Source organism: Rattus norvegicus, chromosome 14, assembly GCF_036323735.1.
Source record: "Rattus norvegicus strain BN/NHsdMcwi chromosome 14, GRCr8, whole genome shotgun sequence".
In the NCBI taxonomy this organism is placed as follows: Eukaryota; Metazoa; Chordata; class Mammalia; order Rodentia; family Muridae; genus Rattus; species Rattus norvegicus.
In genome coordinates, this window is record NC_086032.1 from 40,086,312 (window position 1) to 40,158,400 (window position 72,089).

The 72,089-nt window shown below is 38.4% G+C and overlaps 1 long non-coding RNA gene and 1 pseudogene across 2 annotated transcripts; one reads left to right on the plus strand and one right to left on the minus strand.

Moving 5' to 3' along the window:
- The first annotated feature begins 12,822 nt into the window (after positions 1–12,822).
- Rtraf-ps2 (RNA transcription, translation and transport factor, pseudogene 2) lies at positions 12,823–59,029 on the plus strand (annotated as a pseudogene). Its single transcript, NR_172022.1, has 5 exons — positions 12,823–13,423; positions 30,852–31,129; positions 32,293–32,594; positions 55,540–55,794; positions 58,966–59,029. The product of NR_172022.1 is annotated as an RNA transcription, translation and transport factor, pseudogene 2 (transcript).
- LOC120096601 (uncharacterized) lies at positions 16,983–43,699 on the minus strand. The gene is made up of 5 exons (XR_005493252.2): positions 43,188–43,699; positions 39,196–39,253; positions 30,960–31,186; positions 20,015–20,128; positions 16,983–17,269 (listed from the first exon to the last, which is right to left on the minus strand). It is a non-coding gene; the product is annotated as an uncharacterized LOC120096601 (long non-coding RNA).
- Positions 59,030–72,089: the final 13,060 nt, after the last annotated feature.

Genomic DNA, 72,089 nt, shown 5'->3' on the forward strand with positions numbered 1-72,089 from the left:
CATGTGTGATTGTATGTGTGTATGATGTATATGTGTGTATGTGTGTATGAATATGTATATGTATATGTAAAATGGATTCCATAGGGTTAAAAAATCACATGAAAGTAAAGAAGAAAAAGATAAAACAAAAAAGTCTGACACTCCATTATGAGCTAATGAGAACCTATCAATATGCCACTGAGTTAGTTTTCTGTTGACTATACACTGCTGGGCATGCAACCTATACTTAAAAGTAGTTTCTTTCCCCCAGTGAATCTCTCTTATAGAAAACTAAACTTTCATTTGCAAAATTTCAAGTGGTTTTCAATTGTAGATTGCTTCTGGTTTGGGGACAAGATCAAATGACCGCTTCTTTCAGATCTAGGACCCCATCTTCTGTAGACCTGCACAGCAGGCCCTGTGCATCTTTCCTCAGGTTCATGAATTCATATGTATGTCAGTCCTGTTATGTTCAGACAGCCTTGTTTCCTAGATGTGTTCTAGCTCCACTGGCTTTTACAGCCTTTCCACTTCCACATACACCAGATTCCCTGAGCCCTGAGAGAGGGATTTGATGGGGATATCCCACTTAGGGCTGAGAGTTCCTAGGTCTCTCACTCTGGGCAGAATGTCTGCCTGTGGGTCTATGTATTTGTTCCCTTTTGCTCCAAGAGGAAGTTTCATTAAGGATGACTAGGCAAGGCACTGATCTATGAGTCTACCCAAATGTTATTAAGAGGCATTTTACTGCTGATCTCCTTCAGTAGAACAGCACTGTTTGGTTTTACACTTGGTCCTTGAACTATCTAGTCTTGGGTTCTTGGTCACCCAAGCAGCATTGGTTAGTAGGTGTTCTATTACCAGTCACATGGAACTTAATGTTAGCTGACTTTCCTCATATTACCTTTTTCATCCCTCTATTCCCTCTCTTTTCCTGATTTATCCTCTCATTCCAGAGCTCCAGCCCTCATCAATGGATAACTGTCTATTCTATTTCCCCATCCTAGAGAGATCTAGCTGTCCCCCCATAGTTTCTTCTGTAGATATACAGATTATAGCTTGCTTACCATTGCCTTAACAGACAATATACACATATAAACAAATATATCTTACATGGCAAGGATACCATATCTGTCTTTCTGGATCTGGATTACTTCACTCAGCATGATTTTTTTCTTTACAGTTCCATTCATTTACCTGTGAATTTCATTATTTCATTTTTAAACAGCCTGAGTGATTTTCTATTGTGCAAATTTGCCACCACATTTACTTTTACCCATTTATAGGTCCTATTCTGGGTATTATGAATGCAGCAGAATGAATATGGTTCACTGCAAGTTTCTCTGTGGTAAAATGAGGTGTCCATTGGGTATATTCCCAAGAGTGCTGTAGCTGGATCTAGGGGTAGACTGATTGGGAGCTTGCTCAGAAACTGATCTCTACAGCTTCTGTACAAGTTAGCACTCTCATCAGCAGTGGATTAGCATTCATTATGCCATTATCCCTCCAGCATGAACTGTCACTTAGTTTATAGATCATAGCCATTCTCATAAGAGTAAGATTAAATCTCAAAGTATTTTTATTTTTCAGAGGAGTTATCTTAATGAAAAATTGTGTGTATTCGATGCTCATTTAATGGCAAAGAAAATGATAAAGATAAGGAGGGCTGGTTATGGATCATTCTCTTATTTTTTTTCTTTTTATTGGCTATTATTTACATTTCAAATGTTATCCCCCCTTCCCAGTTTCTCCTCCATAAGTCTTCTATCCCCTTCTCCCTCCTCCTACCTCTATGAGGGTGCCCCCACCTACCCATCCACTAGGCCTCAGCGGCCTAGAATTACCCTATCCTAGGTCATCAAGCCTCCACAGGACCAAAGGGCTCCCCTCCCAGTGATGCTAGATAAGAAAATCCTCTGCTACATATCCAACTAGAGCCATGGGTACCTCCTGTGTGCTCTTTGGTTAGTGGTTTAGTTCCTAGGACTTTGGGGGCTTTGGTTGGTTGATATTGTTGCTTTTCCTATGAGTTTGCAAAACCCTTCAGCTCCTCCAGTCCTGGCCCTAACTTCCTCTTAGGAGTCCCCATGCTCAGTCCAATGTTTGGCTATGTACATCCATAACTGTATTGGTACAGCTCTGACAGAGCCTCTCTGGGGACAGTTATGCTGGGCTGTCAGTAAGCACTTCTTGGCGTCAGCAGTAGTGTCTGGGTTTGGTGTCGGCAGATGGATGCAACCCTAAGTGGGACGGTCTCTGAATGACCTTTCCTTTAGTTTCTGCTCCACTCTTTGTCTCTGAATTCCTTTTGACTGGAGGAATTCTGAATAAATATTTTTTTTTCCGGAGCTGGGGACCGAACCCAGGGCCTTGCGCTTGCTAGGCGAGCGCTCTACCACTGAGCTAAATCCCCAACCCTCTGAATAAATATTTTTGAGGTGGGCCATACTTATCCACTGGATATAGTCTCAACAAGTTCTATCTCCCCTTTGTTAGGTTTTCAGACTAAAGTCTTCCCTGTTGGGTCCTGAGAACATCTTGGGTCTCTGGCATCTGGGACTTTTTACTGGCTACCCCCAGTTCCTCCTCCCCCACTGCTACACATCTACTTTCAAATTCCTGACCCTCTGAGCTTCTTCTGTGACTGGTTTACCTCAAGCTCCACCCATTTGCCTGCAAATTTCATGAAATGATTGTTTTTAAGAGCTGAGCAGTACTCAGTTATGTAATATACCACATTTTCTGTATCCATTCCTCTGCTGAAGGACATCTGGATTCTGTCCAGCTACTGGCCATTATAAATAAGGCTGCTATGAACATAATGGAGCATGTGTTCTTGTTATATGTTGGAGCATCTTTTGGGCATATGCCTAGGAGTGGAATACCTGGATCTTCAGGTAGCACCAGACTGATTTCAATAGTGCTCGTATGCTGCAGTAACCTCTCCAACCCGAATGGGCCCACACAAAGAAGACGCAACTCAATTAATATTAATACAAGCTAGCGTCTAGATTGGGTAGATCCACCACTACACTGTCCTAATCCCAGCTCTCAAATCCCTCATCACTTGCACCTTTTCTATGCCAAGTCTCCAGCTTCTCTGTCTCCCAGGACTCCACTCTCCTCTCTCTCTCCACCTCTTCTTCCCTTCCAACTTCCCTTCCCCCTGCCCAAATCACAGCTCTTGCCTTTATTTTACAAATTAAATGGGAGTTTCTGACAAGGTCACCTGAGTCCTGAGTAGTGACTAGGCAGCCATCCTTGGGGGAGCGGAATTAGCATCAAAATAGAGAGAACTCCAGGGCAAACCACAACAGTTGTACCAGCTTGCAATCCCACCAGCAATGGAGGAGTGTTCTCTTTTCTCCACATCCTCACCTGTATTTGCTGTCACCTGAGTTTTTGATCTTAGCCATTCTGACTGGTGTGAAGTGGAATCTCAGGTTGGTTGGTGGTTTAGTCCCTGGGAGCTCTGGGGCATCTGGTTGGTTGATATTGATGTTCTTCCTATGAGGTTGCAAACCCCTTCAGCACCTACAGTCCTTGCTCTAACTTCCTCTTTGGGATCCCCAAGCTCAATCCAATGTTTTGATTTGCATTTCCCTGATGACTAAGGATGTTGAACATTTCTTTAAATGCTTCTCAGCAATGTGAGATTTCTCAATTGAGATTCTCTGTTTAGCTCTGTACCCCATTTTAAACAGGATTATTTGGTTCTCTAAAATCTAACTTCTTGAATCTGTTGTATGTTTTGGATATTAGCCCTATATCATATGTAGAGTGGGTAAAGATGTTTGCCCAATCCATGGATTGCCATTTTTCCTATTAACAGTACCCTTCACCTTACAGAAGCTTTTCAATTTTATGAGGTCCCATTTGTTAGTTTGTGATCTTAGAGAATAAGCCATTGGTGTTCTGTTCAGGATAATTTCCCCTGTGACAATGTGTTTGAGATTCTTTCCCATTTTCTCTTCTATTAGATTTATTATATCTGATTTTATGTGAACGTCCTTGATTCACTTGGACTTGAGCTTTGTTCAAGGAGATAAGAATGGGTCAATTTGCATTATTCTCCATGTTGACCACCAGTTGAACCAGCACCATTTGTTGAAAATGCTGTCTTTTTCCCACTGGATGGTTTTAGCTCTTTTGTCAAAGATCAAGTGACCACAGGTGTGGGTTCATTTCTGGGTCTACAATTCTATTCCATTGATCTACCTGCCTGTCTCTGTACCAATACCATGCAGTTTTTACCACTATTGCTCTGTAATACACCTTGAGGTCAGGGATGGTGATTCCCACAGAAGTTTTTTAATTGTTAAGGATAGTTTTTGCTATTCTGAGGTTTTTTTGTTTGTTTGCTTGGGTTTTTTTCTTTCTTTTTTTTTTTTTTTGATATTCCAGATAAATTTGAGAATTGTTCTTTCTATCTCTGTGAAGAATAGATTTGGAAGTTTGATGGGGATTGCATTGAATCTGTAGGTTGCTTTAGGTAAAATGGCCATTTTTACTATGTTAATCCTTCTGATCCATGAGAGTGGAGAACTTTCCATCTTCTGAGGTCTTCTTCAATTTCTTTCTTCAAAGTTTTATGTGGCAAATTAGTGTCATATTTAGAAATACAAGTGGTATTACCCAGGTGTGTGTGTGTGTGTGTGTTCTATTTTAAGCAAAGGAGACAGAAAGTATGATTCATAAAAGAGAATACAACATAGATATTTGTATAAAATATGTACTGTATATTCATAAATTTTGATTTGCACTTCTCTGATGACTGGATTTTTAATATTCTTTAAGTGTTTCTCAGCAAGTTTTTATATTGATAATTCTTTGTTTATAACCCTAATTTTAACTGGGTTATTTGTTTCCTTGCTATCCAGGGTTTTTTTTTTTTTTCTTTTTTAGTTCTTTAAACCATGTATCCATATGTATGAGGACTTATCTGTGGACCTTCAATTTGACTGCATTGATTAGTGTATAGTTTGTAAAAGTGTTCTTCCACTTTGTAGGCTCCCTCCTTGTCCAAATGATTGTGTTCTTTGCCATGCAGAAACTTCTATTTTTTTATTGGATTTTTTATTTACATTTCAAATGATATCCCCTTTCCAGGTTTCCTGTCCATAAGCCTCCTATCCCATCCCTCTCCCCTTCTTCTATAAGGGTGTTCCCCCTCCTCAACCACTCCCTTTCCCGCCATTCCCCTACACTAGGGGGTCCAGCCTTGATAGGACCAAGGGCTTCTCTTCCCATTGGTGCCCAACAAGGCCATTCTATGCTACATATGCAGCTGAAGCCATGAGTCTGTCCATGTGTTTTCATTGGGTAATGGTTTAGTCTATTTCTTAAGGTCCCATTTATTAATTGCTGATTTTAGTGCCTGTGTTAGAGGTACTCTGTTCAGGAAGTCTTTTCTTATGACAATGTCCAAGGCTATTTTTCACTTTCTCTTCTATCAGGTTCAGGGTACCTGGTTTTATGTTGAGATCTTTGATCTACTTAGGGTTGAGTTTTATGCAGGGTAATATGTCTGGATGATCTACCTGGATTTTCTAAATGCAGCCATCCAGTTTGACAAGCACCATTTTTTTGAATATGTTGTCTGTTTTACAGTGTGTGTTTCTAGAATCTTTATAAAAATCATGTGTCCGATTGAACTGCCTGAGGATCCAGCTATACCTCTCTTGGGCATATACCCAAAAGATGCCCCAACATATAAAAAAGACACGTGCTCCACTATGTTCATCGCAGCCTTATTTATAATAGCCAGAAGCTGGAAAGAACCCAGATGCCCTTCAACAGAGGAATGGATACAGAAAATGTGGTACATCTACACAATGGAATATTACTCAGCTATCAAAAACAATGACTTTATGAAATTCGTAGGCAAATGGTTGGAACTGGAAAATATCATCCTGAGTGAGCTAACCCAATCACAGAAAGACATACATGGTATGCACTCATCGATAAGTGGCTATTAGCCCAAATGCTTGAATTACCCTAGATGCCTAGAACAAATGAAACTCAAGACGGATGATCAAAATGTGAATGCTTCACTCCTTCTTTAAAAGGGGAACAAGAATACCCTTGGCAGGGAATAGAGAGGCAAAGATTAAAACAGAGACTGAAGGAACACCTTCAGAGCCTGCCCCACATGTGGCCCATACATATACAGCCACCCAAATAGACAAGATGGATGAAGCAAAGAAGTGCAGGCTGACAGGAGCCGGATGTAGAACGCTCCTGAGAGACACAGCCAGAATACAGCAAATACAGAGGCGAATGCCAGCAGCAAACCACTGAACTGAGAATAGGACCCCTGTTGAAGGAATCAGAGAAAGAACTGGAAGAGCTTGAAGGGGCTCGAGACCCCATATGTACAGCAATACCAAGCAACCAGAGCTTCCAGGGACTAAGCCACTACCTAAAGACTATACATGGACTGACCTTGGACTCTGACCCCATAGGTAGCAATGAATATCCTAGTAAGAGCACCAGTGGAAGGGGAAGCCCTGGGTCCTGCTAAGACTGAACCCCCAGTGAACTAGACTGTTGGGGGGAGGGCGGCAATGGGGGAGGGTGGGGAGGGGAACACCCATCAGGAAGGGGAGGGGGGAGGGGTTGGTTTGCTCGGAAACCGGGAAAGGGAATAACACTTGAAATGTATATAAGAAATACTCAAGTTAATTAAAAAAAAAAAGTAAAACAAAAAAAAAAATCATGTGTCCGTAGGTGTAAGGACTTACCTGTGGATCTTCAATTTGGTTTCATTTATTAATGTGTCTGTTTTGTGCCAGTACCATGCTGTTTTTAATACTAAAATATAATTTTAGTATAATTTGAATTCAAGAAATATGATACCTCCAGGAAGTCTTTTATTATTCAGGACTGTTTTAGTTATGCTGACTTTTCTGCATTTTCATGTGAAGCTGAAAATTGTTCTCTTAATACCTATAAATAATACTGTTGGAATTTCGATGGAGATAACATCAAATCTATATAGATAGCTTTTGCTAAAATGACCACCTTTGCTATATTAATCCTATTGATCCATGAACATGTGCCACATAGCTCAGGCAAAAGAGAATTTAACATTTTCTTAACTGGTAAATTTATGTTCAACATTTGAAATTATCTTCTGAATATATCAAGTAGTAAAATGCTAAAAAGTCTCCTATTATTATTTTGTATATCTTGTTTTGTTTTTGCAAGATCTTTGAAAATATTCTTAGCATGAAGAATGTGATTAGATAGCCTATTCTCTACCACATTGAGACTGTACCACGGTGAAATTGCTTCTGTTCGATGCTGAGCAAATGATCAAAGGAGGTAAACTGTCCCTAGGAGAAAGCAAAATATAGGTAAGAATGATGGCAGTGGGGTTCTTATTGAAATATGGATTCCTTTGAGTAGAACTCAGACACAAAGCAATAAACAAAACAGGAATGCAAAGGAGAGGAGGGGACAAGTGTCTTAAACACAGCTGTCCTTAAGTAAGTTCATTGCAAGGGTAAGAAAGCTTATAGGCAAATGAAGTAGAAGTTTCTGGTTACAACATGTGATGCAGACTCACAGGCTGCCTTGCTGAGGAAAGACCCATGGGAGGACACCTGATGCTTGGCGAGAGTAAATAGGACTCAGTGGACAGAGTCAGAATGCTATCATGGAACACTTTGTTGGTCTCTGCTCTTCTCTGATCTTTATTTCATTGAGAGAGGCACTGCAGAGAACTTCTGGTATCCCAGCTGGTCCTGGTCACTCCCACTGACTCATGCCAATATGGCAGAGGCCTTGCTATTTCTGCTGGATTATTCCAACTGACACTACTGAACTGGACTGTTGGTATCCTAAAAACAGAGATTGGAATTGCCCTAAAGAAATGGTTCTAAATAGGTTCAAACCCCCTTTTTCTGTTTACCATCTTTTCTCCCTTACCTTTGGAAGGTGGGCTAGAAGTGTGTGTGTGTGTGTGTGTGTGTGTGTGTGTGTGTGTGTGTGTGTGTGTGATGGGGGGATGAAGCATTTAAGAACACTTATTAAAACTAGGTTTTGAAAAAATGTAAGCCTACAGACAAAGAACATCACAATTCAAGACCAATATGAGTATATAATATTTGAGGCTTTGGATTAACACTGAAAAATCTATGAGTCCATGTTACTAAGCAATGGTGTCAGAAAGTGTGGATGTGTTTAATGCATTTCTATCTTAATTATTTCAATGTCTGGGACTTTAGTAACATAATTCCATCATCAGTCAGAAACATCTGTATTTCTTTACCCCATAACCTATATGTTTATAACCTAGAGTTGTGATTTCACTCTACTAAGACTAACACTGCCATAGTCACTTGTCTATTGCTGTGAAAAGACACCATGACCAAAGCAACTCTTATAAAAGAAAACATTTGATTGGGGGCTCGCATACAATTTTAGGGAGTTCACCTATTATGATCACAGTAGAGAGTGTGACAGAGCAGGATGGCGCACACAGTGCTGGAGCAGTAACTAGAGCTACAACCTGATCTGTAGGCAGCAGACAGAAAAATAGAGAACTCGGACCAGGCTGGCCTTTTGAAACCTCAAAATCCTGCCCTAGTGACACACTTCTTCCAACAAAGCTACACTTACTCCAATAAAACCACACCTCCTCATCTTTTTAATCCTTCTTAAATAGGGCTACACCCCAGAGATCAAGAATTCAGATATATGGGCTTATGGTGACATTTTTATTCAAACCACTACAAATACTAAAGATCATTTGGCTTTGTGAGTTTGTGTTGTTGATGTTGGTACGTACTGTATTAGGGTTCTCTAGAGTCACAGAACTTATGGAATATCTCTATTCAGGGAACTTGTTTAAATGACTTACAGTCTGCGGTCCAACTAACCCAACAATGGGCAACTGTGAATGGGAAGTCCAAGAATCTTATAGTTGCTCAGTCCCACAAAGCTAGGTTTTTCAGCTGGTCTTCTGTATAAACTGAAATCCTGAAAAAGTAGGTTCCAACAGATGTGCTGGCAAATAAGTGCAAGAAGGCAGAGAAGTGGAAGTCTTCCTTTTTCCATTGCTCTTATGGAACTTATGGCCCAGATTAAAATTATGTCCCACCATGACTAAACCTAAGTTGTTCTTTACTTGGAAATTGTATTGTCCCAGGGTGGTTTGGAACTCAGACATCTGCTTGCCTCTGTCTCATGGGATTAAAGGTATCTACCACATTGCCTTGGTGTTAGTTTTTTATGGCTACCATGTCTCAAGATCAGGATCTAAAGCATGTGTCTTCCAGTCTCAAGATTTGGATCCGAGATGCACACTCCAATTCTGGATTATAGTTCATTCCGGATATAGTCGAGTTGACAACTAGAAATAGCCATCACACCTACCTTTCCAGAAGTTTCACAGAGAGGGACCACCATTTTCAGCTACATGATTTGTTATGCAGCCTACTCAGCAGCAGATACTGAGTACATATTGAGGAATAAATCAGAAAAAATTGAGATGAACATTATAGCTCACATGTACAATCTCAGCATTTAGGAAGGTGAGACAGGGGGATGGCAAAGAGGTCCTGGCCAGAATGGGTTAGAAAGTAATAAACTGTATCAACATAACTGAAAAAAGTTTCTGCTCTGGTATTTATGATAAAAATGGCTTACCATCTTTCTATATAAATACTAGAAATAATTCTTCTCTTTTTCCCTATACTCTCTGCCACAATTTTCTGTCATCATCTCCCTCTTTTTTGTCCTTACCTATTCTGACCATGAGATGAGATCTCAATGTTTTAATTTGCATTTACCTCATGGCTAAGAATACTGAATATTTTTTAAAGTTTTTTACAGCCTTGTATTTCAAAGGAAAATCTGTACTAGCAATATGACTAAAATATTAATTTTATCTAAAGAAGAGTCAGTACAGTTAAAATGAGAGAACTTACTTGTTTGAAAATTATCATAAGAATGGCCCATAATGAAAATAAACAAAGGAGAAAAAAGAAAGAGACTAACAATAGCAGAGCACCAGAGAGGAGAGAGAGAGAGAGAGAGAGAGAGAGAGAGAGAGAGAGAGAGAGACAGAGACAGAGACAGAGAGACAGAGAGAGACAGAGAGAGAGAGAGGGAGGGAGAGAGAGAGACAGAGACAGAGAGGAGAGAGAGAGAGAGAGAGAGAGAAAGAGAGAGAGAGAGAGAGAGAAAGGATGCCTGGAGTAAAGGGAATGTCTGAACAAAAACCTGCAAGCGGATGGCTGGCCCAAGGGTGCAAAGCATGGGACAGAAGGTTTCATTATCTATTAAGGTTGAGTGAAAAGTGACAAAAATATACAAAAACAATAATGAAATGAACTGGGGCAGGAAAATATAGACATAAAATGGGCCATGGAAATATTATTAGATGTAGTGCTGAGGGGTAAATGAGCATCAAGTGACCAAAGAGATACCATCTCTCTCTCTCTCTCTCTCTCTCTCTCTCTCTCTCTCTCTCTCTCTCTCTCTCTCTCTCTCTCCCTCTCCCTCTCCCTCTCCCTCTCCCTCTCCCTCTCCCTCTCTCTCTTTCTCTCTCTCTGTGTGTGTGTGTGTGTGTGTGTGTCTCTGTGTGTGTCTGTGTGTGTGTCTGTGTGTGTGTATGTGTCTGTGCACTGAAATATCTTCTCCTTTCCAGGAACATCATCCAGATATTTTCTCATTAGCATTCTCTTATTACTGCTACTTTCCCAATGTCACACAATTTATCACTTATTACAAAAAAATGTTTTAAAATCATGTGGAATAGTATTCTCTTCTTATGTTTACTTCCATTCTGGTAATTTCAGTGTGCACGTGAAGATATAATATATATTTGTTCTTTTCATTCATAGCCTCTATTAGAACAATGTCAATCTTAAGCTGGCGAGGACAAGTATTTATTCCCCTAGAAAGTGAGACTTTTTTCTAATATTAGAAATACCGCAGCAGGGAAAGTCATGTGTTAATTTTCAGTAGAAACCAGACAAAGTTTTTTTACAGAAATGTGCAATTTTAATAATGTTAACTCAGGAGAGAGTATCGTTGGGACATTTTGGTATCCAACAAATAATAAAGTAAATGAGTGGAAAGTTGGACTTTCTTAGAAATAAGTTAAGCTTGGATGATGGTTCCGCATCACCAATGTTTGCTGTCAGTTAAAAGGAAACTAAACTGAGGAGACTGGACGGCTCACTTGTTACTCTGGCAGGTGACCTTGATTCAGTTCCTAGTAAACACAGGGTGACTCACAACTACCTATAATTTTATTTCCCATGGGTCTGATGCCCTCTTCTCATTTACAAAGGCACCAAACACTCACTCAGTACACAAACATATGTAGGCAGAAACCAATGCATATAAAACAAATAAAACTGAAACTTTTAATCAAAGAATTAAAATTTGAGTGTATGCAGGGGAATTTCATTCATTCTAGAAAGCTGCTTGGTCCACTCATGCCCATTTTCAAAGACTGCAAATAAAATAAAGATGTACTTTATCCATGCACCTTCCTGATATTAATAGTGTATTTACACGTCTCTCAACAAGGAAAGAGAGAGTCATACTTCAAGTGAAATGTGCCTACTTGATTTTCACGATGGGGCTGTGAGCTCAGTTTTCCTCTTCATAGAAAATGAATTACGTTTCCAAAAGAAAGAAATGCTATAATTTAGCCTTCAAAGGAAAAGAAGGTGAGTTTTTATGTGGACACCCTACTTTAGTACAACTAAAATACAAAATTGCTAGGGAACTAACTAAGGAATGTTGTAAACTATGTGCTCACTATTTACTGGACATTCAGCTTCCTTATTACTAGAGACACCAAAATTGTCAACTGATGCATAAGCAAACCAATAAAAATTTAAATGTTTCATGTATGAAACAAGTTCCTTGATTCAGTTCCTAGTAAACACATGGTGACTCACAACTATCTATAAGTTTATTTCCAGTGGATCTGATGCCCTCTTTTCATTTTCAGAGACACCAAACACTCACAGAGTACACAAACATATGTAGGCAGAAACATATGTAGAGTTCGGAGCAGTCATCCTTTGAGCCTAGCCCTTGAAGCAGAATCAAAACATGGCTAGATATATTGAAGAGTTTTCTTCTGTCTTCTGCATGTATCTCGTTTTTCTCATCTTCTTGAAATGTGGGACAAGAGCCCGCAGTAGAAGTGACCTCAAATATGTCATTTGACGGTACCCATCACACTAATGACATCAGAGTTTCTAGCCTGATTTAAATTCATGTGATGTGAAATGAATAAACTCAAATTGGAATCATCTACTATGCTGATCTTTTTATAGTTATCCAAATTGTTGTTCACTGTTAAAGATTTTTATAAGTGGAAAAATGAACACATTTCTTTGTAAGCAAGAGAAAGCTCTTTAGCAAGAACATATCAAGATATAAAATTGAAGAATGCTACTGTACTGAATTATGGTTCAGCCTTCGCTTGCCCTGGGCAGGGCATTTGAAGGCCACAGGCTTCAGGAAACTGTAGGGAACTCAAAAGGCTGCAGTGAACCTGTCTCTTGCTACATTAGCAAGGCCCTGACAAAGTAACGTGAGCTCTGGCACCAGAAGCTAAACCCATAAGCAATGGTGGCAAAGCTGCTCTGTTAGGGAAAACGGGAGAGCCTGGAAACCCTGCTGGGTGAAAGTGCATTTAACTAGGAGCATTCAGAGGTAAAGAGAGGCAGTATCGCTAAATGGGTTGCTTATAAAATAAGGCTACAGCGAAATAAGGCTGTGGCAAAAATAAGGGAAGGTGTCCACCCCTTTTCTAAAAGATCCTCTGAGTAATTCTTGGTGCAGAAATGCCATTGATGTATTGTATCATTCAGAAACTATTCATTCTACTGGCTTTAGGACAACAATCCAATATCTAAGTACTAAGGGTTTGAGCACAGGATTAGCAGAAGTTTATCTGAAGGATCTTGACAAAATTGTGTAGAATTGATCACACTAGACAAAAAGCCTAAGGAGAAAACTAGTCAGCCATAGATTTACAGGTCTGATTGGAGACAGACAGGAATAGTCAAAATTTCAAACTATACTTGAAAAACCAAGAATTGACTCAAAAAGCTATGATCTCCAGGGATTATACTGTCCAATCCCTTTGTCATGTTTGTTCTCATCAGGCAACCGACAAAGGAATTCTCAAAAGAGAAAACCAACATCTCTGAATTGACCAGTTAGAAATACAATTAATTACACATAGTGTTAGTCTCCTAATTAATGCTAGAAGGATTTGATATTTCAACTAATCCACAGTTACTGACGTTTTATTCAGTTTTCATTATTGTATTAGCTATTTCTCTGTTACTGTAATAGAACATGAGGGGCAATGACAAAAGTTATGGAAAGAAGGGTTTACCGTTCCAGAAGGTTGAAAGTTCACCATGGCAAGGAGACAAGGCATCAGCAAGATGTGACACATGTAAGGGGAGGCTGAGTTCTGGTATCCTCAACCACAATCATGAAACATGGCGAACAGACAGGACTGTTCTCAAAGTTTGTCCAAAAGGCGTATTACTCCTGCAAGGGTCTGTCCCCACAAAGGTTATTTCTACGAACAGCAACATCTACTATGACCCATGTGTTCAAATATCTATCTATAGGGTACATTTCTCATTTAAATCCAGCTATTGTTTTTATTGTGGAGTGTAAGAACACATGGCCCAGTAGTATGTAGAAGTTAATGAACAACTTTGTAAGGACAGATTTTCCCCCTTAGTTGTATCTTGTTTCTTAGTTGACTTCAGTTCACATGACTTGGAATAGCAAAGATGGCTTCTTCTTTTGAGTTTTGAGGGAAATTTTGTATTGTCAATCCATTCTGTCATTGATGTTGTTTCCTAGATTTGTTAAGAGATTTCTTAAATTGCTCAGGTCACTATAAAATAAAAACCACATAAGACTGGGTAAACTAGAAAAAAAATATTTCTTTACAAGTCTAAAGGCCAGCCAATTCAAAATCAAGGTCCTGGCAGATAACTGAATAACCATTCCTTATTGACTGTGTTTATATCTCCTCCCTGGATGGAAAAGCAAAGGAATGCCTAAGCTCCTTCATCAGGATGGAGTCCCCTCCTCAAGGACTGGCTTTTAATACTTTGCAGCACAGAAATGCTGAGGGAACCCTAGGACTTTGAGCATAGCAGATAGCAGCTTCTATTTTAATGTATAAGATGGTGGATTATAAGAATCCTATTTTGTTAAGTCCTAGAGGCACGTTTTCAAAGCATGTAGCTGAATATAATCCTGACTCATAAAGGTTGAAAGTAATAAAGTTGTACATAGCAGTAGTGAGCTTGAATTTGTCACAAGGTGAAGACAGACCATTCCAGAGTAGAACAGGTATTCTTAAAAGATGTTAGATTGGCAAGGTCACTGCATTGATAAGGGTGCTATTAGGGTTGCTTATATGTACAACCCTATGAAAAAATGGAATATTTCAGGCACAATATAATGAGGACATTAAGTATAAGGTTGCCAGAGTTCTACAAAATAAGAGAAATGAAGGTATAGACACAGAAAGCAATTTTATTCTATGGTGAACCAACAATGCATGGAGAATTGCAGGTACTTGAAAAGCAGCATTCCAAATAGTTATACTATTATACAGAACAAAAATAAATAATAAAGGCTGAGTTTGGGGGTCCTATCTTTAATCCTGAGACTCCCAAGGCAGAGGTAAGCAAATGTCTATGAGTGTAGTCATCCTAGTCTACATAGTGAGCTCCGAGTCAGCCAGAGTTACAGAGTGGGACCATGTCTGAAAACAAAAACAAAAAAATATAAATTGGGAATAGTAACATAAATGATACCCACCAAGTCTGATTCCCTGTGTGTGTAATGAGGCACTTCTTGGATATCTTGCTTGATGAACCTGATTATCACTAGCACTAATAAGTTATTCCCCTTTTCCTCAATTAAGGATCTTAAAGGTGGTTTTTATATAAAACAAAAAGATAAACAGAAAAGAGAAGTGAGTTCACAGGTTAAAAGTAAAATATCGGTCAACAATGAAAGTGCCAATGTTATTTCATTTTGGGAAACATTTAACAAGGAGAGGGAATTAGAGGGATCCCATGTATTTTAAAAGATCATAGAGGGATGTCAATCATTTTTTGGCACTATAAGCAAAACAGCACTTTCTGAGCATGTGAAGAGGTCAGTTATGAAGACCTCTTTTGCAATTTTAAGCTTTGATATTAAAATTTTGAGGATAACTCTTTACTCTGTGTGAGTGCTGTGCGTGGATGCTATGTGTGAGTGTGTGTGTGTTTGCATAATTTATGTATTTTCAAATAGCTTACAAGGAACCCATTTCATTTAGTGCTATCTTAATGTTACAGATATAATCTCTATGTATGTTTTTATTAAAATTCAGGTTACACACAAGCCCTCAACAATTGAAGCCTCTAATCCATATTTTATTTTGGAACCAGTTTTCTCCCAATTTTGATAGGGAAAGGAGGTGAAGTCCACACGTGAGTAGGGAACGCGATGTGTTGAGATACTGAAATAAATGTGCAGGGCATAATGAGAAGTGAGAATGAAGCCGAGAGCTGTCAAGAAGACAAAGATATGAAAGCCGGTTAGGCTTAACTTGTCAAACTCAATTTTATCTACTATACGTAAAAATCGTTTGGAAAATAATTATATTCAGGAGGCATTCAGGTATCAAATGATTTCTGGGGTTACCAAAAGTTATAATAAATTTCAAAGTGACTCTGTCTATCCACACTGTGTCTGAGTTCTGTAAGTTTTGTATCTGAATTAACGAAGAAGACAAAGAAGGAGGACAGGCTTCTGTCAACTCTACTACAACCTGTGTCAAAGAACAAGTTAAACTGCTAACATTTTATAAAGCTGTGGTGATGCAGGGACGGGTTAAGAGGACAGTTTAAAGCCAATACTCTTATCTTGTAGTTGTGTTAAAAGATGAGCTCATAATACTTCATTCCTGATTTGGTAAACCTTGGTGACACCTTAGTGTTCCCATTAGCTATAGAAACCTCTGCCCACAGCTACTCAACACTTCCCAACAACGTTAGCAGGTCAGAGAGTAGAAAAGACATCCTGTATACCCAGCCCTTCAATCAAGCTTAAATCATTTAATTAAGGAAACATATAGATGGTGTTATATGAAGCCAGTGACTGGTCTTTATGTGACGCCTGTAATTAGAAGAGCTAAGAGCTGCATTGTGGTATATAGAATTAGAGTCTAAGGACTAGTTAGATTATTTTTCCAAAAGCATACTATTTTTTCTAAAGACCTTAGGATTTTCTGGAAAGCTTTAGCCTATGAACTGAACCCTTCGTGTTGCAATATGAAAGCTCAATAAAGACGCATCAGGAATGATCTTTTTGTACCTGTTCTTGTTAGCATGTGAAAGATGGGGCTTATATCCTTGGCTGTGGCTTTACAGGTATAGAAGCAAGAAAATGACTAAAGAATTCCAGAGAGTCATCGGAATATAAAAGTCCCTGTGCCCTAAGCTCAGAACTTCAAGGGTAAAGGGGCCACCTAGAGATAAGGACTCATAAACAGGAATCTTGGAATGGTAACTCTGGAGGCTAAAGAAATTTCAGAGAGTCATTAAAACCACAATTATTAAGTTTTAAGAAGGCCAGTGTGAATATTAATAAGCTTAGAGATGGTACAAAATTGAGACTTTGCAGAAGCTAAGACCATGAAGCCCAAAGAAACTGTAATTTCTGTTCTCTAGAAGAAAACTGCCAAAGAACCGAGCACAGATTGCTCATATCCAATGTCAGCTGGTACAATATGCCATGTCTCAGAACCCTCTGCCTTGAGCAGTCCCTGGCACAGTGAAAGCTGCAGTCATAACCTGACTGTTAGAATTTGAACCCAGAGGTCTCTGGTTTTAGAATCCCATTCTTTAAGCTTCAACTAAGGGACCTCAGTACTTAGGAAGCTGCGTCTCAGTTTACCTGTGATTTCTATGCATATGGAATGTAGCGCCCACCTCAGCCAGCAAAGAAGACGCAACACGGTCGGATTCTTCTCAACAGCCTTTACTGCAGGAACACCTCATTATTGATACGGGGACCCCGAGGAACAAAGGCACTAGCCTTATATACAAAACAGGCTGTGGCTATATACTTGTCCTCTAGGGATTGGTGGAGCATGAAATGCCTCATTAGCATGAATATCACTCCAGCCTGATAGCTGCCGGAGAAATGCCAACACATGTGCATTGTGGGTGTTTATCACAAACGACCACCGGATGTCGGCGCCATCTTTAGCCGCTCCCTACAATGGAACATAAAAATTCTTAGCAGGCCATAAGTGGCAACATTAACTTGTTGAATATTTAAATACTTAATTCTGACTGGTACATTTGCCTCATTTACTCTATCCTGAAAATAAAGTCTCACTCTTCTGGCGTCACTGGAGGAGTTGAGTCGGCTCAACCACAAAACATGGGCTTTTCTCACATGAATTTAATTCCTGTGCATGAGTGTGGGAATTGAGTGTGTGTGTGTGTGTGTGTGTGTGTGTGTGTGTGTACATGCGCATGCATGCGTGTGTGTGTGTACATGAGCGTGTATGCGTGTGTGTGTGCGTGCATGCATGAGTGTGTATGAGTGTGTGTGTGTGTACATGCGCATGCATGCGTGTGTGTGTGTACATGAGCGTGCATGCGTGTGTGTGTGTGCATGCATGAGTGTGTACGTGTGTTACATTCTGGTATTTTCTTTTTTCTGTAACTTGTACAAAGTAACTAAAGATTAATGATTTACTATAAGATAGAATAATGTGATTTTCTTTCTAGATAGCATCTTCTTAGCAATTCCAGATCCACGCCTCCCTGAGACTCTCTGACTTCCATTGATTCACACCGGAGCAACAGAATTTGACCATCCTTCTCGGATTTGCTGTATTTAAGATTGGATTGTGCTCAATAATTACCTGCTCAAATGAGAGTATCCGATTTCATATACATTGGCCAATACGTTTGGCTGCCAGTAGGTAGCCATCCTATCCTGTGGAATGTTTCTTATGACAATAAACACAAAACTCATGTGCTCAATTTAACAGGTGTGATTTGGCAGGAAATAGATTTCACACTGAAAGGTTTTACTTAAAGAAGATTTAATTGAAATAAGGAGAATATGAAGACATGAGTATGCATTTGGGAACAGGGAAAGCTAGAACATGTTACTGTTTCCACCCACCAACCACATGGGGAATAGGGAGATGATATTAGCAAAACAATGGTAAAACGAGTGAATCATGGTCTGGACTATGACTGGCAGGTAAGGGATAGGAAAAGAATCCCTCCTGTCTGAATTTCTCATAGCCTGCTACTGCAGTATTCTCTCTGTATTCAGTCAGTGGGAATCACGCTTGAAATCAAAAGGCAAGGGCATGGGTAGCACACACATGTCTTCTCAGCTCTAGAGAAAGGTGATACAGAACAGAGGATGACCCTGATGGAGTAGCTGAGAAGTGTGCAGCTGTCTGTGCATTTGCATCTCTTTCATTATCTGCCCTTTCTGTGGGCTGGCTTAGAGGAAGAGAAAGGGATTTCTTAGATTTTCTTGTGTGATGGTTCTTTATACTTAAGTTGTTTCCAAGTGACACATAAAAACATAAAAACATTTAATAGGGTATGCTATGCTAATTGAATGGATGTTTTCCAGAAATGTTAAAATGACCTTTTGTTTGTTTTTTAGAAACTGGGTTATCTTTGATCCAGGATTTTACGTTCCTTTCATATTCTGCTCTGCAATCCATTCTCAGGGGCACAGTTTGTAACCACTTTCTATGAATCTATAAATTGTATTTTTTTTTAGATTGTATTTTTATTTTACATTTCTCCCCTCTACTTTTGGAGTTATTTTCATAAATTCCAAAACTTCAATAGTCTCAAAATCAAGTCTTTGATCTACTTTGAGTTGATTGGTGTAAACAGGTAGAATGATAAAAGTCAATTTATATTTTTACATGTCTTGTTTTTCAACACAATTTATATTGTGAATATTGTTCTCCCCACATTTTGTGTTCCTAATGTTTTAACTGAAAAATTAGTGTAGGCATAATGTCATTGTGCATTGTGTAAAGATTATCCCTTCAAAGGGTGATTTCAAAGGCTGCAATCTAGGTATGACATTATAATGCTTATTCTAAGTATTTCCTGACCTAACGTTATGTAAATATTGCTCCGAATTTGTTCCCTATAAAAGCAGATCTTCCAATGGCTGAGCATGGGAGGGAATAGGGAAGACATCCAAACCCAGCCAGGGAAGAGGGAAAGAGAAAAAGGCAGAGGGATTCACCACGAGGAAAATTCAAGAGGGGATTCAAGAAGACACCATGGGAACACGGTGAGCAGAAAGACACAGATCAATACTAAAATGCAAGTATCACAGGGGTTTTGGCTTGGAGGTAACCAGATTAGTTTAGAGGATTAAAATAGATTTATACTGTTCAGCTACTGTGTCATAAAGCTTCATTACATAAATCTTATAGTCTCTGTCTTATTTAATTTGGAGCTAGTCAGGATAGAGAAAAACTATCACTTTTAAAATTGCACTAACAATTCAGCTGCCTATAGACCAGCGTATCTGCTCTTAGTCTCTCTTCTGTTTCATTACTTCACACATTATTTATACTCTATCTATCTATGTGTGTATATTTCTAAGTGTACCGTGCTCAGTCTATATGTTACATGTATGCATGTTTTGCATTTAGAATCAGTGTGACGTCACATCACATGCTTTATTCTTTGTCCAAGATATTAATCATTCAGAATTAACTATTGGAGATTGAAGAGGTGAAGCAAACCAAGTCATGGTACCTCCTCCATCTCTGTTCGCTTTAGGTTCTATCTCTTGTTGTGTCTGCATATCCCATATATTATTACTTAGAGACATATAATTTTGGCTCTACTTAATATAGTGTATTATTTATCCATCCCTTCCAACCCCCTACTACTAGGTAGGAGAACAAAAACATTAGAAAGGGAAGCAGGCATAGACCTCTTTAGACTACCTCTTGATGATTTGGGGCATGAAATTCTTTAAGGCAAGTCCAGTCTGACGTCAGAAAATTTCCAATCAGCAAACCAGCAAAACATCAAACCAATAATCCAGCAATCCTGCAATCCTGCAATAACAAAAGCAGCAGCATGGACCAGCAGCAGGGGATCAGGAGCCACCACAGGCCCTCTTGAGGCTCTCACATTTCCCAGAATTCCAAACACAAACTAACTACAGAAGGCAAACATTATAACCTCCCTAGAGCGTGGCAGGTGCCTGTGGACAATCTGAAGCAGTCCCATATCCATACCTGGGATTAAAACAGAAACATGTTTACATAGCAGAACTGTGTTTTTAAAGGAACCAAAGTTTTCCCTACAGTTAATTTATTTTAGGGATTGAAATTTGATTACAACATTCCTCCCCTTTTCTCCTTTCCGTAGTTTGTTTTTACATGCATACATGTGCTGCATACATATTCCTACACAAAACCCATGGAGTCTGTGGATGTCAATTTTATGTAAGCTTTCAGGTCTGACCATTTGACACAGGATCACCAATTTGTGTGCTCTTCCTTGTGGAAGGTCACCTCTCTTAGATTTATTCAGTTACCTATGCTTGAATGTATAGGGTTGAGGCCCCATGGTCCCCATTGCGACAGGACAAGATAGATGAGGACATGAAAAGTATTCTGTCACCTTTGACAGCTGTGCAAAATATGGCAACAAAGAAAATTACCTCTGCCATCCTTCTTATTTTGGTCTAGGATCATCTACACCGCATATCTGCTACCCATTATTGCATATTTCTCTATGTAGATCCCGGCATCTTTAGTCATCTGTGACTACACACTGGTATTTGCTATAGTAAGGGTCATTTACGATACTCCCAGAATTTTGATAAAAAGCTGGCTTAATTGCAATTAAGAAACAGTTTTGTGTGCTTAGATTTCCTTGTTAATTTCACAGTGATAGGTATGCATTGAATCTAGGGATTTACATGAAGGCAATTAATCTGCCGCTGAGCTGTATTCCAGATAGTTAACAAACTGGAAGGCCTCATGTGAGAACAAATATGCAGGGTATGACAAATAATGGGTTCTACTGATTGCTTCTCAGTTTTAGAAGAAAGGAGTAAGAATGCGAGGGAATTACTGAACAAAACAACAGCATATGAAAATACACACATGTATACAAAATGTAAACTCTGAAACAATCCTCTGAGTGGTTACATATGGTGGGGTAACTGAGTCGTCTGTGGCACAAATGGCAAAAAAAGAATAAACTGAGAGTTCCTCTTGATATTGTGTTTTCCTTTTGAATAGGTTTGGTCTTGAGAATCCACTTTTTTCATGCCTTCTTTCATTCATGTAAGAAAAGTTAAGGATGACAGTAAATGATCTGGGAAGAAAAAGTTTAGGAAGCAAGAACTGATGCCCCACTGTCAAAACAAATGCACTCGTTGCTGTCCTTCACGTCTCATAATAATAGCATTTATCAGAGAGTGATTGGAAAGTAAGTTACAGTGCTTGGATTTTGTAACATGTAAAATGAGAAAAATGTTATAATGCTGACACTATAACATTTAATTTGCAATTGTGTAGAACTATCAAATATGAGTGTGTGTGTGTGTGTGTGTGTGTGTGTGTGTGTGTGTGTGTGTGATCAACAAGGGTACCTTCTGGTATATAACTAAAAGCCTTGTTCAGCAAAGATATTTGGGGGATATGAAGTTGTGTAATTTTCCACTTTATTCTTTCCATTCCCCCTGAGTTGCAAGTGTGATATCTGGCTTTTTCGTGTGTGAGAGATAGCAGAGTGTAGAATCACTGTGTTTTAGCCCCAAGGCTATCGTACAACAGAAGGTACTCACCAATACTATTAGAATAAATGAAAAGTCAAAACATAGAGCACTGATGATAACAGGAGTTCTCAGTAGCACTCTTGAATCAGTGAAACCCAAGTCTAATTACAGAGAGAAAGCATGTTTCTTATATTTAACCAGCTGTCTTCAGTCTCTTCGTTTATCTCTGACTAACACAGTTGTTGTTACTAATTGCTCCTATCTACAACCTTGTCAACATGTTATAAAGATCATTATATCATTATAAAAGTACAAGGCTATTATAAACACTAAAAACCAAATATTTTTAAAATCATTAATAGAAGTGAACTAATGATTACAAAATTATCAGTTATTCTCCCAAATGTCTTACAAATAAGACCAAATACTAATCAAAGCATGAGATATTTTAACTTGAGGATTGTTTCTAATAATATTAATCTTGAAAGAGTCATAAAAATGAAATAGCTCAGAAAAACACTAAAGGCGGTACAATAAATTTAAAGTGATTGACATGCAATAATATGAGCACATGATGATGCAGACACGGAAACACTGATAAACACACATGTTATCAAATGGAATGTTCTTGAAACAGAGTCAAAGATGTCTTTAATTGTTTATAGAGACTCCTCTCTCTTCTCCATGAGAAATAAGCTAAAATGAGAATTTTATAATCTTCTATTACGAGTATGGAGTGTCTCAGTTTCTTAACCTGAATGAATTTCACAGTAGTGACAATTTGAATACCACACTAAATATAATGGCAAATCAAGATCACCAAAGAAAGAGGCAAACTGGCTTGGTTCAGTGGTTTGTTAACATTAATTGTGTCCCTTCTCTAAAGATAGTAAAAGTCATCTTGGTGAATATTTTTTTAAAATAATGCAGTCTATTTTAATTTTAAATTTAATTAAAATTTAATTTAGGAAAGTGACATATATTTGTGATGTATACCATGTTTTCAAATACGTATGTATTTGTAGAATGGCCAAACTGGGCTCATTAACTTTTCTTTATATGCTTATGTTTTGTGGTAAAAACCTTAAAATTCACTCTATTTTTTTAAGTCTGACATACATGATTAAGGATAGTCACTATTTTGTACAACAGAGCTCTTGAAATTATTTCTCCAATCTATCAAATTGTGTAGCCTTTAATAAAAATCTCAACTCCTATGTATTTTCCCATTATTGTAAGTATTCTGAATGAAGTTTATTCTCTGTTCTCACCCTTACTCCCAATTACCTAGTAAATGTCCTCTTGCCATGAACTTTATCTTTCTGTTTTTCTTTAATTGGGTATTTTGTTTATTTACGTTTCCCCTTTCCCAAATTCCTCTCCAGAAACCTCCTATCCCATCCTCCTTACCCCTGCTTCTATAAGGGTGCTCCCGACTTACTCACCTACCTACTCCCACCTCCCTTACTGGCATTTCCCTACACTAGGGCAATGAGCCCTGCCAGGACCAAGGGCCTCTCCTCCCACTGATGTCCTACAAGGCCATCCTCTGCTACAGACATGGGTCCCTCCATGTGTACTCTTTGGTTGGTGGTTCTGTGCCTGGGAGCTCTGGAGTGTCTGGTTGATTGATATTATTGTTCTTTTTATGGGTTGCAAACCCCTTCAACTCCTTCAGTCCTTTCTCTAAATCCTCCACTGGGGACTCCGTTCTCAGTCCAATAGTTGGCTATAAGCATCTGCCTCTATATTTGTCAGACTCTGGCAGAGCCTCTCAGGAGACAGCTATATCAGGCTACTGTCAGTAAGCACTTCTTGGCCTCCGTCATAGTGTCTGTATTTGGTGACTGCATATAGATGAATCCCCAGGTGGGGCAGTCTCTGGATGGCCTTCCCTTCAATCCCTGCTCCACACTTTGTCTCCATATTTCCTCCCTTGAGTATCTTGTTTCCCCTTCTAAGAAGGACTGAAGCATCCACACTTTGGTCTTCCTTCTTCTTGAGTTTTATGTGGTCTGTATTGTATCTTGGGTATTCTGAGCTTTTGGGCTAATATCCACGTATCAGTGAGTGCATACTATGTGTGTTCTTTTGTGACTGGGTTACCTCACTCGGGATGATATTTTCTAGTTCTATCCATTTGCCTATGAATTTCATGAAGTCATTGTTTTTGATAGCTGAGTAGTACTCCATTGTGTAGATGCACCACATTTTCTGTATCCATTCCTCTGTTGAAGGGCATCTGGGTTCTTTCCAACTTCTGACTATTATAAATAAGGCTGCTATGAACAGAGTGGAGCATATGTCCTTGTTATATGTTGGAGCATCTTTTGAGTGTATGCCGAGGAGTGTTATAGCTGGATCCTCAGGTTGTACTATGTCCAATTCTCTTAGGAACCACCAGACTGATTTCCAGAGTACTTGTTCCAGCTTGCAATCACACCAACAGCAGAGGAGTGTTTGGGGGGTATTTATAAATCAAGAATATTGTCACTCTCACTGAAACAAAAACAGCCCCAAAGAATGAAATCTTTTCCTGCTGGCTTCCACATATGGATATAGAACATTATCTCTTTTCAACCAGTACAACTAAAAAATCTCTTCACTAAGAACTGGGTCAAGGAGAGCCGCTTTTATGGGATATGTTCTACTATCACTCTCTATGGAGACATAATTTGAATAAGCCCAACCAAGAAGATACCATGAGGTATGTACTGCTTATAAGACCTAAAGCTTTGCTTGTAATCTATCAATTGTGGGTTAAAAATGTACTAAATGCACCAGGAAAGCTCAATTTTTTAAAGATTATCTCATACCTGAGGACAGCTCCTGTGGTACCAAGGGCTATTCACAAGGATTAATGTGTCTGTACTACCTTAATTTAGAGCGCTACATTTTGTGAGAAAAAAACTTTGACCTATGAGATTTTTACAAACATTTCAAAGTCTAAATACCAGGAATGACATAGACAAGCACAATCACCCTGTGAAAAGAACAACAAAGAAAACAAACCTTGTCAAACACAGAAACATTTATTAATAATAGTATTTGGATAGATTAAAAGGCTAAACAAAAGAGCAACAAGCTCCAATTAGGTGCCTTGTCACAATATATATTGTAATATATACATTATACAAATTTATTTTATATAACATATAATTTTTAGAGTTTATTATACATTTTTTATTTTAGAATTTATTTCATTTTCAAAAATTACTATTGATTATTTTAAAATTGGTTATTTACAATTTATAGTATTAATGCCATTTTAAATAAAAATTAGCCTTTATCTCTTACAGCAATTTTAAGCAAACTATAATGCCAGTTTTAAGCTAAGAGATAAGAGCCAAGTCTCTGAATATCAATAACTACTGATATTCTTTTTTTCTTCCATTTTTATTAAATTGGGTATTTCTTATTTACATTTCAACTGTTATTTCCTTTCCCGGTTTCCTGTCCATCAGCCCCTTTACCAGTCCTCCTCCCCTTCGGTATGGGTGTTCCCCTCCCCATTTACTCCCCATTACCGCCCCCCCCCAACAATCCCCTAAACTGGGGGTTCAACCTTGGCAGGACCAAGGGCTTCCCCTTCCACTGGTGCCCCAACAAAGCTATTCACTGCTACATATGCAGTTGGAGCCCAGAGTCAGTCCATGTACAGTCTTTAGAGCTATAGATATTCTTATGAAAATCCGTTGGTTGGAAACTCATTGACTATTTTCTTCTGCGCCCGTGAGACTGAAATGATTGCTCCTGAGTTGCAGAGAGTTTTCTTAAGGGTTTTGTGTATGGACACTGAGAACAATGAACTAGACTGCCATGGAATACCAAGGAAGAAAAGCACAGCATTGTAATGCCAACAGACTGTTCCTGGTTTAAGATTTTCATATAAGAATAATCAAATTTGGGTGGTTACAAGAACAAAAACTGATTCTCTCTTCCTTCCAAATGCTGGAAATAATAATCTAAGCGTCACCTTGGTCTATTCTAGTCATCTGTTGCAGGCCACAATCTTATCCCTTCCTTTGCCAACTTCTAGTCATTGCTTGAAAGTTGTGGCATCCTCTGACTTGCCCTGCCTTGCTTCCAGACACATGACCACTGCCCTGCATTCCTTCACATCATCTTCACACAGAGAATGCACATCTCTGTAGCCACTTTTTCCATATTCTAACATGATACGAAACATACTGCGTTTTAACCTGGGTCACCTCATTTTAATTCCATTACCTGTGTAACTAGATGCTAATCTTACTTAGACACAGGAATGAGCATTTCAATATTGTTTTGGACAGAGACAGTTGATTTACAAACAAGCGTGGTATGATGAGTATGTCTCTTATTTTTAGGTAATATCTGTATTAATTTTTTAATCATTTTATATGTGGATATCATATTTTAACTATACTATGCTCTTCATTCCTCACATTAACTTCTCTATAATCCCTCTCAACCTGTGTCCTGTTTTGTTTGTTTGTTGTTTGTTTGTTTGTTTGTTTTGAGCCTTTGGCTTTAATCACTGCCTGTTTATATACTAGTAGGTATGGAGCAATCCACAGAAGCATGGAATGCCTACCAGGAGCCACGCCCTCAACACCAGAAGCAAAAACCTAACTCTCCCACCTCCCAAAGCCACCAATTCTCAATAAAACCTCGAAGCTAGCAGCGAGGACTCCTGATTGTCCCCCAACCCCCAACACACACACACACACACACACACACACACACACACACACACACACACACACTCACACTCTATGCTGCAATACCGACTGATTTGATTTTGTGAAAGTTGGGCATAGGCAACCACAGCTGTTGTGAGTATGAGTCCAATGGTCTTGCTTTTTTCAGACGACATTTTTCCTGAATACTGACTTTTAAAATCTTTCCCCTTCCTCTTCTGTGGTGATTCCTGAGTTGAACTCATCTGTAAACCCTGTGAATCTTAAGAACCAGCATGACAAGATACACCATGGGTGCAAGGCTGTCACAGATAGAATGGGGTAAGCCACTGCTTCCCAATTTGTGATCTAAGGCTTACTGCATAAGGAGAAAGCCATGCCTGATGTGTTCATTTTGAAAGGAAATTAAATGTCAATGTAAGGAAGATCAGCATACACAGTAGTTTTGACATCAAGACTCTGCATTTTATTTGAGATGGACCAATGGATATACTTGATTCTCACTACTAGGTAGATCTTTCCATTGTACAATGTGCTGAAGTTCAGTGTCAATATCTATACATTGCTTTCATATTTACAAACTACCTGTCAAGTAATAGTTGTATTTCTTAAAAGAGACAACAGTCATTAGAGTGTACAGTGAAGAAAAGAAAAGTATGTATTGAATACAACTTAAGTAAAGAAAAAAAAGCAAAACAAAAACCAACAAAACATAGACTTGGGGAAAGTCTATGTTCTATGATCAAAATGTCACATGAATTTAGAAGAGTAGATTAACACAATAGTATATTAGTATATTGAAAGGAATATTATATAAAAATTTGCTTAAAAATCACTTCTAAAATGGCTTCTTTTACCCCAGATTAACCTCCTTCTTAATCTTATTTCAAAAAATTATAGATAGATTGAGAGGTTGAGAGATCAATAGATTGAAGAAGAGATAGATAAAATATCTTGGTCATTTATAAGCAAATGCTATTCAAATTCTCAGTAGTTTCCAAATTATACATGCTGTGATCAAAATAGTATTTAACATAATAGAAACATATCTTCATTAAAGCAATGTTAAGCAAAGGAAGATGTTCTTTGACTGATGAGTTGGCCTAAGCCAATGTGCTGTCCTTAACAGCTCTTTATTCACCTGGTGACCTGTGTGACAGGAGCTTGCCCCTTACTGCCCATATCCCACACATTATTAAGGTTAAGAAAGGTCAGACATCATAGTTTAAATTGTATGCATTATTACCTTCACACAACTGAAAAATTAAATTACTGAAATATGAAGATCCTAAACAAGAAAGTCTGGGTTAACAATTGGGATAAATAAATGAATGACATTATGGGAAAACAAACATGAAAGTCTCATGTAGCAGAAGAAAACAAGAACTTTCACAAGAAAGTTATTTGAATATTCACAGAATTTGGTTTTTACTGGTGAGCACATGTCAAGATGTTTGATCACCAACAACAACCTGGATTATATTTTTATCTTGATATGATAGATTTTTCTTTGACAAGTATATATATATATATATATATATATATATATATATATGCATGTGTGTATATATGTGTCTATACAAATATTTATACATGAATATTTGCATGTGTGTATATCTGTCTATACATATAATTATACATGAATATATGCATGAATACATGTATGTATAGATAATGCATACATATATATTGCATATAAAGTGCATTATATTATTCCAAATTCTCCTCCAGTCTCTATCTTTTTGGTTCAAACCCTTTCAACCTCCTTTTCTCTCTACAGGCCAGGACCACTTTACTTCACAGAGAAACTTAATAGAAAGTTGGAATATCTTCCAGTTGGAGATATTAAATATCAGAATACAGGCCAACAATAAAAACCATCTGGAAAGTGCTAAACAATTAACTGAGTGGAAAAAATAGATCAGGTCTTTCGGCTGACTCTGCACAGTTTATATGATGTAAAAGTCATGCTCCTGCTTTCTAAACTGATGATATTTTGTGTTATTTGTTATGTTCCACAGTCTATTTCATGCCAAATATGTAGGTTAATAATTTTCTCAATTATTGTTCATTATTGATTTTAGAAATAAATTTTATTGTGTCAAAGGATTTAAGGTTCTTACCTTTATAATTTAATGTCTGTTGTCTTCTACTTGTTTAAATTCTCTGGGTTCATCTTACATTGGAAAGTACTTTGTTATTTATAAAAATATTTATTCTTCTTCACATATTGTAGTTGATATAATTTATTATGGTTGAAATTTGTAGAGATGCTGAAAGGGTTTTCAATTGAGAAGTTATGCTACAAATGGAATGAAATGGCAAGATACTGAGAAGCTCAATAAATATGTTCTAGTTGAAGCCTGATGACTTTATGAGGAGGAATGATGTCATTTACTGTCTATTTGTATTAGTTGATGCACTGAGTGCTTTATTGATAATATTTTATTTTATATTCATAGAAGTCTTGATGAACGAACATGCACCAAAGCTGTGAAAGTTTATTTGAATTCTCCAATACAATATAGTTAAGTGGCTGGGCCCTGAAATCAGTCCCTAAATGGGTGATACCATAGCACATGATAGTCCAGATAATGAAAGTTGGGGCTAAAGGTCCATTTTTACCATTGACACTAACAGGATTATCATTATAGGACACCACCAGTTAGGTTTTTAACTGGTCAACCTAGACACCAGCTAAAAAACAAAAGAGACCCAAAGTGTCATATAATAATATTTATTCTAATATTGGTATTTCAAGGTCTTTTCTTTAGAGAAAGAATTTAACAAGGGTTTTTATATCACATAAAGTACAATGATTATTTTTTAATAGTCAGAAATTATATTGATTATACTACTGCTCCCTGTGAATTTGAGTGATTTAAAAATCTCACCACGGCTGTCTCTGAAATGACACAAACTGACTGCAGCTAATTATGAAGCCCTGTTGAAATAATTCTAAAAACTGAATGATATACACAATATTGGAAGCCACTGTATGCCAGATAATTTTCTCTTTTTTTTCCTCTCTAATGAATAGTTTTAACTTTTTATGTAAGGAGAGAAAATAATAAAAGCAAGCAACATGTAGTATCTTGAAATTCCCCATATGGAACCCAGAGTGCTCACTCTGACAATGATATCCACCGGGTGACAAACGTTTCCTTTGTACAATGTTGTGCGTGCTGCTTTTGTTAGAAAATTATTTCTTATGCCACATGGAGAACAAATCAATCACTTCACCTGGGTAGTGAGAGCTTATAACCATCAAATGTACAGGTAAATTCAAACTTTTAAAAGTTAATGACTGAATCTTTTTTTCAGACTGCTCCAGGGGTTCAAATGGAGCCCAGGGAGCAGCAACAGCAGCAGCAAGCAGGTATTACCAAAGCTCCCGAGCACTGCATTCATAAAATGGCGCCGTGGAATCAAACCTCCAGATGTGAAATGCTACGACTTAAATTCCAACAGAGCTAAGTTTGAGAAACACTCACACTTTTAGTGATGGCTTTTACTAATCTTCTGCCCCCTGCCCTTTGGAAATGGTAGTAATTACATGGCTAAACAATAACCCACAAGTTTTTCTGCTACATTATTGATGTTCAGACCCTGCCCAGACAGAGGGTCACACCATTCTCATATGAACCCAATAACCAGTATGATCTGAGAAGCACAGATCAATGGCACCACACTAACAGATGGGGAGAGATTGAGTATACTTATAGTCAGTCTGCATCCACAGCTCTGATCCAACATTTCATTCGTGGTATAAATTTAGACAAATGAGGAAAGTTGTGTATGTCTTCTTTACAAAATATTGCAAATTCACAATTAATTAAGTTATGTAGAATTACATTTTTTAATTTATAAAATCTCATCACTCAAGGGTGGTCTTAGACAAGTGACAAACGATCTTGGCTAGAGTTGGGGAACCACTCTTGCCACCAGTTTCTAGAAAACAGAATTTAGAGTGGTCTGTTATGCATGATGTAAGCTCTCTTCTAAATCGTGAGGACAGTATAAGCACACACAAGATAGCATGGGTATTTTAGATTCTCTTTAAATTGTGACTCAGTGAATCTTTTTGTCCATCAGTGACACACATGAGCTCTGCTAACCTTGGGGCTTAATGAGTTACCAAGAACTTTTGGCAAACATTAATTTTGTCTCATAGAATTAGGAGACTGCTGCTGCAAGTTTGGTCACCATAAAGGTAACTTAAGGGTGAGATGATTGAAAACCCTGGATGGAAAATTTACAAAAAAAAAAAATCATTGTGAGAAACAGACATAAAGATTCAAAACCACAAATCTTTTTACTGGATATTTTATATATTTACATTTTTAATGTTTTCCCCTTTCCCAGTTTCCCCCCACTCCCATAACCCCTTCCCCTGCTTCTATGAGGATGCTTCACTTCCTACTCCTCCCTCTCACCCACTCACTTCCTCCCACCCACTCCCAACTCACCAACCTGCGTTCCCCTACACTGGTGAAAAGGAGCCTTCACAGGACCAAGGGCTTCTCTTCCAATTGATGCCAGACAGTGCCATCCTCTGCTACACGGGCAGCTGGAGCCGTGGCATACTCCATGTGCACTCTTTGGTTGGTGGTTTAGTCCCTGAGAACTCTGGAAGGGGTCTGGTGGGTTGATATTGCTGCTCTTCTTATGGGGTTGCAAACCCCTTCAGCTCCTTCAGTCTGAGAAAGAAATTAGGGAAATGACACCCTTCACAATACTCACAAATAATATAAAATACCTTGGGGTGACTCTAACCAAGCAAGTGAAAGATCTCTATGACAAGAACTTCAAATCTCTGAAGAAGAAAATTGAAGATCTCAGAAGATGGAAAGATCTCCCATGCTCATGGATTGGCAGGATTAATATAGTAAAAATGGGCATCTTGCCAAAAGCAATCTACAGATTCAATGCAATTCCCTGTCAAAATTCCAGCTCTATTCTTCAGGAAGAGAAAGGACAATATGCAAATTTCATTGGAATAACAAAAACCCAGGATAGTGAAAACTATTCTCAACAATAAAATAACTTGTGGGGGAATCACCATCCTTGAACTCAAGCAGTATTACAGAGCAATCGTGATAAAAACTGCATGGTATTCATACAGAGACAGGCAGGTAGTTCAACAGGATAGAATTGAAGACCCAGAAATGAACCTCCACACCTACAGTCACTTGAACTTTGACAAAGGAGCTAAAAGCATAGCATTTTCAACAAATGGTACTGGTTCAACTGGCAGTCAACAAGTTGAAGAATGCAAATCGATCCATTCTTATCACCTTGTACTAAGTTCAAGTCCAAGTGGATCAAGGACCTCCACATAAAACCAGATACACTAAAACTAATAGAAGAAAAAGTGGGGAAGATCCTTGAACACATATAGGCACAGGGGAAAATTTCCTGAACAGAACACAAATGGCTTATGCTCTAAGATCAGAATCAACAAATGGGACCTCATAAAATTGCAAAGCTTCTGTAAGGCAAATGACACTGTCAATAGGACAAACTGGGAAACAACAGATTGGGGAAAGATCTCCACCGATCCTACATCTTATAGAGGACTAGTATCTAATATATACAATGAACTCAAGAAGTTAGACTCCAGAAAATCAAATAACCCTATTAAAAAGTAGGGTACAGAGCTAAACAGGGAATTCTCAACTGAGAAATATCGAATGGCCAAGAAGCACCTAACAGCACAGCTAAAAATGCAGAGCCATTGATCAACTTGGATGTAAATAATCCTGATTTTAAGGCGGGTGCCCTGGCTTTGGCTAACCTCCTTCAGATCCATCTTCAAGATGACTACTTGGTAATGCTTAAGGCAATTCGCATTTTGGTTCGGGAACGTCAAACACAGGATGTTGTTGCTAAAGCAAATCAAACAAAAGAGGGCTTACCTGTCGCTTTAGACAAACATATTCTTGGCTTTGACACAGGTGATGCAGTTCTTAATGAAGCTGCTCGGATCCTGCGGATGCTACACATGGAAGAGCTCAGAGAGCTACAGGTGAAAATTAATGAAGCCACTGCCATTCAGGCAATCACTGCTGAGCCAAAGACAGACCAGAGACAGGGAAAAGTTGTAAGGTGAGCTCATGAGGGTGTCAGCTTCTCACCTGCTTAGTGATGAGAACTGTTAACACTGGCATGGACTTGGAAATCAAATGTCATACTTTAAACAGAGGAATCCGAGGAGATTGGCCATGTTCTAGAGATTTATCACCACTGCTGTTTTTTTTTAATAAAGTTGGGAAGGTAAAAACCATAAAAAGAAATGTTCAACATCCTTAGTCATCAGAAAAATACAAATCAAAAACCCCCTGAGATTCCACATCACACCAATCAGAATGGTTAAGATAAAAAACTCAGGTGACAGCAGGTACTGGCAAGGATGTGGAGAAAGAGGAACACTTCTCCATTGTTGGTGTAATTGCAAGCTGGTACAACCACTCTGGAAATCAGTCTGGTGGTTCTTAAGAAAATTGGACCCAGTACTACCCTACTTGAGGACCCAGCTATACCACTTCTTGGCAAATACCCAAAAGATGTTCCAACATATAACAAGGACACATGCTCCACTATGTTCGTGGCAGCCTTATTTATAATAGCCAGATCCTGGAAAGAACAAAGATGTCCTTAAACAGAGGAATGGATACAGAAAATGTGGTACATCTATACAATGCAGGAGTACTCAGCTATTTAAAACAATGATTTCATGAAATTCTTAGGCAAATGGATGGAACTGGAAAATATCATCCTGAGTGAGGTAAGTCAGTCACAAAAGAACACACATGGTATGCACTCACTGACAAGTGGATATTAGCCCAAAAGCTCGGACTGCACAATATACAATTCACAGACCACCTGAAGCTCAAGAAGAAGAAAGACCAAAATGTGGATGCTTCAGTCCTTAGAAGGGGGAACAAAATACTGAAGGGAGGAAATATGGAGACAAAAAGTGGAGCAGAGACTGAAGAAAATGCCATCAAGAGTCTGTTCCACCTGGGGATTCATCCCATGTTTAGCCACCAAACCCATTGCTGATGCCTAGAAGAGCTTGCTGACAGGAGCCTGATATGAATGTCTCCTGTAAGGCTCTGCCTGAGCCTTACTGATACAGATGAGCATGCTTGCAGCTAACCATAGGATGAAGCCACAAATCTTAAGCAAATGCTGTGGTAATACCCTATCACAAAGACTAAACCAAAAGCAACCTGAAAATAGTACCTTGTACAGATAGCTTGACTTACAGAGTTTGCCTTCCTTCAACAGTTACCTCTAGCTATTTATTCAACTGTGATTGTTAAAGCACATGTAGGACATTTTTTCTCCAAGAATATGGTTTCTGCCTTCTTCTGTTCTTCAAAGAAAGTAATAAAGTGTCAAGAGAACAGTGTTTTCAATAAATACCCCATATACTTCAGCTCATCAGTTGTGTAAATTATATTGACTTTCCAGGATCATATTGTTTGGATTTATTGTCTGTAAGGATGAAAAGCTATAATAAAGGTGAATAGATGGATCCCGTTGGCCTATAAATAATTGCTCAACCAAGAGAGCTTTAGAAAAGTGACTTTTCCCCACCATCTGGTGCATCAGAGAATATTATCAAAGCAGCAAAGGCTGGTGGTGGGGAAACATTCTTTTCCTTTCCATCCTTGAGAAAACAGTGATATTTGGAAAATATATATATCCATTTTTCTGGGCCAACAAGTTAAAGAGTATGTAGTCCAAAGGGATTTATTTTTCTATTATCTTTCTACTTTAGAAATTCCAACCATATTATAGATAAGAAAAGTATTAAACCTGACATCTAAAATGTCCTGTCTCTCTTACTACCAGGCAGAGAAGCATTTTATGAATAATGCAGAATTCCAAAGCCTGGGTGTTCATGGGCAGAAAGTTCATGAGGACACTTGAACAAACCATCCTGTATAACCCTCACAAAAGAGTGAGGAATGCACCCCAAAATCACCTTAACTTCCACATTGATTAAAATGTTTCACATTAGTCTTTTAAAGATCAATCCACTGATTAATTGACCATCTTTCTCTTACAACCTCTTCATTCACACACAGTGTTCTAGTGTCTAACTCTCAGCACTGGGTAATCTCAGTGCTAACCAGACTTGGAAGCCTTCAATCAATCAATCAATCAATCAATCAATCAATAAAAGGACATAAAATGGGGAGATAGTGTGTATTGGGGATACGTATGCATAGTGACAGGGGTCAACTGAAGTGATTTTTAAAAAAATTTCACTGCACTTTTATGTCCACACATTCAAATTCTTTCATCATACCTGTTTAGATCTATGATCCTTTTAATATATAAAATATTGTGAGTATCCACAGTATTTCTATAGACTGAAAGGTTCTTGCATGTTCTCATTAGCATGACCACCTCTGTGACCAAACTAAAAGCACACTGACTATATTCCAATCATTCTCTTTAGCACCTAGAAACATTTGTTGTAAACAATATCTAGTCATTAATTAGTTAATTAGTTAGTTGAGTAATTAATTAGTAGTATGTTCTATTACCTCACTGCCCAACCTTATTCACAGAAATTATATGTATCATAAACCCTGCCTTTTATTTAGTAGAGTTCCCAAAGCTCTGAACTTTTAAAGTTAAGTAAAGGGTTTTACAAGTGTTTCAGGTACACATTTTACAAGCTCTGTGCTATTAGTCAACATATTTAACCTGTGAAAGCATTTTATTGCATTGCCTGTAAATAGTGCTGTTAGAAGTGAGATTCAAGTGAGAGTAAAGACTGTAAACTGATAAGCACTACGCCTGTGTTGAATTACTCAACTTTCTTAATAGAAAACTTAAGATAAAACCTTTCTTTAGTAAGATAAAATGTAATAATATGATTACTTCACTAGGCAACATGTAGATCCTGGTGAGAGATCTTAGCCTGGGTAGAAGGATATAAGTTATTATAGTGCATATGTGACAATATTTTCTGAGACTGTTTTCTTTTATTTTGAAATCATCATGTAATACCTTTATGAAAAAATATTTGAATTTATCATATTTAGAGGTTGTTGTTCTTGGACACAGATGAATGCTTCTCAAAAACTGGAAACTTTTGATCTTGAATTCAGAAACCATTGGTCTCTACATTTTGTCCCATTGTGGTTTCCTAATTCAGAAACTATTGGTCTCTGCTCAATATCCCAGTGTGGTTTTATGTGATGGCTTTCATCTGCTGTAAGAAGAAGTTTATTTGATAAGGGACAGGGGCTACATATGACTGGGTATTAGCCTTTGGTTGCCTCCCAAGGATGAATGTTGCATCTCTGTTGTGTAAGACACCATACACTCAGAATACAGGGGTCCAATGACAAGAGCTGGATCTGACCTGAGAGCCTATTTCCTGGGACCTGATTTCTATAGTTCCTCAAATATATTTCTAAATTTCTCCCAGTGATCCACATGAAAACACAAACTATATCAATATACCACAGTAACAAGAAAACGAGTATCTTGCTGTTTCCCATACTGACTGTCTTGGTCTTATTAACAGTTACTATCCTAAATCAAACACTTTCCCCCAATAGCCAAGTGTCCTCAAAAACCAAATATACATATAACAGATTAAATTACATTCATTATTAGACAAAAGCATTATCAAAAGTATATATATATATATATATATATATATATATATATATATCTTTATTTTAAGCATGACCCTCTCTAAGCTCTTGTTCATACTTTGGCTTTAGAAATGGAGGAATTGGGGTTGGGGATTTAGCTCAGTGGTAGAGCACTTGCCTAGCAAGCGCAAGGCCCTGGGTTTGGTCCTCAGCTCTGGAAAAAAAAAGAAATGGTGGAATTGTTTATTGTTTATATGTTACCATAGCCATACCTAAGAATGTACCCTGAACATGCAAATAAAGGCCTTGCATTCCAGGTTTGAAAAGCAGGACAGAGCTTAGTCTTGCTCTCATGGATTAGAGACTAGTTCGGGTATTTGTGACTTGTTCAAGATAAAATAAAAGTGCCCGCATTTTAAAATATACAAGGTAATTTTTGGCTAAGCAAAGCAATAGAACAGGTCAGATTCAAGGTCAAGAGTGCAAAGAGATCTCATAAATGAAAGAACACTCAGGATTCCAGCTTATCACCATTGGCTTCTTTAATGGGCTCTAAAGGAAGAAAGGGTTTCAGGCTTGAGTGCTAGGGGAATAATTTAGGTGGCACTTTTTTTTTTACTGACAGGTTTAAGTTATAAAACTATTGCTCTATTGTGCAGATCACTTGTCATTACCTATTGGATTTTAATTGTATGCTTATCCAGTTACATGTAAGATTTTAAATGATAGGTTATCCTTAAGGGGTCATTCAGAGGACATAATTGCCTCATTGAGCATGTACCCCCAAACAGTGTAGACCAGAATGCCACCTCTTGTGTATCAGGTATATGTGGAATATCATTGAAGAAAATCAGTGTTTGATAGTCATTGAGAGGCAGAGAAACACATTCTGTTATTCCGAGAGTGATATGTGTATATCACAGTGAAGTTGGGGCCCAAGTCAACAGCACTGTTCTTAGTTGTATCTTCAGAGTGGGGTATGTGTGCATGGTACATGCATTAATGATCTCAACCTGTCATGTACAATGTTGGAAGAAAAGTGTGGAACTATCCTGAACAAAGGGGCATCCCAGGTTGCTAACCTATGCTTACCTGCCTCTGATTTTGGGTTTAGAATTACTGAGAAATACCATGTTTTGTTTTCTCATTTTTGTTTTCTTTTTTCTTTATTTATTTGGTATCTGTACAATTGGGGAAAATTATTTAATGAAGTTTTCCTCTGTTCATTTATCAAAACTTTCATTAATAATGTTGTCCCAAATTCAGCATTTGGGAAATTTGGTATGAAATCAGGAAACCCATTCCTTTAAATCTCAAAAGACAAAGAAACTGTAAAGTTCTAATAGGAGGCAAGCTGCACACAAACAAAATTTCTTACCTCTTCTGTTTAGCACTAAATCCCCAGTGTCTATCACAAGGTTGGAATTAAAAGTTTGCACTCAGTTCTAACCTATAGCGTGTCTTAATTAAATATTGCTTTCATTAATATACTTATGACAGGAGATAATAAAAATAATAGAAGCGATAATCTCCTCTCCACTATAAATCTGTAACTAGGCCCTGAAACCAGGAAAACGTGGCATCTCTTCATCTGAAAAAGATTTATTTTGTCAGATTAATCAATATTTAATTGTGGCACTAAATCAATGAAGTCAAAATGAAATTTTTTCTCTATAATATTGAAAAATGTGTTGCTACTGCAGATTAAGCAACAGGAAGGCCAGGTTTTGGTAATATTTAATGTGGGTATGTTTGTGTGTGTGTGTGTGTGTGTGTGTGTGTGTGTGTGTGTGTGTGCATGCACACACTTGCACACATGCACACACATGCACATGTGTTTACAGAAAGCTTTGGAGACTATCCCTAAGCCTGTTTAATTCAGTATTTATATGCAAGTTGTCTTTTTCAGGGTCTTCTCAATAGGACCTGTGTTTAACGTCATCATGGACTAGTCAAGGCAGTTCAGTGAAATATGTGTCATGAAATGTTTCACTTCTCCTTGTATTCCTACAAGTACCAAACTTTTAGTGCAATTTGGTTCCTGGCCCAAAATGAATTATGAGACCATAAGCATCTGTCTTCTTTCTTGTAATATAAACATTAGCTTTTCTAATTTTCTGAAACCACTTTACTTAAGAATATTCTCAGCAAGCCACAGTAAAAGGTTAATTCTCAATATTAGTTTCCAGATTCTATTCAATGCTCACTATAAATGCATTAAGCAAAAAAAAAATCTGTCGCTAAAATACTTCTTTTATAAAGATGTATTGTGTCTCTCTATGTGTATGTAAATTTGTATGAAGAATAATTCGTAGAGAAAGCCCTACCCTTGTTATGATGGTATAGGTACACTAAGAGCAATGATTATTAGGACTCCAATGAATGGCGAGGTATCAATCTCTGATAGAAAAAGTCCAGACAATATGTGACATTGTATGAATTATTTATCACTCATAAGGTTATTATTTTAGCATGCACCATCAGGTACAGCATTGTTAGATGGAAATGCTAGGCTGGAAGTGTTATACTTATTTCCTCAACAAGCTAGTTTGCCAAGAGTCTTTATTACAAGTCAAGGATAGAAACAAGGGACAGGATGAGGACATAGATCTCAAGGATTCAAAGTTTAATATTCTAGTTCCTTCTGCTCCAAGCCCATCTGGTTTGATGTCTTGAATGATTAAGATAGATTTAAGCAAAGAGTTCTATATGTCTAGTTTTGTTATCTGTTTGCTTTGTTTAGTTAAAAAACAAGGTTATCACCCTGCTAACACCTGTTGGATGCTACTCTGTTCTATCAATAATCAAAAAATTCTTATAATTTAGGTAGATTGATCTGACTTGAGCTATTGGAACCTTAGTAGAGTGATTCATATGAATTATGATTTATGAATTGACTTGGTGTAGAGAAGAGCAACTACTATAAAACATACGTTCTCCACTGAAGTGCACTAGAAAGCACTACATCTGTATGCAAAAAAGCCAGAAATATATTTCCTGGGTACAGTAATTAATAAATACCATGAATTAAAGAATGATTATACTCATATTGCCCAAATTAGTCAGAAACCTAAACTTACCATAGTCACAAATGTACTTGATTAATGTGAATGACTCCATCTATCTGTGCTTCTCCCCCTGTTAAAGAGCAAAAGAAGATAATGAAAAAGAACTGATCTTGGGCCAGAAAATAAAGGAAGGATTAAACAGAATTGAATTACTTTGAAAGGCACAAACAATTTTTATAACTCATATGTTCTCCCAGACTTGGCACATTGTAGCCATATTTATTGAAGGTTGTTAGAAAAAAATCACTAAGTCAGTCCTAGTAATAAAATCACATACAACATTCACTCATCAAGAAATTGCTCGTTTTAGAAAAAAAAATGTCCTTAGAATTTTCATCACCTGAATCAATTTGATTCCCTCTAGATACAGATTAGATTTTTCCATGAAACATACTGTTATGGAATTATACCATATTTTGGTATTCTGAAGGCAAAGAATGATTCAATAAAGAAAGCCCAAAATGGCATCTTTGTATTCCTTAGTACTTAAAAAAATTGACAAAATATCAGGTAGAATGTGCATATATTATAAATGACCCAATAAATCTGCTTGTATTAATCAAACTCACGTGGCATGGAAATTATCACTTGACTATATATAAGGAAGGTATTCTCCATCCAATCCCAATATAGGAAGTTCCATATATTACTGTAAAATTTCTGTACTAAAATGTGAAATTAAGTTTTCTGGGTGAATAGAGTTTTGGAAATGAAATTACTTTGAAGTCCTATGATGTGAAGCACATAAAGATGAAGAAATATGTATGGTTTTATCTGCTTCCAGGTAAATGATCAGTAGATAAGCCACACATCTAAACATTAATTAGCCTTAGCATCTAGAAAGAAATTTTTCTTCAAAGTGCTTTGAGTTAAAGTCAGTCTGGGTCAGCAAACAATTGTGTAACATGAACAAATAACTAAAAACTACAGACAGACATGTGTATTTTTCCTTCACTGGTCTCAGTAGAGTTTCTACTTCATTATGAGGTCATTTAAAAATGCCTCCCACGCGCAGTCAGTACGACCAGTCAGGTAGGTACTTCCTCATCTTGTTCATCTCTGCATTGCATTACCCAGCACACTGAAGCTACGGAAGGAAACAAGGAAATCTCAACAAACAAACTTACTAAAACAAACAAACAAACAAACAACAAACAACAAACTCCTGAGTGAGAAAACCCAATCACAAAAAAACACACATGCTATGCACTCAGTGATAAGTGAATATTAGCCCAAGAGCTCGAATTACCCAAGATACAATCCACAGACCACAGGAAGCTCAAGAAGGACGACCAAAGAGCAGATGCTTCAGTCCTTCTTAAAAGGGGAAACAAAAAATTCATAGGAGAAGTTATGGAGACAAAATTTGGAGCAGAGACTGAAGGAATGGCCATTCAGAGCCTGCCCCACCTGTGGATCTAACCCATATATATATACAGCCACAAAACCTAGAATATATTGATGAAGTCAAGAAGTGCATGCTGACAGGAGCCTGATAGAGCTGTCTCCTGAGAGAAGACATGACAAATACACAGGTGAATGCTAGCAGCAAGTCATTGAACTGATAACGGGGTCCCCATTGGAGAAGCTAAGAAAAGAATTGAAGGAGCTGAAGGGGCTTGCAACCCCATAAGAACAACAATACCAACCAATCAAAGCTCCCAAGACTAAACCAAAGACTACACATGAATAGACTCATAGCTCCAGCTGCATATGTAACAGAGAATGGCCTGGTTGGGCACCAATGGGAAGAGAAGCCAAGGCTGGAGGTCCCCAGTGTAGGGGAATGTCACTGCAGGGAGGCAGGCAGGGAGGGAGTAGCTTAGGAGGGGGAACACCTTTATAGAACAAGGGAGAGGTAGATGGGCTAGGGGGCTTATGGACAGGAAACCAGGAAAGGGAATAACATTTGAAATGTAAATAAAAGAATATCCAATAAAAAGAAAGAAAGAAAGAGAGAAAGAAAGAAAGAAAGGATGAAAGAAAGAAAGAAGGAAAGAAAACAAGGAGAACAATAAAATCCTATGTCCACCATTAAAAATTAAATAAACTATTTCTTGGATATAATTAATTGTTTCAAAGTCCAAAAAATATATTCAGATTTGCATGGTTCAAATTCAACAAAAATGAAAAAAGTGTGACCTTTTTTCCAGTTTCATAATCACAATCCCATGTAGGATTTTGGTATCACTTTCATTTCTCTGTGACATATTCTCATATGTTACCTACATTCCTGTGTAGTATTTGAAAACGGAAAGGAACTTGTGGAGCTTTGGTGGGAAAAACGGAAATAACAGCTGCAACACCTAATATAAGCTGGTGCCAATGCTACCAGCTTTGTCCTTCAGGCTCTCTACTCTCGAAATAAACAGCTTTCCTTATGAGAAACCCACTTGTGCTGAAACTAAAACAGGTCCCATCTTGCTTACTGCCTTATTTCCAGGTAACGGTCACAAGATCTACAACAAAGCATACACTCAGAAACATTTGTTAGTGGGAAATGATGATTGCTGAAGTCATTATCATTGATTCAGCTCTTTTTCCTCTTTGAAGTCTCTGAGATATTGCCCTTCTATTTTCTCATCTCTCCTAAAGTCTTCCTTGGCAATGGTACCTGTCAGATCATACCACCTTTGTTTAATTCTCCCCTCTTCCTTCCCATCCAGTTCCACCCCTGTATCCCCTTTGGTAGGATTTCAATTTGTGTGCGCCATCTCTTCACTCATTAGAGCCATGGACTGTCTGGTAACATGTGTAAGAAAAAGAAGAAATGGTGGAGCTTAAATGAGTAAACCTGGGAAAGATAATTGGAAGGAGTTTGTAGTAACTCACTCCGATGGCTGCTGCTAGAAGCATTGGTCAGGGTTCTTCTGCATCCACATTACTCCAGACCCTATGCCACCATCTATCTAATGTGCAGACACACAGTTTAAAAGAGACTCGTGGCTACTTCTAGTTGTTAGTATTCCAACATCTTTGATTCAGAGGAGCACAACTTATTATTTCATTTTTTTCTGCCAAAATTCTTTCTACCTTATGAATTTCTCTTCTGCTCATGACCCTTCCATAAACCGTCACAGAATAGTAATTACAAAATCCCATCTAACCACTTCTTTGTGTATCTTTGTTATCTTTATCTGAGAGTCACCGTCAAGTTCAGCTTACATTTATGCGGCTTTGACTATTATAGTACAACTTTCATTAGTGTCACGTCTTGAGGCTCTCCCTGTGGGCCAACAACAACCATAAAGGGGAAGGAAGAATGAAATTAGCATAATGTGTATTAAAATTACCATTGCTTAGGGAATGCAAATATGAGTACGTTTTTGACTTCAAGAATTTTTAATGGGAAAAGTTCCATATTTTTTTTTAAAAAAAAGTACAGCAAACAAAATATATAACTACGTAGCATGACACAGGTGAGTCATCAAGTGACAGACACCTTCCCCTTTGTGTGGGGATCCAAGTACTGTCTCCACTCACACCCTAGCTACTGAAGAGAGAAAAGGGTATGTGTATGGATCAAGTTCAAAGGCAAAAGTGAGGGAATGCTCCTGAGCCTCAAGAATCAAAGGGGCAGCCCATATGAGTGTCTTCCTGAGGTGGGAATCAGGAAAGTTGGAGAATGAAGGGGGCATTTCTATACTATAACTGGAGGCTGTGATGCTGGCACAGTATGGCACCAGACACGGAACAGAAATGTCATCAAAAAAATCATGTTCTTATATACTGTGAGTACTACTAAAGATGTGAATCTCTGTGTGACCTCCCTCATCTCAAGAAAATTACATTGTCCATGGTCATGCTTCCTTCACATGATCTGTACAGGCAATGGTTGATCAACACAGGTATGTAAAGTTCTAATTCTCTCACTCCAATGTAGGCAATGATAAGAACGAGGGAATGGGTTGGCTATTGCTAAGCTCAACACACAGCTTTGAGAGGACTGAACAGCTGATAACAGACTATTGTGAACAACTGTGAAAGCTCAAAGCTTAGCTTACCTGGGCCTCTTGAGAGGATTGGCTTAGAGATCAGCTTCTCTTTTGCCCAGTCTTTCAGTTCTGCCCTCCCACTCCATTTCATGTAATGTCTTCAAGAGAACACAACATAGAACAATGCTAGGAGGCTTCAAGAAACTTCTCTCTCAATTTTTTTCCACTCTACATCTCGATAACTGCCTCCCTCCCACAATCTCTCCCCCACCACACTCTCATTCACCTCTGAAAGGGACCTTAGGAACCACCTCCCACCCACCCACCCCACACCACCGTCGAGTCTTTGGAAACTAGATGCATCCTTCCCCACTGAGGTCAGAAAAGGCAGCCAAGCTAGAAGAACATAGACCACAGACAGGCAACAGCTTAGAGATAGCCCCCGCTCCAGAATGGGATCCACATGAAGACAGAGCTGCCTATATGTTACATATGGGTGGGGGAAGGGAAATAGGTCCAGTTGTATTCTCTTTGGTTGGTGGTTCAGTCTCTGAGAGTCTCAAGGTTCCAGGTTAGTTGAGTCTATTGGTTTTTCTATGGATTTGCTATCCCCTTTGGGGCCTCTCAATCCTTCTAACTCTTACATAATAGTTCTCAAGTTCCATCCATTGTTTTAGCTGTGGCTCTCTGCATTCCTCTGAGTAAGCTCAAGCTGGGCGGAGCCTCTCAGAAGACAGCTAAAGTAGATTCCTGTCTGCAAGCATAACAGTCTCACTAATAGTGTCAGGAATTGGCACTAGCTCATGGGATGGTTCTTTAGTTGATACAGTCATTGCTTTGTTATTCCCTCAGTCTCTGCTCCATTTCCTGTCCCTGCATTTCTTGTAGATGGATAAATTTTGGGTTGAAGGTTTTGTGGGTGGGTTGGTGTCCTTATCACACCACTGGGGTTCCTGCCTGGCTATCGGAGGAAGCCTCCTAGGGTTCCATATTCCCCAGTTATGAGTCACAGTTAAGGTCACCTCCATTGATTTTTCAGTGCCTCTGCTATCCTATGTCTCTGGCACATTCTCAAGATTCCCCAGCCTCTCCAGCCCCAGTCAGTTGCAGATTTCAATTCATTCTCATGCCTATCTGGCCATCTCTCCTGTCAGTCCCCACACCTGATCCTGAAGCCCACCCCACTCCATTCTCCTCTGTATCCCTCTCCCTCCAAGTTCCCTCTCTCCACCTTCCTCTTATGAATATTTAATTCCTGCTTCTAAGTAAGATTCAAGCATCCTTGCTTGGACCTTCCTTCTTATTTAGCTTCTTTGGGTCTGGAGAGTGTAGCATAGCTATTCTGTATTTTATGGATAATATCCACTTAGAAGTGAATACATACCATACAGGTTCTTTTGGATCTGGGTTACCTCACTCAGGCTGATATTGCATCCATTTGCCTGCTAAACTCATGATATCTTTGTTTCCATTAACTAACAGTCCATTGTGTAGGTATACCATTATTTTCTTTATCCACTCTTCAGTTGAAGGACATCTAGATTGTTTCCAGCTTCTGTCTATTATGAATAAAGAAAGCTGCTATGAACATAGTTGAGCAGGTGCCCTTCTGGGACAGAGGAGCATCTTTTGACTATATGCCCAGGGGTGATATGGCTGGGTCTTGAGGTAGAAATATTCCTGGTGTTCTAAGAAATTGCCAAATTGGTTTCCAAAGTAGCTGTGCCAGTTTGAAATTCCCCCATAAATGCAGGAGAGTTCCCCTTGCTCCACACCCTGCACAGCACCATCTATCACTGGAGTTTCTCATCTTGGCTATTTTGACTATCTTGGTCTAAGTTGAAATCTCAGAGCGATTTGCTTTTCCATGATGACTGAGGACTTTAAGCATTTAAATGCTTCTCAGTCATTCGAGATTCCTCTGTTGAGAGTTCTCTGTTTAACTCTGTGCCTCATTTTTAATTATGTTATTTGGTTTGTTGGTTTCTAACTTCTTGAGTTCTTTATAAATTTGGATAACAGTCCTCTGTCAGATGTAGGGTTTGCAAAGATCCTTCCCAATCTGTAGGCTGCAGTCGACATTGTCCTTTGCCTTACAGAAAATATTCAATTTCATGAGACCCCACTTATCAATTGCTGATCTTAGAGCCTGAGCCATTAGTATTTTTTCCAGGAAGTTGATTCCTGTACCAATGAGTTTAAGGCTATATTAGATTTAGTGTATCTGGTTTTACACTGAGGTCTTTGAAACACTCAGACTTGAGTTTTGTGAGGGTTGATAAATATGGATCTGTTTGCATTCTTCTACATGCAGACATTCTGGTAGATCAGCACCATTTGTTGAAGATGCTTTCTTTTTTGCATTGAATGTTTTTGCTTCTTTGTCAAAACTTAAGTGTCCATAGGTGTGTGGGTTTATTTTACAGGGTCTTTGATTATTTTCCATTGATCAACCTGCGTGTTCCTATATCAGTACCATGCAGTTTTATTACCATTTCTCCATATTACAGCTTGAAATCAAGGATGGTGATGTCTCCAGAAGTTCTTTTATTGTTTAGGAATCTTTTAGCTATCCTGAGATTTTATTTTTCCATATAAAGTTAGAAATTGCTCTGTCAAGGTCTGTAAATAATTATGTTGGAATTTTGACGGTAACCATATTGAATCTGTATATTGCTTGGTAGGATGGCCATTTTCAGAATGTTAATCCTACGGATCCATGAGCATGGCATATAATTCCATCTTCTGATATAATCTTCAACTTCTTTCTTCAGTGACTTGAAATTCTTTTCATATAGGTCTTTCCCTTGTTTAGTTAGAGTTATACCAAGATATTTAGTATAGTACATGGTTAGGGTAAAGAGTGATATTTCCCTAATTTCTTACTTAGGACCCTTTATTATTTGTAAAAGGAAGGCTACTGATTTTATTTTAAGTTTATTTTGTATCCAGCCACTTTGCTGAAGTTGTTAATCAGCTATAGTTCTCTGGAATTTTTGTAGTTGCTTATATACTGTCATATCATCCACCAATATCAATACTTTGACTTCTTCCTTTCCAATTTGTATCCCCTTAATCTCTTTTAGCTGTCTTGTTGCTCTGGCTAGAACTTCTAGTATTATATTGAATAGATAGGGAGAGAGTGGGCAACCTTATCTTTTCCCTGAATTTATTGGAACTCCTTTAAGTTTCCCTCTGTTTAGTTTAATGTTGGCTATTTGTTTGTTGTACACTTGCTTTTGTTATGTTTAGGTAAGTGCCTTATATCCCTGATCTCTCTAAGACTTTTAAACTGAAGGGGTGTTGAATTTTGTCAAAGGCTTTTCAGCATCTAATGAAATGATCAATATGATTTTTTTTAAGTTTGTTTACATGGTGGAATAGGTTGATAGATTTTCAAATATTGAACCATGCCTGCATTCCTGGGACAAAGTCTACTTGATCATGGTAAATGATGTTTTTTTAATATATTTCTGGATTTGGTCTAAAAATATTTTATTAAGTATTTTTTGCATCAATTTCTTTGTGTGGTTTGGGTGACTATGAATTCATAGAAAGAGTTTGGCAGTGTTCCTTCTGTTATCTTGTGGAATAGTTTGAGAAGTATTAGTGTTAGCTTTTCTCTGAAGGTCTGGTAGAATTTTGCACTAAAACCACCTGGCCCTGGTTGTTTTTTGTGTTTTTGTTTTTTTTAGGTTTTTTTTTTGGGGGGTGTTTTTTGGGGGAGGTGGTTTTTGGTTGGGAGACTCTTGAGTACTGCTCCTATTTCTTTGGGGGTTGTAGGGTTGTTTAAATAGTTTGCCTGATCTTGATTTAGCTTTGGTCAATAGGGTCTCCCTAGAAAAAATTGTCAATTTTATTAAGATTTTCCAGTTGTTTAAAGTACCAGTTTTTGAACTAAGATCCCATGATTCTTTGAATTTCCTCAATATCTGTTGTTATATCTCCCTTTTCATTTCTGATTTGCTTTTTTGGATACTGTCCCTCTGTCTTTTGCATAATTTGGCTAAGGGCTTATCTATCTTGTTGATTTTCTCAAAGAACCAGTTCTTGGTTTCATTGATTCTTTGCATTATTTTTTGTTTTGTTTTGTTTTGTTTTGTTTTTTGTTGTTTTTTGTTGTTGTTATTGCTGTTGTTTTTAATTGATTGACTTGAGTCCTGATTTTCATTATTTCCTGCCTTCTACTCCTCTTTGGTGTGCTTGCTTCTTTCTGTTCTAGAGCTTTCAGGTGTACTTTTAAATTACTGTTATGAGAATTTCTAATTTCTTTATGGAGCACTTAGAACTATAAACATTTCCCCTAGCACTGCTTTCCCAGAACTGATAAGAAAATGCTAAATAAGACAGTATGAGTCTTTGATTCAAGTACTAAAGACACACAGCCAGGCAGATCCCCAAGGCTCACTGGCCAATCAACCTAGACTAATGGGTTATTTCCAGGAGAGTAAGAGATTTTGTCTCAAAGAAGTTGAATTCCATTCCAAAGAATTTTGCCAAAGGTTATCTTATCTCCACCACCAGTACATGCACACAAGTACATGCTCATGCATTGCTACACACAGACACACACACACACACACACACACACAAATATTTAAAAAGTGAATAGATATACATCACAATGAAAGGAAACACATCATTAGCTGGCATAATCAATTTTGGAGAAAATATGTAGTAATAACACATTACTAAGCTCAATGTATACTCTTAAGAGAAATTAATGTAAAACCTATAGTTATTAAGAGATTATTAGGAACTACCTTTGAAACTGCAAAGGATTATTATTATTATTACTATTATTATTATTTTATTATCTCTTGTATCAGGTTGTCAAAGAAAGACAAAGCCTGCCCAAAAACATGACAGTAAGCATTGGCAAGCACTAAAGAAAACTAAAACTCCTGTATCCAGCAAAACATATTGATATAGGAGCTGTCTCCTGGGACACAAGATTTAACACACAAATAAATAATCTAAAGATAGTGCTTCCTGAAATATTGCTTTTAAAAGTGTGAACAAAGCATTGGACCACAAGAAATTAAATAAAAAACTCCAACTTCCATGAAGCGTGATGGGATAGAAAGATAAATGACTCAGAAAAATCTTAATGTCCATGATAAAGTGAATGCCATAGTTTGAATGTTGAATTTCCCAACAGAATACTACTGGAAGGTGGTAGAAAGTATGAGGGAGAATAGAACACCTATTCCTTCTTATCTTTTTTGGTTCTTGACCTTTAATTGAGAGGTTTTGTTCTGCCATATGCTCCAACCACTAAATGTAAGGAAACTGATCGTGGAATGAACTTTCAACAGTGAGAACATACAGATATGCTCTCCGTTCATTATATACGGGCTTTTATCACATAAACTTTGTTACAGTAGCAGAAAGTTACTGACATAACAAAAGACCAGAGAACATACAAGATGACAGTGTACAGTGAGAAGTCCAACAGGAGACATTATGGACATAAGCAATAACATTGGAGTGTGAAGGGGCAGTCTCACATCCATAACCAATGTCAATGATGTCTCTCCTCTATGGCTCAAGAATCATAGTTGAAGGAATAGTTGATTATGTGTCATAATCAGGTCCCAACTAATGACAAATATAGAAAGGCTTCCAAAAACAATTAAGATTGGTACAAGTACTTAATTCTCAGAAAAATGAATGAGTTATTTGTCAAGATGGAGATGACCATTGAGAAGGCCAGGACCACTGAGGAATATCAAACAGATCATAAGAACAGGAAAACAGAGAGGAAGGACAATTCAATAAACATGGTAATAGTTTTATCAGTGCTTTCTTTGAGGAGGTCATATGACATTTATAGCATTAATTTCATTTTTTAAAATGTTTAATAAAGAATATATTGGTCTTTCAAGGTTATTGATCCCAGGACATGGAGTGATATTGTTATGCATGTAGACTTCCAGCTCCAACACATGAACATCGAAGTTGGCTTTTTATTCCAACAGGAGTGAGTTCAATTCTTCCTCCTACTTAATCATCTCTCTCATCTCCGTAAGTATTGCTGTTAAGTTCCTTCATATATATCTATATCTCAGCGTCTAATGCTCAGAGAGCCTGACACAAAGTCTACTGAGGTATACCAACATCTAAATCCTTTATTTTTAAAATTCATGAGGTATTTATTCTTTCTTGACCTCCATCTCCTAAGTATCAACCACACATAATTTCAACTATACAGAGTTACAATGTACTTAGGGAAGTGTATCCCCAAAATTAAAAACCTAGAAATTTATCAATTTCATGTGAGCCCCCATCCTCTCTTTAAATTCATTGAGTTTCCTTTCCCTTTAAAATTACTTGTAATAGAAAACAATTGAAATGAATTCAAAATACCACAGAAAACCAATGTTCAAGAGATGAAAGTCTCAAGCCTTCTCACAGTAATCATTGCACTGTCGTGTCATAGGACCAAGTACTCCACATTGCTACTAGAAAAGGAGCAGATACAGCCTCCCTCCCAGGAGCCAGACACATCCCATGATGTCTCTGCTGGTATCAATTATTCCTTCTTCCTTTCTTGCTTTTCCTCTTTTCTTTCTCACTCTACCATTTTCTATTTGCTTCCCTTCTCATTTTTCATTACTATAAAATCTCAGTCTTTCAAAACCAACATATTTTGCAATTTTGGAATGAATTGTTGAAAAAACTCAGTGTAGTATGTATACTTAGATAATAACCTTTTATAAGTTTGGGATTAAAAAATTATTGAATTAAAATCAGTTAACAAAGGTACCATTATTTAGTAAAATTAGTATGTAAAATGCAAGACAGAAGATAAACAACTAATGGCCTTCTGTAATGAACTGGCTCATAAGATCTAGAAAAATGTTAAAAAGAAATATAATTAATCTTTTACCTGAAGAATGGGGAGAAAGGCTGTGTGTCTCTGTCTATTCATTTGAAATAACTTTTTACCCAAGAAAATGCCATCTTTGAAATGCAAGGCGAAATCACATTCTGACATCGTGCTCGGTGGATGTTCAGAGCAGGAAAACAAACTTTCTGAGAAGTGAGTGCATTGAGTCAAATGTGAATTGTATTTGAAAGTTTAAAGCTCTAAAAAGCTAAATAGCAGGAAGAAAAAAATTGCTGAATAAGCACAGCTTAAAAATTGGCAATGTCAGTGATTGAAGGGTAAAGGGAGAGGGGATATAGAAAGATTGAAAATCTAATGCCATACGAAATCAATAATTCACTGAAGGCTAACTCTTTTTCTAGAGAAAAATGAACTCTCGGTTCATGTTAGTCCTTCTTGTCAATACATTAAAACTTGGAATTATAAAGAGCTTAATGAAATTTAAAAATCAGTATCATGTAAAGAAATAGCACAAATAGCCCTTCAAACATGTCATTGTCATACTTGCCTGTCCCTTGATACCCTAGAAACCATGTGATGAATTAGAAATATTGAGAATGGGAGACTAATATCTCTACCTATACACAGGGACAAAACAGAGGGATTCCCAGTGTTCTTGGTGTCCAAAATGCTGAAACGGAAAGGAAAATATAAAACAGGTTCATTCCTAGAGTCTATATTTCATATAAGAAATGGGAAGCAGTGTAATAACTCAGAATTAACTTTTGAGAAATTGTATCTAATTTTTCTATTTTCACCACAGCTGCCAGCAAAACTCTGAATTCTTAATACAGGGAGCAAAGTATGGTACAGAATAACACCTGCCTAAACACTAAACTATGTTCGTTCTCCAAAATCCAGCAAATGTCATACTTGGTACTTGAGAATGAAGAAAACATGATTTGTTCAAGAGTTCTGTTTACAAATTCAGATACAGATAAACAGGAGAATAACTTAGAGTCTTGTGCTCAGGATCCTCCTGAGAATAAAAGTTGGCCAAACACCCCCCCAAAAAAACAAGCAAACAAACACCCACCCAGTAGATTTCTAAATACACAAATTTGAGTGGCTTCCTTCTGTTATTATTTCTTAAAGTTTTCTTTTATTTTTTACTAACTTCTTATTCATTTTATTGTCTGATTACAGCTTCCCCTTCCTCCTCCCCTGTCAGTCCCCACCTCTCTACTCACATCTCTACCATCCACCACTCCTCCCCATCTCCTCAGAATAGGGAGTCTTCCCATGGATATCCACCAGCCATGGCTTATCATCTTCTAATAAGACTAGGCGTACCTACTCTTATTGAGGCGAAAAGAGGCAGTCCAGTTAGGGGAAAGAGATCCAATGGCAGACAATATAGTCAGAAATGGGTGCTGCCTCTGATGTAGGAGTCCCAAATGAAGACCTAGCTATACAACTGTTACATCTGTGCAGAGATCCTAGGTTCAAACCATGAATGCTCTTAGGTGGCAGTTCAGTCTCCATGAGCCCCTATGGGCCCAGTGTAGTTGATTCTGTATGTTGTCTGTGTCTTTGACTCTTCTAGGTTCTACAATCCTTTCTTCCCCTCTTCCACAAGATTCCCCAAGCTCCACGTAATATCTGGCTGTGGGTCTCTGCATCAGTTTCCATCAGTTACTGGGTGAAAACTCTCTGATGAAAGTTATGCTAGATTCCAGTCGGCAAGGGTAGCAGAATAGCAATAATAGCATCAGGGATGGACTCCCTCTCGGGACATAGATCTCAAATATAGTCAATCCTTGCTTGGCCCTTCCCTCAAATTCTGCTCCAAATTTGTGGCTGGGTTTGTATCCCAGTGTCTTCATTGGAAGTTTTCTCAGTTTCAGGAGATGGACTGTTCAGGCTCCATGTCCCCCATTACTAGGAGTCTTAGCTATGCCACTGTGCATTTACATTTTTTAAAACCTGCTTTTAATAAGGGTTCTCAAATGCTTCAAGTCCACTGTCGAAAGGTAGAAGGAAAAAGATGATAAAGAGGACAAAGGGATGTGGACCTATTTAGAAGTTGTTCCTTGGGGCACTTCCAATCTCTGTAAGGATACCAGAAGTCCAGTTCCATAGTGTCTTGTTACAAAACAGGAATCAGCAGTGATGGCATGATCCAGCAGAAGCTGCCAGGCTGCCAGGAAGTTTTTGCCCTGCCTCTCTCAATGAAGCAAAGATCAGTGAGGATGGAGACTCAAGAACAATGAGGCATTGCGAAGCTAGCTATGGAAGAGCACCATCAGTGTCCTTTGAGTCATATGTATACTCTCTCCAAGATATCACCTGTCCTCCCTTGGGTCTTGCCTTAGCAAAACACCACGTGAGTCTGTATCACCTGATAGAGGAACATTCATATCAGGTCACCCTCATAGATTCCTGGTAGCTTCCAATGCCCTCAGTTACTAGCTCATCACAGAAATGCCCCCTAATTCAGTTGTCTCTCCCACCTTCCTTTCCCCCACTTCATCCCTCCTGTTCTATCCCTCCTCACCCCCCCACCATGGAGTCACATCTCCACGTCCACCCCTGATCTCTGATCTACTTTCCTTTCTCAGTGATAATCAGGCATCACCATAATATGGCGAACTATATTAAAGAGTACCATTATCAGGAAGGCTAAGAACTACTACTGGCTTAGAAAAGGACATCAGTGAATGTTAGGAATGAAGGGGATCTTAGAGTTTATTAAAACACATCACTTTAACTGCTAAAGAAGCAACTTAAAGACACAAATGAAAAGGCAGAACACATCCAGCTTCCTTCATCACCTGCTACTATGCAAATCTGGGTAAATCATCAAAGCTCTCTGCACCTCAGGTTTCTCAGTTCAAGGATTGCCTTTCTGTCTTGATGGATTGCTTTGAGAGCTGATTAGTATGTTCATAGCAAGGCCAGGAACAAAATACCCAATAAATTGCTTTTGTAAACTTGTTTTTTTTATTTCATGTGTATTGCATTTATATCATTTATCTTAAGAAACATAATCTGTTAACAATTTGACTATTGTAGGCTGCATGGCTCAGGTAGTAAAGGTGTTTGCCACCAAGCCTGATGAACTGAGTCAACTCCCTTGGACCCAAGTGGTAAAAATGGAGAAGTGACTCCTACAATTTGTTCTCTGATGGGCACATGGGAGTGTTGGCATGCGCTGTTCCTGCCAAAAATAAGAATAAAAAAAGCAAAAAATAAAAACACACACAAGGAAAATAAATAAATGAATTTTAAAATCAACTGTTGTAACTTTGAAAAAAATCCCATTCTGTTTAAAACCATCAGCTATATTAAACATTATCATTATCATTTTCATTATATTATATTATATTTAACTCACATTTAGGCATAATGAACATTGGTAAACTTAGCATGTGCTCTTCTTTGTAAGATTCTGTATCTTAATTCTCCATGCTTTTGTGCTGAGGATGATGTCATTGTTAGCCTCACTTTATATATAATAGAGTTTATGTTCCCAGATGGCTCAACTGACCCTAAATATCTTCTCAGGTTTTCCCACATACTATACATGTGATAATCTGCTGATATACTGATATCGTTATAGTGTAACATAAAATAAATCCTCAGAGAAGCCTGTAAGACAGACGGGATGGAAGCAGCAGTGACAAGCACTAAAAAGAAGAGAACAGAAAACTCACAGGTAAGAGAATCAAAGTCTTGAGTTAATAAAATGGCTCAGTAAGTACAGGCATTGAATCCAAACCTAAGAATCCTACATCAACTTCTGAATCCATAAACTGGCAAAAGGAACCTACACGTGAAAGTCAATATACAAGTCATGAAAGCAGGTACTCACAGTCATACTATACAGATGCACAACTAATTAATTAATTTTTAATTGTGAGAGAGAAGCAAAAATTATCTGCATCTAGAATATTTCACTCAGAAAGGAAAACCTAAACCCAAAGAAACAAGTTGATGTGTAAGGAAAGGAGAAGGACATGGATATCTTTAACCTTAAAACGGCAGCAACAACAGCAAGCGAACAAACAAGCAACCTAGTATTTCCTTAAAACTCTCTAAATGTGCTACTAGATTGTCATCGATAGGAAGAGGATCATTTTATGGAAATGTAACTTTGCTGTAGGTATTCTATACAGCCCATTATTTTTAAAGCAGTAACAGACAGGCAGGCAGACACCCTTTAATCATCCTAAATGCAGCAGAAAAACAAAGACATTCACTTTAGGCTCTGAGCAGACAGCTTCACTCAGCAAACACAGCTCCATCATGACTGTCCCTGGGTCTCCCACCATGGGAAGAAGCAGTAATATTGCCCACGGCTCTTAAGGAAAAAGAAAATAATCTGAATTTGTGACATGTGAGACTAGATCCAAAAGTCTGTCTTCAGAAAAATAAAAGAATAAAACAAACACAAAAACAAAGATGTGGGAACAAGATATGAACTGTCATCTTTTGGTAAATTTTTAAACCACATTATGCTCATCAATGATTGTTTGAAAGTACGTGCTCTTTACATAGGAGCTTCAAATCTACTTTCCTCTGGAGAAAATATACAAAACCTCAATTCATATTTGTGAAAATATAGTAGCAAGAAATCCTTGATAATCAGACCTTCCTGATACAGTTTGTGATATTTTTTAAAAGTTGATTTAGTGTAGGGATGGATTAGTTAAGATGTCACTATTCTACTGTCTTCTTAAAGGTCAAGGACCTCACATTTAGTTTTAGTCCATTCATGTAGATGCATCAATTCTACTTAGAAGGGGAAACAATTATCATGAGATATAGAGGGAGGGAGATATTGGGAAGGGAGAGAGGAGGGGGAGGGAAGAAAGGGGAACAGGATCAGGTATGGAAAGGGACAGGAGAGGAGGACAGAAAATTGAACAGAAAAATGTAGCAGTGTGGGATGGAAAATTAGAGGAACCACTAGAAAGTTTCAGATACCAGGGAAGAAAGAGGTTATCAGGACCCAGTAGGGATGACATTAGCTGAAATACCCAACAAAGACGAGATAAAACCTTTAGAGACCACCTCCAGTGGATAGGCCTCAGCTCTGTCAGCACCTGACCAATACAGATTCAGATGCTTTCAACCAACCATAAGACTAAGCACAGTGTCCCCAATGGAAGAATTTGGGGAAGGACTGACGGAGCAACCCCATAGGAAGAACAACAACATCAACTAACCAGACCACCCGGAACTGCCAGGGACTAAACCACCAATCAAAGAGTACACATGAACGGACTCATTGCTCCAGAAACAGAGGATTGCCTTATATGGCATCAGTGGGAGGGGAGACCCGTGGTCCTATGGAAGCTTGATTCCCCAGCATAAGGGCATGCTAGCACAGTGAGACAGGAGTGAGTGGGGGAGGGGGAGCGCCCTCTTAGAGACAAAAGAGATGGGTAGAATGAAAGATTTGCAGAGGGGAAACTGGGAAGGGGGGACAATATTTGAAATGTAAATAAATAAAATACCCAATAAACAATTTAAAAATAAAATAAATTCTTACATTACCATTGACAATGCCAATGTTTCCCACAGATTCTCAGCCCTAGGGAGAAATCTTAGATCCTTAAATCCTACTTTGAATAAGCTTCCGGGTATATTATTAAGCAAAAGAGAGGCGTCACGGATACATCCGAACCGTAGTGATGTCCTTGAGGAAGAGCAGATGCATGGAGAACCCCAAGGAGAGTTAAAAGTTCTGTTAGCTTTCAGTGCAAATGAAGCAGAACTACAGGGACAAGTCGAAAATGTGCATTGGTGTCTTAGCCAGCCAACCTCCCAAGGAATTCTGTGAGTAAGTGGACAAATTTGACCAAAGCAGCTGCAGAACTTTATAGCTGACAATTAAGAAGTGCTGAGACGTACCAGTGTGAAATTGCAGTATTAAGGACCTGAAGCTGCAGTAGCAGCTGGCTGATCTCCCGCCTCAGCACTTTTCTATCCAGTTCCCTCCAAGCCAGGAGATGAGCCCAGGGGAGGGGCTGGCAAAGCTGGAATAGCAGTCTGTGTGGCAAAGGACAGAAACCTACAGGAGGGTCTTCATTGCTTTAGATGCACTCTTGGGGTACAGGAAAGAAGAATCTAATTTTAATCTATAGATTAGATAACATCGTGTATGTGAACAATAGAAGACCTTCTAAAACTTTGTAAATCCCTGATCAGAAGAATCAGCCAAGAGGAGCTTAGTCTTTTGAGCCATGGAATTTATGAGACTTTCCACATTATTTTAATGTTTAAACATGTGGCTTTTACAGTAATGTGTGAGGATTTGCTTAGAATCACTAATCATCAGAGAAATTAAAATAAAATTACCAATGAGACACAATCATCCCAGTTAAAATGACCATGACCAAAAGAACTTTTAGCAGGTTATCAATATCTTTCCAGTACTTATATTATTCCTGGTGCTTTTTAAAATGTAACTATGGTTTCTCTCACTCAAGGGTTTCATAGTGAGAAGGTACTTGTAATTAGAAAGTATAGAAAGTCATAACTTATTATCCACAGGAGATAGATTTCAGTATGTTTCTCCCCTTGATGAGGATACTAAAATCAGCTGATACACAAATCTATTGTATGACATGACTTGTGTCACTGTATTTGTATTAACCATGTAATCCCTTCAATAAGACACCAGTACCCTATGAATGACTGTTACTGCACTGGGTAGGAGAAAGGATGACAAAGGACAAAGTCTGCTAATCATCACCACAGATGGGATAGCTTTCTTCTGAATGTTTTTAACGAGCCGATGTCATACATGAGGAATGCACATGCGCTATGCATTTACATGCATAAGTACAATGTACATGCCCAGATAGCTTTATACATATTATTGCGTGTGTGTACTTGTATGTAGTACTACTTACTCTCTACCTACTTACTCCATGACTAACAGATATATGTTTAAAATGCCACATTTCTATTTAATGGGAGTTCATTGACTTATATCTACTTGCCCTCCCTTGAATTTTTAATCCCAGCCTGACTTAAGGTAAAACAAAGCAACACAAACTCCACAAGGCAAGGGATATCACCTGTTTTGAATGATTAGAATCAAATGACACGGTAGATATATATGACATGACTGTGATGTGATAAAGACATATCCTATATTTATATAATTCTCCCCTTTATGCAATATGAGTTTAAGGAAAATATGTTAAAATACTAATTACTGATATGGCATAAATTGAGATTGAGTGTCCCCCAAAGATTATGCATTAAAGTTTAATCTCACTTCTGAAATATTGAATATTGAATACTCATTTTGCCATGGTATTTGGATAAAAAATCTTTTAGAAGTGATTAAGATGAGATAATGTTACCTATATAAAATTTGAATATTAATGATTTTATAAAAACAAGTAAAGAGACCTGGACACACACATATCTGTCCTCTTTCCTATTGCACAATGACTTGTGCCACTTTGGAAGAAAATAATATAGCCTTTTAGATCAAAACCTTCTAGAAGACATAGTAAATAGCCTCTTTTCCATAGGAAAGCCTCACACATTTCATTAAACTATGTATAATAAGACAAACAGACCAACACAGAAACATACTTTAAAGTAAGAAAGAACATTGTGTGCATGTGCATGTACATGAAGGTGAAGATATGCTTGGGTGTGTTTGTGTGCGTGTGTGTGTGTGTGTGTGTGTGTGTGTGTGTAGCTTATAACATTGATTAAGTACAACTGTGATTGTAAAGTGTTTGGAAAGTGACTAACATAGACTAAGTTCGTTAACATAGTTAGACACCTTCTCTTCTCTAACCTAGAAGCACCATGCCCACCCTTCAGATCCTCTACTCACAGTTCTGTCTTCCTGCTTATATTAGTTCTTTGAGGATCCATACAATGTATTTTGACAATAACCATCCCCTCAACTCTTTTTAGTCAAAGGGTGCAATAGTCACCTTGGTGGTAACCAAAGGCTTTATAAATGGACTTAAGATCATTTATAAACACAACAAGAATTCACAAGAATCATTGCTGTCATTGGAAACCTAGACCAATACCTAGGCCTAGTGAGTAATGGATCATAGAAGAGAATCTAGATATTCCCCACTTTGCTAAACAGACTAACACCTTAATACTTTAAATATTTGTTCTTATACACAGATAAATGTAGTCCATACCCCTCATCAATGAATCTCCTGTTGAAACATAAGAAACAATTATTGAGAAATATATCTGATCAAAATGCAGAGTTGTGCAGCCACGTCAATTGATACATCTATAATACAGCTCCCAGACCTAACGCTCAGAGATAATCACAGAAAGGATGGCAGGAAGATTCCAAAAGTCAGAGGGACAGGGAATTTGATGTGAGATTGTGTCTCTTCTAGTAATGTCAGGAGCTACGCCCATAAAGTTTCAACAATATGACTGCTTAACATGAGCTGGATAACACCAACAGGCATGCTAACATGGATGAGAAAAAGATCAAGAAGCCTCAATACTACACGAAGAACTACAAGCAACTAAGGAATACGTGAACAGGAGGCAGAGAAAATGCTGGGACTGGCATCTTTGGAACCCGACAGCCTACCCTGAATGACATACCTCTCCCAACAAAACCACATTTCCTAACTCTAAGCAGTTCCACTGACTGAGGACCAAGTACTCAAACACACGAGCCTCTGGGGACTGTTTTCATTCACCATCTCACCCTATATCTACAGAAGAAAGCAGTAATATTTAAATACACCTTTAAACAAGATGAAAATTAACCCAAAGCTTCGAATAGTGTTTTTTCTTTGTTTGTTTCACTGTATTATGCATTGTTCTGTAGAACTCTCAGCGTGTATACACTTGTGTTGAATTCAGTAAGGCAGGCTGTTCCATGAGACTCTCCTCTTAAAATCTGGCAATTTTCTCTAGCACTAATTGTCATGTTAACTCTGTGTACATGTTTTAAAGATGACTATCCTACCATACTGCCTAATATCTTTACAGGGAGCGGTATGAGTATGGTGACATAGAAGAAAAAGGCAAAATCATGGGATACAGGCAGCAGTAGAATCCTGCAAACAATGATGGCATCTAGACATCATCAGGTGAATAATGCATGAAGTTATAACCCAGCATGAGATTCAGGACTTGTTCTCCCAGGACTTGTTTCTCCCAGGATACTTACTGTCTGCTTAACCATTGCCCCTTAGTGTTGCACATCTTCCTTTTAACTCTTCATTTGCCACATTGCTGTACAAACTGATTTTATGACATCCTGAGTTCTAGGATATTAAGGAAGGGTTAGGATATTAAGAAAGGGTCATTCAAATAGTATGGACTTAGGCTGCCTCAGCCTATGGCCAGACTTTTTCTGACTCATAGAATTAAGTGGTAACTTACAGAGAACTGGCATTTTAGCCTGAATATCAAGACTCTTAGTCATATTTTCCTGAGGTCATGTCTTCAGTGGCAGAATTGGCTGGCCCAATTCCTATCAAATTTCCTCTTTACGAAAGAACTGGAAGAGCTTGAAGGGGCTCGAGACCCCAAAAGTACAACAATGCCAAGCAACCAGAGCTTCCAGGGACTAAGCCACTACCTAAAGACTATACATGGACTGACCCTGGACTCTGACCCCATAGGTAGCAATGAATATCCTAGTAAGAGCACCAGTGGAAGGGGAAGCCCTGGGTCCTGCTAAGACTGAACCCCCAGTGAACTAGTCTATGGGGGGAGGGCGGCAATGGTGGGAGGGTTGGGAGGGGAACACCCATAAGGAAGGGGAGGGGGGAGGGGGATGTTTGCCCGGAAACCGGGAAAGGGAATAACACTCGAAATGTATATAAGAAATACTCAAGTTAATAAAAAAAAAAAATTTCCTCTTTACACTGTTGTCTAAGCTTCAGATCATGTAGTTACAGACCTATATAAAGATGTGCTATCATCTGTCAATCAACATGCTTGAAATTGCTTGTTGGTTGGTTGGTTTGTATGTTGTAAAAATAATTTTAGTTGTTTGCACTCCTGGAAAGTTCCTCATTTTAATGGTAGATCATAAATCCGTCTCTCAGAAATCCGTGAAGTTCTACTGGCAGAGTACATTGGACCGTTAATTTCTGTTTTCACTACTCAGTTGCTGGAACAAAGACTGTGTAAGCTCAAGATGTGATGTTGTCTCAATAAATTCATAATAAAAAGTGAGCAATATCTTCCAATCACAGGACTGGAATAATGGCTCATATAACCAGCTAAGTTAGAGAGAAGAATGGACTTCACAAATGGATTCACATACTTAGACAATAAAATATTCAGAATTTACCCATCTGAAAACTGGCTGTGGAACTAGGTTATGCACACTGCAATAATCACACATAGCTAGGCTCTGGTCTAGCGTTTTCTTCAGGATCCTGCTGTGAATAGTAAAATAAGATAGTTGGACTTCTTCGGGTAGCTTCTTTAGGATGATGCCAGTGAACTGAAAGCAAACACTGACTGCAGAAGAGTTCACATGGGCTACAAGGCAAGGACCATGTGTTCTGCAGACCGCAAAAGACTTGTGTGCCAGGATGAGTGGAACTCTACTTTCTTCCTTACGTTCTTTTCATTTTGTGAGAAAAACAAAACTTAGAAACAAATTTTTTAAAAAAGCAATTAAACAGAGAAAACAAAAGAACTGAAGGGAAACTGAAGGTGAAACCACAATGTCTTGGCTTTCAGCGCATGATGCTGTTCCCATTTATAGATATATTCATTGTTGAGCTCTAAATATCAATGACAAATGACCGTTTCTTCATTTGTATGCTTACTTGCTATTTTCTATATATAATGTTGAAGTTAGTGATTATTTTAAGACATTGTAGAGGACAAACAATTTAAGCTTATCCATGAGTAGCCTACAAAAAATGAGACTCAGACTATAGTTATTTGGAGGGGGGCTTTGACAATTACTGGGGTCACCCCAAATTAATCTTCTAAATGCAGGCCTGGCTACCTCCCCAGTGGTGTACCCCATTTATTTCCTATTTCTCCTGGCCATGCGTTTATTGTTCTTTCCCCTCATCTTTGCTTTTCCCTCCTTTTTCATTCCTCCCCTTTCCTTTTAGTGTCTCTTCCTCTAACCAGGTCACTCCAAACCCACCTACCTCTAATCCCTCCAGTAATTGGCTGTAGCTAATTTTATTTAACCAATAGTTTTAAATCAAGGAACAAAGTTTACACAATAAAAGCTTGTAAACATGAGAAGTCACTCATAGATCTAGACCTGTGGGTATAGAATTTAGCATGACAATACATAGTAACAGACGAAACTTCCACAACTTTGGAATATGTCCTCAAAATAAATTTCAAAGGATGTTTTTAATATATCTTCTAAATGCATTATGGTATAGGTATATGATTTCCTATAGACGAGTAAATACACACACACCATGCAACCAAACATATAGCATGTATCTGTGTGTGTGCATGCATGCATGCATGTGTGTGTGTGTGTATAAATTTGTGCTTGTATGTGCATCAACATGTATATACCATGATGCATATCTACTAAGCCTGTCTACTAAAACAATAGTACATTGATTGCAGAAACAATTCTTACATAGCAGTGTAGATGCCCTTTGGAAAGAAGTGGAAGCCATAACCCATTGCACTCAGCTTCTTACAAGTGGAAGAGATGGGTGCAGAATTACTGATGGAATATTGAGCTTAAAGCAATCTTCAGGCAGAAAAACTTGACTACTCATGAAATAATTTATTCTGAAAGTTCCTGGCTCTCTCCTGTTGGCACAGCCTATTACCATGCTAAATGGATTCCCTGAGGTTGGCATTGTGTCCCGCATATGAACAGTAATGCAAAGGTTAATCAGAGCTCACCGGGGTTTATGACTGTTGGAGGCTATTAATGATTTAAGTGGAGTCCAGGTACTTCAAACCCTCTAGCATATTGACAGAAACCAGTCATTAACTGGGGCCATGCCCTGCATCCTCTGGAGTACATAGTAATTTCTACTCAGAACCAATCCTGATAGAAAGAGGAAGCAGGAAAAGTCGGGGGAGTCTTTTCTCGCATCTGTTTACTGCAGGCTGCTTAAGTCCAATTTACCATTGTAAAAAGTGTTCTGCAATTTGCCAGATAACTTCTATTACAGTACTAAGAGCATTGACTCTAGAGTCAAAAATTGGATGAAAAAAATACCGATTTGAACATGAGCCCATTATTAATCTCAAGAGTCATAGTTTAGCTTCTTTACTCATAATATGAGGATCAATTAATGTAATTAATCTTCATAATTATAAGCCTCAAATAATAAATAATAAATACCTCAAATAATAAATACCTGTTAAAAGGACTACATACACTGCATAACACGTCAGCACAGTGAAAGTCAGCACTCCTACTGTTCTGCACGCTGCCATCGATATCAAGGTACTCTCCTACTAGAGTGAAAATCAGTGATATTTTTAAAGACCATAAAACCTAAAGACAAATTACATTTTCAGAATAATGACATATAAACAAAATGCACTTTAGAAATATGTTCCTAATCTTATATGTCACTAATCTTTAGAATTCTGAAATAAACTTGCTGCCTCTTGTAATAAACTTATTGCTGTTGGCCCAACTGCCCTCCAATTTAAAAGAAGCCACCAGGTGTAGGCTTGTTCTGTGAGTCGTGCACACCTTTATCTCAGTAACTGATGACACACATAGTGGCTCTTGCGTGAATTACATCATAGCAATTATCTGGCAAACATAATGCTTAAAATAGATCACAAAACAACAGTAGGCTCAACTGTGGCCTATTTGGTTATGATTTGAAAATGAAAGTGTTTTCCGCAGGTTCACAGATGGAAACCTCAATTCATCAGTATGGGATTCTGGGAGGTGATGGAAACTTTACAATGTGTGGATTCATTGGAACAAGTTGGTCACCGCTAGACTGTCTTTGAAGCGTGCCTTGCCTTTGGTTTCATCCTGTCTCTCTCTCTCTGCTCCCTGGTGTCATGAGACTCATGCAACTACTGAAATGTTATTTTTTATTTCTTAGGCCCACAGAATTGATTTATACAACTACTGACTTAAACACCTGAAACTGAATCAAAAGAGTTCCTTCTTCTTGGTTGATTCTTTCAGCATTGAGTCACAGCGATGAGCATTTAACAAACTAATTCTGTGTGTTTCCTGTGTGGTCTTTAGAATAAAGTCAGGGTACACTCTAGGATGCCATGTATCAAGGCTAGTTGATCCATTGTGAGTCTGGGCAAATTTTAGGACCAGATCTTGATCACAAAGTGATTCTCCTTTTCTTTACCTAAGTTTAGATTCAAAATTTGCCACCTCTCCATGTCAAAGAGGACACTTGAGTAGTAATAAAAAAAGACAGGCTTACTTATTCTGCCTAAGGCAGGAAGAAAGGCACAGCAAGGGAAGGCAGAAGGCGTGCTTGTGTGGGGTAGTAAATGATATGGAAGATGCATAGAGTAGGAGGAGAAAATTATAATGTGCAAAAGCAACCAGAAGGGACCACAAGATGTCTGGGATAAAGCAATGATCTCAAAGCTGAGGAAGAGCTGAACAGAGAGAAGATGAGCCAGAGAATTAACTCCGCTTTATGCTTGGACTCTGCTGGACCTCAAAATATGATCTGCCCTAAGAGTAATAATATTGAAATGGGGCCTAATCTATTCTAACATGTATCTTTATAAGGACAGAAATTTATACATAGACATAATCAGGACAGGTGACAAAACTTGAAGTCAATAGGGACAAGACACCTGTCCTGTGGGGCTCTGTTATTTCAGCCTTAACAAATCAATTCACCAGATTTCTGATGGGTTTTTATCTATATAACTAGAGTGCTTAATGAAGGTTTGGAGAGATAGATCAGCAATTATGGCACTAACTGAGAACCCTGGTTTAGTTCCCATCCCCCACATGGTGGCTGATATTCTTCTGTAGCTCCAGTTCAGGTAACACAACACCACTTCTGATTTCCTGGGTACCAGGCACCCACATGCTGCATATGTATACAAGGAGGCAAACATTCAAACACAGAAATTAAAAATAAAATAAATTGATGATGGGACACAGGTCTTCCTGGTTTCTGCCGCCGCAGAGAGCCCTTGGGCAGCACCCCGCGAGCAAACTTGAGCCTCGGGACCACAGGTAAGACCAACTTGTCTGCTGCAAGAGAGCAGCCTGGTGAGATCGGGACACACAGAGGCAGAGTTCATCTAGGACCGGGCACGTCCTGTGATTGCCGGAGGTCCCACGCCCACGGATCCCGGCCCGCAGCAGCTCTCTGCTCCCAGACCCTGTGGGAAAGAGACCTCACCGCCTGGTCAGGTGGGCACTCCTGAGGCTGCAGAGCGGAAGAGACCACCAACACTGCCCACCCCTGCCCACATCCCTGGCCCAAGAGGAAACTGTATAAGGCCTCTGGGTTCCCGTGGGGGAGGGCCCAGGAGCGGCAGGACCCCTGTGCCTGAGACACCACCAGAACCAGAAGGAAACAGACCTGATAAACAGTTCTCTGCACCCAAATCCCGTGGGAGGGAGAGCTGAACCTTCAGAGAGGCAGACAAGCCTGGGAAACCAGAAGAGACTGCTCTCTGTACATACATTTCGGACGCCAGAGGAAAACACCAAAGGCCATCTGGAACCCTGGTGCACTGAAGCTCCCGGAAGGGGCGGCACAGGTCTTCCTGGTTGCTGCCGCCGCAGAGAGCCCTTGGGAAGCACCCCGCCTGGTGAACTCAAGACACAGGCCCACAGGAACATCTGAAGACACGTAGAGAGGAAAAACTACACACCCGAAAGCAAAACACTCTGTCCCCATAACTGGCTGAAAGAGAGGAAAACAGGTCTACAGCACTCCTGACACACAGGCTTATAGGACAGTCTAGCCACTGTCAGAAATAGCAGAACAAAGTAACACTAGAGATAATCTGATGGTGAGAGGCAAGCGCAGGAACCCAAGCAACAGAAACCAAGAATACATGGCATCATCGGAGCCAAATTCTCCCACCAAAACAAACATGGAATGTCCAAACACACCATAAAAGCAAGATCTAGTTTCAAAATCCTATTTGATCATGATGCTGGAGGACTTCAAGAAAGACGTGAAGAACTCCCTTAGAGAACAAGTAGAAGCCTACAGAGAGGAATCGCAAAAATCCCTGAAAGAATTCCAGGAAACACAATCAAACAGTTGAAGGAATTAAAAATGGAAATAGAAGCAATCAAGAAAGAACACATGGAAACAACCCTGGATATAGAAAACCAAAGGAAGAGACAAGGAGCCGTAGATACAAACATCACCAACAGAATACAAGAGATGGAAGAGAGAATCTCAGGAGCAGAAGATTCCATAGAAATCATTGACTCAACTGTCAAAGATAATGTAAAGCGGAAAAAGCTACTGGTCCAAAACATACAGGAAATCCAGGACTCAATGAGAAGATCAAACCTAAGGATAATAGGTATAGAAGAGAGTGAAGACTCCCAGCTCAAAGGACCAGTAAATATCTTCAACAAAATCATAGAAGAAAACTTCCCTAACCTAAAAAAAGAGATACCCATAGGCATACAAGAAGCCTACAGAACTCCAAATAGATTGGACCGGAAAAGAAACACCTCCCGTCACATAATAGTCAAAACACCAAACGCACAAAATAAAGAAAGAATATTAAAAGCAGTAAGAGAAAAAGGTCAAGTAACATATAAAGGCAGACCTATCAGAATCACACCAGACTTCTCGCCAGAAACTGTGAAGGCCAGAAAATCCTGGACTGATCTGATACAGACCCTAAGAGAACACAAATGCCAGCCCAGGTTACTGTATCCTGCAAAACTCTCAATTAACATAGATGGAGAAACCAAGATATTCCATGACAAAACCAAATTTACACAATATCTTTCTACAAATCCAGCACTACAAAGGATAATAAATGGTAAAGCCCAACATAAGGAGGCAAGCTATACCCTAGAAGAAGCAAGAAACTAATCGTCTTGGCAACAAAACAAAGAGAATGAAAACACACAAACATAACCTCACATCCAAATATGAATATAACGGGAAGCAATAATCACTATTCCTTAATATCTCTCAACATCAATGGCCTCAACTCCCCAATAAAAAGACATAGATTAACAAACTGGATATGCAACGAGGACCCTGCATTCTGCTGCCTACAGGAAACACACCTCAGAGACAAAGACAGACATTACCTCAGAGTGAAAGGCTGGAAAACAATTTTCCAAGCAAATGGTCAGAAGAAGCAAGCTGGAGTAGCCATTCTAATATCAAATAAAATGAATTTTCAACTAAAAGTCATCAAAAAAGATAAGGAAGGACACTTCATATTCATCAAAGGAAAAATCCACCAAGATGAACTCTCAATCCTAAATATCTATGCCCCAAATACAAGGGCACCTACATATGTAAAAGAAACCTTACTAAAGCTCAAAACACACATTGCACCTCACAAAATAATAGTGGGAGATTTCAACACCCCACTCTCATCAATGGACAGATCATGGAAACAGAAATGAAACAGAGATGTAGACAGACTAAGAGAAGTCATGAGCCAAATGGACTTAACGGATATTTATAGAACATTCTATCCTAAAGCAAAAAGATATACCTTCTTCTCAGCTCCTCATGGTACTTTCTCCAAAATTGACCATATAATTGGTCAAAAAACGGGCCTCAACAGGTACAGAAAGATAGAAATAATCCCATGCGTGCTATCGGACCACCATGGCCTAAAACTTGTCTTCAATAACAATCAAGGAAGAATGCCCACATATACTTGGAAATTGAACAATGCTCTACTCAATGATAACCTGGTCAAGGAAGAAATAAAGAAAGAAATTAAAAACTTGTTAGAATTTAATGAAAATGAAGGTACAACATACCCAAACTTATGGGACACAATGAAAGCTGTGCTAAGAGGAAAACTCATAGCGCTGAGTGCCTGCAGAAAGAAACAGGAAAGAGCATATGTCAGCAGCTTGACAGCACACCTAAAAGCTCTAGAACAAAAAGAAGCAAATACACCCAGGAGGAGTAGAAGGAAGGAAATAATCAAACTCAGAGCTGAAATCAACCAAGTAGAAACAAAAAGGACCATAGAAAGAATCAACAGAACCAAAAGTTGGTTCTTTAAGAAAATCAACAAGATAGATAAACCCTTAGCCAGACTACCGAGAGGACACAGAGAGTGCGTCTAAATTAACAAAATCAGAAATGAAAAGGGAGACATAACAACAGATTCAGAGGAAATTCAAAAAATCATCAGATCTTACTATAAAAACCTATATTCAACAAAACTTGAAAATCTTCAGGAAATGGACAATTTCCTAGACAGATACCAGGTACCGAAGTTAAATCAGGAACAGATAAACCAGTTAAACAACCCCATAACTCCTAAGGAAATAGAAGCAGTCATTAAAGGTCTCCCAACCAAAAAGAGCCCAGGTCCAGACGGGTTTAGTGCAGAATTCTATCAAACCTTCATAGAAGACCTAATACCAATATTATCCAAACTATTCCACAAAATTGAAACAGATGGATCACTACCGAATACCTTCTACGAAGCCACAATTACTCTTATACCTAAACCACACAAAGACACAACAAAGAAAGAGAACTTCAGAACAATTTCCCTTATGAATATCGACACAAAAATACTCAACAAAATTCTGGCAAACCGAATCCAAGAGCACATCAAAACAATCATCCACCATGACCAAGTAGGCTTCATCCCAGGCATGCAGGGATGGTTTAATATACGGAAAACCATCAACGTGATCCATTATATAAACAAACTGAAAGAACAAGACCACATGATCATTTCATTAGACGCTGAGAAAGCATTTGACAAAATTCAACACCCCTTCATGACAAAAGTCCTGGAAAGAATAGGAATTCAAGGCCCATACCTGAACATAGTAAAAGCCATATACAGCAAACCAGTTGCTAACATTAAACTTAATGGAGAGAAATTTGAAGCAATCCCACTAAAATCAGGGACTAGACAAGGCTGCCCACTCTCTCCCTACTTATTCAATATAGTTCTTGAAGTTCTAGCCAGAGCAATCAGACAACAAAAGGAGGTCAAGGGGATACAGATGGGAAAAGAAGAAGTCAAAATATCACTATTTGCAGATGATATGATAGTATATTTAAGTGATCCCAAACGTTCCACCAGAGAACTACTAAAGCTGATAGACAACTTCAGCAAAGTGGCTGGGTATAAAATTTACTCAAATAAATCAGTTGCCTTCCTCTATACAAAAGAGAAACAAGCCGAGAAAGAAATTAGGAAACGACACCCTTCATAATAGACCCAAATAATATAAAGTACCTCGGTGTGACTTTAACCAAGCAAGTAAAAGATCTGTACAATAAGAACTTCAAGACACTGAAGAAAGAAATTGAAGAAGACCTCAGAAGATGGAAAGATCTCCCATGCTCATGGATTGGCAGGATTAATATAGTAAAAATGGCCATATTACCAAAAGCAATCTACAGATTCAATGCAATCCCCATCAAAATACCAATCCAATTCTTCAAAGAGTTAAACAGAACAATTTGCAAATTCATGTGGAATAACAAAAAACCCAGGATAGCTAAAGCTATCCTCAACAATAAAAGGACTTCAGGGGGAATCACTATCCCTGAACTCAAGCAGTATTACAGAGCAATAGTGATAAAAACTGCATGGTATTGGTACAGAGTCAGACAGATAGACCAGTGGAATAGAATTGAAGACCCAGAAATGAACCCACACACCTATGGTCACTGGATTTCTGACAAAGGAGCCAAAACCATCCAATGGAAAAAAGATAGCATTTTCAGCAAATGGTGCTGGTTCAACTGGAGGTCAACATGTAGAAGAATGCAGATCGATCCATGCTTATCACCCTGTACAAAGCTTAAGTCCAAGTGGATCAAGGACCTCCACATCAAACCAGACACACTCAAACTAATAGAAGAAAAACTAGGGAAGCATCTGGAACACATGGGCACTGGAAAAAATTTCCTAAACAAAACACCAATGGCTTACGCTCTAAGATCAAGAATCGACAAACGGGATCTCATAAAACTGCAAAGCTTCTGTAAGGCAAAGGACACTGTGGTTAGGACAAAACGGCAACCAACAGATTGGGAAAAGATCTTTACCAATCCTACAACAGATAGAGGCCTTATATCCAAAATATACAAAGAACTCAAGAAGTTAGACCGCAGGGAAACAAATAACCCTATTAAAAAATGGGGTTCAGAGCTAAACAAAGAATTCACAGCTGAGGAATGCCAAATGGCTGAGAAACACCTAAAGAAACGTTCAACATCTTTAGTCATAAGGGAAATGCAAATCAAAACATCCCTGAGATTTCACCTCATACCAGTGAGAATGGCTATGATCAAAAACTCAGGGGACAACAGATGCTGGCGAGGATGTGGAGAAAGAGGAACACTCCTCCATTGTTGGTGGGATTGCAAACTGGTACAACCATTCTGGAAATCAGTCTGGAGGTTCCTCAGAAAATTGGACATTGAACTGCCTGAGGATCCAGCTATACCTCTCTTGGGCATATACCCAAAAGATGCCCCAACATATAAAAAAGACACGTGCTCCACTATGTTCATTGCAGCCTTATTTATAATAGCCAGAAGCTGGAAAGAACCCAGATGCCCTTCAACAGAGGAATGGATACAGAAAATGTGGTACATCTACACAATGGAATATTACTCAGCTATCAAAAACAACGACTTTATGAAATTCGTAGGCAAATGGTTGGAACTGGAAAATATCATCCTGAGTGAGCTAACCCAATCACAGAAAGCCATACATGGTATGCACTCATTGATAAGTGGCTATTAGCCCAAATGCTTGAATTACCCTAGATCCCTAGAACAAATGAAACTCAAGACGGATGATCAAAATGTGAATGCTTCACTCCTTCTTTAAAAGGGGAACAAGAATACCCTTGGCAGGGAAGAGAGAGGCAAAGATTAAACAGAGACTGAAGGAACACCCATTCAGAGCCTGCCCCACATGTGGCCCATACATATACAGCCACCCAGTTATAGAAGATGGATGAAGCAAAGAAGTGCAGACCGACAGGAGCCGGATGTAGATCGCTCCTGAGAGACACAGCCAGAATACAGCAAATACAGAGGCGAATGCCAGCAGTAAACCACTGAACTGAGAATAGGTCCCCCGTTGAAGGAATCAGAGAAAGAACTGGAAGAGCTTGAAGGGCCTCGAGACCCCATATGTACAACAATGCCAACCAACCAGAGCTTCCAGGGACTAAGCCACTACCTAAAGACTATACATGGACTGACCCTGGACTCTGACCCCATAGGTAGCAATGAATATCCTAGTAAGAGCACCAGTGGAAGGGGAAGCCCTGGGTCCTGCTAAGACTGAACCCCCAGTGAACTAGACTGGTGGGGGGAGGGCGGCAATGGGGGGAGGGTTGGGAGGGGAACACCCATAAGGAAGGGAGGCGGGAGGGGGATGTTTGCCCGATACCGGGAAAGGGAATAACACTCGAAATGTATATAAGAAATACTCAAGTTAATAAAAAAAAGAGATATTAAGTGAAAAAAAATTGATGATGGATGTTGTCACTACTTTGATTAGGTCAGATAATTAAAATTTAGCAGATTTGATGCAATCATGTTCAGTAGAATTTGTCATAGATACAGACAGACAAATGTTCACATGACATTATCTATACTTCACTGGAAGACCACGTAGAAATTAATAATTCAGATCAAGTCAGGTCAAGACTAATAAACAGTGTTTAGGAAATCAATGAAGTAATGATGGAAGACCTTGTGAAGTTTATATGAAAACGGAATATGGCAGAAAAACCATCTTACTAAAGTACTCTTAAAACACTAACATGGTTTTCCTTTGCTCAATGCAATGAGTCAAAACTTAAAAGCCTAGAGATATTAAAGCTCTCTTATTATTTAAATGCAAGGCCTCCTGATTAGGTTCCCTTTAACACTGGAACATTCTGAACTATGTTGCTTCTAAATCTCCTATGGCAGTTACTAAAGCTTAAGTAAAATGAACTCTTGTCAAGATGTGAAGGCGCTCAACTCAAACTTGTTTAAATATATTTGACATATGTCTGTATGTGTGTTCATTCTGGATACTCGTCTGCTTACACAAATATGCCCTCTTCCTTTGGCCCACCACCCTCCTCACACTTTCTTTTGCCCACCCTGTAGCATTGTTTTCCTCAGTTCTACTTCATGACTGTGCAAATCATATCTTTACTGAAGTCCTACAGCTCATGTGCTGACATCATAAATAAAATTAGGGATTGCAACAGTGAGCTTCTCCAATCAGAAAACTCAGCAAACCCTACACTATTCTCTCAATGTGCACTCATTTTGTTAACTGTAATCTCTAGGCTGTGTTCTAACTGCTCCCCCAGACCTGGAGCAGTGTCAGGGGCTAGTAGGATAATAGGAAGAACAAAAGGTCAAATCCCGTTTGAATGTCATGGATTAAGTTTCATGGCTGACTTGTGTCTGTGTGAAAGTAGGAAAGCAGACAATGTCTACACAGGAAGGTATAATAATAAAATCTAGCATTCTGATCAATGCATGTATACTACTATCAATAATCTTTTTTAAAGTTGCAGTGATACCCAGAAAGATGATAATGATAATAAATAGAAAAATAGCTGGTAGATATTCTATGTAATGTGTTGCTTCAAGGTCATTATATATGCATATGTTTTATCTTTTCAACTTTGACTCCTAAGTGGACATTTTCTTTTTTAATATTTTATGTGCCAAGCCTAGTTGTGCATTTCTTTAATCCCAGAACTTGAGAGACAGATGCAGGCAGATGTCTCTGGGTTGGCAGGAGGAATGGTCTACATAGCATATTCCAGGCCAGCCAGCTTACATAGTGAGATCTGGTCTCAAAAATAAAATAAAATAAATCTCGTGTGTTGAGTATGCATGCTTCTGTGTGACTGCAACTGTGTGTGTGTGTGTGTGTGTGTGTGTGTGTGTGTGTGTGTGTGTGTGTAAGTCTTTACTTTTCACATATTTGAAAGAATCTGTCTTTTGCTTCTGCTCATGTCG